The sequence below is a fragment of the Gymnodraco acuticeps genome, unplaced genomic scaffold, assembly GCF_902827175.1.
Source record: "Gymnodraco acuticeps unplaced genomic scaffold, fGymAcu1.1, whole genome shotgun sequence".
Taxonomy (NCBI): Eukaryota; Metazoa; Chordata; class Actinopteri; order Perciformes; family Bathydraconidae; genus Gymnodraco; species Gymnodraco acuticeps.
Genome location: NW_022989908.1, coordinates 155147 through 227235, shown reverse-complemented (window position 1 = coordinate 227235; position 72089 = coordinate 155147). Strand labels below are relative to the sequence as shown.

Sequence of the window (72089 nt, the reverse complement as noted above, 5' to 3'; positions counted from 1 at the left end):
ATCATTTATGCTATGCTTTCAGTAATAACTCAGATGTTAAGGGGGATGAAGCTTTTCCTCCCAAATCAGATATGCTTTGTTTTTCAACAAAGGTATACAGTTCCTGCATAATATATGTTTCTCACAATTGTTTTTTTGTAAGCTGCACACAGGTGATACTGAGTCTTCTCGAGTAATAGATTACACCATGCTTAAATAGACTCCTAAGTTATTATTTCATATGAGACATATGTAAGAAAAGGGAGGGAAGAGTCAATTATATTGAGTAATTGATTTTATATTGGAACATTTATTTCTCAAACCTGTTTTATGGAAGAGGAAAATATTTCTGATAAAGTAATATGTTATCAAACGGTAAATGGTGAATTAATATAACATTTAGAATCATTGAGAAGGGGTTATATCCACAGGGACTAGCTCACCTTTAAATTACAATAACATTTCTCTACTTTGGACTGATGAGTTTATGATTCTTGCATGTTAAATGACTAACACAAACCTTACATTTATGCATGTGCATGTCTCAGGAAGGCTCCCAAATAATTCTGAGGGGCCTATCCTATTTTTGTATTTAAATGATAATGTGCTAACCCATTACCTTGAGTTGTCTGCACTCAGGAAAACATCCCTATCAAGTGTTAACCCAATAACTACAGTAGGACAGCTCTGAAGGCCAAGGGTCAGAGAGAGAGCTACGTGGGTCCACGCCAGCCACTGCAAGGTCCTAGTCACCAACAAAAGTAGATGACAACAAGTGATGTGTCCTAGTCACCAACAAAAGTAGATGACAACAAGTGATGTGTCCTAATCACCAACAGAAGTAGATGACAACAAGTGATGTGTCCTAATCACCAACAAAAGTAGATGACAACAAGTGATGTGTCCTAATCACCAACAAAAGTAGATGACAACAAGTGATGTGTCCTAATCACCAACAAAAGTAGATGACAACAAGTGATGTGTCCTAATCACCAACAAAAGTAGATGACAACAAGTGATGTGTCCTAATCACCAACAAAAGTAGATGACAACAAGTGATGTGTCCTAATCACCAACTTGCACCACACTTGCACTACATACACCAAAACACACTACACACAAGGTATCACGAGCGAGTGCCAGCTGAGCGGTTCCATATGCTCTCTGGTTCCTCGTTTGTGTTACCGGTGTGCGGAGTCTGACTGTCCGTGTCACAAAATCGACCGAAGGAATACACACACACACCCCATGGAGCATTCCCACCTCGTGATGACGGCTCGCCTGGGAAAACGACAACGCAACCGTGAGCAATACAACTGGCCTGGCCCAGTGATGTGGGGTTTAGCTCGCCACAAGATTACGTTTGGTTGTGCGGCGACAAGCTCTATCAAGTTCTGGCTCCCCTCTGGATAGGTACATGCACTCTAGTGGATTTGAATCCAGCAATCAGGCTTAACAACACTACTCTTTAATGTATTATCCATGCATAGAAAGACCTACAATGATGTTTCAAGTACTGGATTAATTTCAGTTTTGGCCCAAAACAAATATTTATAATATTTCATATAACAATTATGTAGCATATTTGATCCTCAAATTAGAGAAGTATAATTTAAAGAAATTGATATTCTCAACATTAGATAAACACAGAAGAATCCTTTCCAAGTACCATAAGTAGCTCAGGTAAGTATGGCTAATAGGAATACTTGATAGACTTAATTTGGTACAGATCAGTGGTAGCATTTACAAATGTAATAATTCAAGGTTTAAAAATGTTTAATCCTTCCTTTCCAGGTTTTTACAAAAGTCTTTGAATATTTGCCTAACTTTTCCTTTTCAGATTTTGAACAATGTACTTGACTAAAATGAATGTATTGATTTCACTAAGTGCCTTACTCTTGACTAAAGCGTATTTAAGTAAACGTAAAAGTAATCCTAAAATTGAGGACACTGCACTTTTGCAGATTACAGATTGATCAAATCCCCAGTGTGAATTCTATACTCTAACTGTGAATTTGTAGCTGGATCTCTTACGATCCTGAGTTTTAAAATGCTTTTGACTAGTGATTGCCTTGAAGTAAATCTTTAAAGCGGCAAGCTGGTTTTGATTTGATAGTTTGATGAATGAAATTAACTAATGGTAAATGATCAAATATATTAGTTTAAAAACAAATATTTAGCCATTGTGCACCTGTGTTTTATGTGTGTTCATTATTATGCTTTTGACAAAAGATGATCAAACACTGATGAGAGATGATTTTTTCTATTATGATTGGCTGTATCAATCATTGTGATTGAATGTTTCAATCTTATTCCACTTTGTGATATAATTGATGTAAGGTGAGACCACACTCGAACCTGGAGACGCCTATTGAGTTAATTATTGACCAAATTATTATTAGACTAATGTTTTTAGGTTATCATAAATGATAAAAAGAGAGGACTGTTGTGGAAATAATTATCATAAGACGCCAATTAGTAACATACAGGACAAACCTCGATGTCTGTTTACCTTCTTTAAGGACACAGGCGGCTTAGCCAATAATGTTATTGTTCCCATTCTGTGACCGGTCAATACTGGGATACAGATGGTCTGTGTTGTGGGTACACTGGGACACTTCCTTCTCTGTATTTGTGGACTCCAAGGTGAAATCTTCGAGGTCATAAGTGTCCGAGGCAAGTAGCTCAGTGTTCCCACACTGTTTAGGCTATCTCCTCAAATATGTTGTTTACTCTCTGCGAAACCAGTTAGATGGGCTGGCAAGAGAGAGGCTCTCCAGAATTGACGTGGCAACTCTACCGTGAAGTCAGAACCTCTGACTCTTGGACTTGTGATGTGAATCCTCCGGCCGTTAACTCCAAATAAACCATCATGTGTTTGACATCAAAGCTACTGCTCTTCCCGTGTCTCCTTCCTGAGTCGGTGACTCCCACTGCATAGCTACACAGAAGTTTCCATTACAGTAACGATGTTAAGGACGCTTATTATAAAAACATCCCTTTTGATGGCAACCATCTCCTCCTTTAACGGCAATGGCCTCAAAAGTAGGATTAGAAGAGAACGGGCGATCATTCTATGTGGGGCCAGTATAATATGTCTGCAATAAACACATAAAGGAAAGACTCAGGTACTTACATATGGGAGAAGGATGAGCATTCACAGTTTACCAGGATTCCCCTAAAGCTGTTAGCTAAAACCTCTATTCACATTGATTACACATCTGTTGGCAAAGTACTCATGGAAGTCAAAGATGTCCTGTAAAGCTTTTATTGTAAACAACACACTTCTGTTTACATTTGGTATTTTCTCACTGAAATGATTATGTACACTGTAAAACTGTATACTTTAGAAATCATAAATCGGGTGGGTTCATTTCCTTTATTATGAAACATTAACAAAAACGATTGGATTGTTTGTAGCTTACAGTTGGTATAAAATGTACACAAATATCATACATGTGCACAATACATAAATAAAAAACAGACATAGAAAGGGAATTCGCATTATGCAATTTTGATCGGGCTAATACAATATTGTTATTTTGGTTTGGTCCATATTGGTGTGCAAGTCATGCTATAAATATGCATACAATTTGGAATAGAATGCCGCCATTGATCATGTATGATTGGAACATGCCATAAGGCAGTGTCAAAAGGAATGTATTTAGTTACAGAATAATTGTGACTGTCGTATACATAAAATAAAAAATGTTGTGTCAGCAAGTTATAAATAACCGTTTTCATGTTTACACAGGATTTATTCAACCCAATATCACGGCAAGACGTGAACATGTGACGATTTACCATGCTGGGAGACGTGAAGATGTCACGATTTCGTCCCTTCAAACGTGACAGCTACACGGTATTGTTAACCCATGTTAAAGTGGAGAAATAAACCGGAAATGCCAAGCAAATGCTACCCCGACGTAATGATTTATTTTTTAATAGTCACATTCGATTACAGGGATGTTCTTGTTGCCCCAGCTGGTCGACACCTCTTTTAGCAGAAACAAAGGCTACATTAATGTATTAAATCGATGTTAATCCGTGCGTGTGGATGTGGAATTAACGGACCTGACGTTGAGCGATTGAGTTGCCAGGCAACAGCTTCGGTTCATGTTAATTTACAAACTATTCAACTACAACCGTAGTTATATTTAAAAACATGTTAGAAGGCCTCACGAAATACTTTAATGCACATTAAAATGTAAATGTGAAGGAATGTGTGTATAACAAAATACATCGGTCATAAACGAAACCGGAAACAGACGTAGGCAAGATCCTCAGCTCGATGATTGGATGGTTATCCGCAATGCATGCTGGGATTTGGTGTTTATGTGATGTGAAATCTGAAAACGTTTTTTAAAAATACAATAATACTTTATTCCGAGTGTGCTTGCTTTTCTGTTTGAAAGTCATCACATAACGGCATTGTAATACACGGTTCGGCTGCATTAAATATTACATATCTGCCGTAGTTCTCTATTTATAGAGCCCTGATGAGAAGACTTCTAGACAAACAGGAGAACTGCCGCCAAAACTGAATACGTGACGTGGATCATAAATATATAAGCAATTAAACAACATCTTACATTTATTTTCACACAATACGTCTCCTTGCAGTATCAACACTAATTCGGCTGACTTTTATATTTGATCCAATTGGTAGATAGGCTGTATTTACACCATAACCGTGCAGAGCTGATAGAAAGGGACACCTGGTGGTTAAGAGCTCAGTGTAACCTCTGTAAAGTGTCATTTTTATACTTATTTATTTCAGTTTTCACTGAGTTTGATCATTCAGCTGTAAGGTCATCAAACCCTTTGTGTACATGGATATTGTTACCATGCTGCATTTAATGTCATTTTCAAATGTTACACATTATAAATAAATGAATTGTATTTACTTTTTGACTTAAAAGTGACACAATCTGCTTTGAATGTCCGATATGAGGAAATATTTGGAAATGTCGTATTGGATCGACTTCAAAGTGTTAAAATATGTTATTCCTTTGTGTTATAATAAAGGTGTTTATTCTTTAACGCTATTGTTCGTCCTCACGTCTCTCTGCTTCATGAACACTGCAGCTGCCTTGAATTCCTGCCAAGTCTTGAAAGTGGAACTAAAAACACACGGACCAATCAGGAGGCAGTAAACTGAGGGGGGGTTCTAATGCGCATGCGTCAGGGAAAGGTGACCAATGGGAACCTTTGCTTTATTAATAAGACCGGACCGTTGATATTGTAAGACTGCAATCAGCCAATCAGAGAGAAGGAGATCCACTGCCTGCTTATTGATGTGAACAGCTGTTTAGATGTAACATATGGTAGTGCAGTTCAGGGACCAATCATTGAGGGATGCTGTGAATCCTGCTGTCTCCAGACGCATGAGATCTCTCCACTTTCAAAGGTTTACAGGTAAGATCACATCTTTGTTCTCCTGTTAGGAAGTAAGGAGCTAAAAGACACGCCTCAATTACCTCGTGGTTAGAAATTAAAGTGCTACCAAAACGACTGGGAACATCCGGGGTATCCTATTGGTTAAACTACAAAACATACATCCAGGGAAAATGCTTTTTACACAGCATTCTGTGGAGAAAGAGCTTCCAGTTTCATGAACAATACAGGAATACAGTTTTCATTATTAATGAGAGTCCATGTTTCTGTCTGAGGGCTGATCCAATTAGCAACCACACCCTTCACCCACACCTTCAGCTCCAGAACAGACACTAACTTCAGATCCATTTCTATCTACTGTGAGATGTCTACTGAGAGCAGACCCTACGTCCTGTTTCATCGATACAAAGCTGATGGACTCCCAGAGTCTCAGGATCCACAGTTTGCAGGACGAGTCCAGTGGGACAAAGACGTCCTCCCAGAAGGACGCCTCACACTTCATGTCTCCAGACTCAGGACCAGTGACTCTGGGTTTTATGTGTGTGCCATACGCACACCTGATGGGAGTAACTATAGCATGCTGGCTCGACGTCACTGGTGAGTAGCCTCAGTAGAAGAGCTGTATTTAAAAACATATGCAGATGGTAGCTCTATGTGAAATGGTAAATAAATATGTAAGTCATTAACAGATTGTAACATTGTATGAAAAGAGGCTTTCTCCATGTCCACATGATGTCACTAACTGTATTCTCCACAGCTGCTGCTCAACCAACACATCCTCACTCCCAGGTCGGCCTATGTTGACGTTATGTTAAGTCCCCTGTCGGCTTTTTCCAACGCAAGGGGGGGTCCCTTAGCGTCCATTTTCAGCTTTCCGGGATGTCCATATGCTTCTATAGACGCTCATGGAAGCACGGCATTCATTTGTGTCGGCTGCCCTTAAAGACAATGTGAGCGTCCATTCTCATTGGATAACGGAGAATTGTACACCCGGAAGTAAGTATTCCCCTTACTGTCGATTGATTTTACAGTGATATCTGCACTACTCATCGACTAAAAAACACCAGATTATCCTTGTTAATTACACAACATTGATTGGTTTAAATTGTGTGCAATGCTTTTGTATTTTCCCCCTTCGATTCGGAGAAACAAATGTTTTTTCGGAGTAAAGGATGGCAGAAGACACTACACTACCCAGAATCCCCAGCTATCGTTTGGACTACACCATGTGTTCTGTTTGACAAACCCCGTGATAGTCCTCAAGCTCTGTGATTGGAGAGTGTGCTCCGAGGGTTACGCCGAGCCTCGAACAGCACTTGAAATGGGATGGAACCACGGCAGACTGTCCAAAACTGGATATGAACGGGTCCACCGCGTCCCCCCCCTCCCCCACCCCGTACCCAGAACGACACATGCTGGCTATTCTGTTTCGCAACATGTTCTCTATCTATGGCACGTCTCTACTGGGAGTTGTAGTTTTAAAAGACGTTTTCGTATTTCCCATAATAAGAAGTTGCCAGTATTAAACTGTGTACATCCCTGGAGGTTTAGGGGATAGGAAACACTCACATTTAAAACATATAATTAATAAATGGGTGAAAATCGCTTGTGCCCATAATGGGCAGCATTAATATATATACACACATGCCAGCTAAGGTCAGAAGAGCTTTATTTAACAGCTGGTCTTATGTTTGTGACCCCTGTTGTTAATTGATAACATTACATTACATTAATTGATAAGCCTGAAACATGCACTTGTTAAGGTTCAGAGATACATTTTGCAAATATGGCAGTATAGCCATCGATCAGCTTAAGATAAGATATACTTCATTGATCCCAAGTTGGAACATTTGCGTTACATCAGCATGTGTAACAGTTAAATATGCAGTGGTGTTTATTTGTAAATCATTTAGTATAATCACACAAATTCTGTGTTTTATATTCAACAATTCTGTGTTCTTTATTGATTGATTGTTCAATACCTGACAAGGTCGGAGATTAAATATCTACATACATCTTATAAGAGTATAATACATGATGTATAATATCAGTTAAAATAAGTGCTTCAACATAGTTAACATTGCTGGAGGTACGCACAAATATTGATAGATGTCTTGTAATGCATTATTGAGGAACCTGCGACCCAAGTTTTTAATTCAATGCATAACTACACCATAGTTGTGTAGGCCTATATGATATGTCAATAAACCTTAGAACATCTTGAAATCTTGAAAGGGATGTGCAAAATAGTCATTATATACAGTCTTTAATTAACTATTAGTAGAGAATAACGAGTAATGAATATACTTTATAGGGATCCTATTAATATCTAATAATAAAAATAATGAAATTCAATAACATGCTTTAACCACTAGGTGTCCCTTTATATCAGGTGTGCACCTTTATGGTGTAAATACAGCCTATCTACCAATTGGATCAAATATAAAAGTCAGCCGAATTAGTGTTGATACTGCAAAGAGACGTATTGTGTGAAAATAAATGTAAGATGTTGTTTAATGGCTGATATATTTATGATCCACGTCACGTTTTCAGTTCCTCATGTTTGTCTAGAAGTCTTCTCATCAGGGCTCTATAAATACAGAACTACGGCAGATATGTGATATTTAATGCAGCCGAACCGTGTATTACAATGCCGGTATGTGATGACTTCCAAAGAGAAAAGCAAGCACACTCGGAATAAAGTATTATTGTATTTTTTTTTTTAATGTTTTCGGTCTGTTTCCGTTATTTGTTAATGACGATGTGCTGTGAGATGTGAGACTGGAATTGTACAGGGGAAAATAACGTAGGCTATCTTTAGATGCGGATTTTGTTAAACTAATACGTTTGCGCTGTGGACCAACACTATACATTGACGGGGAAGGGGGTAGCAATAAAGATAACACCATTAAACAGTTACACAACATAACATAAATAATATCGATAGCAGCGTCCCTAGCAACCACCTTGGTAACAATGAAAACGTTATGGACGCAATTTCCTGAAGTAATCTTCGTAATAACTAGCAAACTAAAGATCATGTACATCCACTGCACACATAATCTGAAATAACAACTCATATTTCTCGCATCAAATGACATCAAAACGCATTTTAATGGCCAAACTAACTTTAAAATAGGCATTTTCCATCGAGAATAAAACGAAGTTCGGCCATGTTTTTTTTTTCTGCAGGGAGAAATTTGAAGATCACGTGACGTCAAACAGATCACATGGTGTAGTCCAAACGATAGCTGGGGATTCTGGGTAGTGTAGTGTCTTCTGCCATCCTTTACTCCGAAAACATATTTGTTTCTTCGAATCGAAGGGGAAAAATACAAAAGCATTGCACACAATTTAAACCAATCAATGTTGTGTAATTAACAAGGATAATCTGGTGTTTTTTAGTCGATGAGTAGTGCAGATATCACTGTAAAATCAATCCACAGTAAGAGGAATACTTACTTCCGGGTGTACAATTCTCCGTTATCCAATGAGAATGGACGCTCACATTGCCTTTAAGGGCAGCCGACACAAACGAATGCCGTGCTTCCATGAGCGTCCATAGAAGCATATGGACATCCCGGAAAGCTGAAAATGGACGCTAAGGGCCCCCCCTTGCGTTGAAAATGGACGCTAAGCCCCCCCCCCCCTTGCGTTGGAAAAAGCCGACAGGGGACTTGACATAACGTCAACATAGGCCGACCTGGGAGTGAGGATGTGTTGGTTCACAGCTAGAGTTACAGAGGGGGCGTTTCCACTATCAACGGCAGATTGGTGAGCAGTAGCCAATGATATTTAAACGTCCTGTTGTGAACCCTCTGAGTGCGTGTATCTTCGGATCATTTGTTTTTCTTTATTAAACCAGTAAACGGAAGAGCGTCTGAGTTTCTACTTTTTGCTTTTTACTTTACTAAATGGTCAAATTGTCATTGGAGCGATGGGCGGGGTGAAACTCACGGAAGAATAACATCATTCATTTCATAGTTAAATTTAATTAATTAATACTTTATTTAATGTCAAATTAAAATCGTTAAAATATTGCATGATTTAATACAGTTTTGTTTTATATGTTACACCAATGTGCCGAAGTGTTTTGTGGGTTTTTGTGTCTTCATTTTGGCCGATAGCCTCCTTCCCTCAGCCAGGAGTCAGGACAGTGACAATGGGTCATGGAGGGGTCTTCCAGCAGGACAATGACCCTGCACATACGGCCAAGGCAACACAGGAGTGGCTAAAGAAGAAGCTCATTCAGGTGATGGGGGGGCCAGTCTCCGGACCTTAATCACATATAAAATCTGTGGAGGGAGCTGAAGCTTCCAGGTGCCAAACATCAGCCTCAAAAGCTTCATGATTTGGAGAGGATCTTCAGAGAGGAGTGGACCACAATCCTTCCTGAGATGTTCACAAACCTGGAGACCAGCTACAAGAAGAGTCTGACCTCTGTCTGTCCAAAAAGGGTTTCTCCACCAAGAACTAAGAATATTCTTTCTCTCACTGTTAAAATAAACCTACCATTAAAATAATAGATTGTTATTTTATTTGTAAATGGGCAAACTTACAAAATCTGCAAAGGATCAAATACTTATTTCCTCCACTGTATTTATTGGAAACATTCCTGTTCCCACATGCATTTCACTCCAAACTCCAGTCTGTAACTTTTCACATGCTCACCTGTTTCCCTTTATCCAATCACCCCACAGTATTTAACCAGCCCACCTCCACCTTGCACCATAATCAATGTAGCTTCATGTCTTTGTTTTTATAAATAAATCAGTGAAGTTATTTAATCTGCCTGATTGCCCTCTCTTATTTCTGCCTCTCTACACACCTGTTGAAAGACTTCAGCTGAGGCACATTAAAAAAGATATGTATGCGTTTGAACTGTTTTATTTGTCAGTCACATGACTTTACCAAGGGACAATTTATTGTAATGCCAATCCATCAAGCATCTCGACTTTTCACCATCTAGTCAGATTTCCCACTTTAAGCTTGTAGCTCATAGCTAAAACTAGCTAAGGTCTAAGAGCCACACACAATACTTAAATCTATCTCAAAACGGGCCCACATGTACACTGGAACAGCCATTAGGGTCTGGTCATATTCTTTCTCTGCACACTGGCCTTTAAAGAGATGTTTTATAGTGCTATTACTGTGTGATAATCATCGTGTGTGTGTCTCTCTGTGTGTCTCTCTGTGTGCCTCTAACATTTCTCGTGCACGCTCCTCACCGGATACAGACTGATCGCTGCCTCCTTCAGCCGTGCAGCGTTTCTGGTTATAATAATACAAAATAAATGTTATAATTCTCTGAGTATTAATGTGTTGATGCAAACTGTAAAAACATGGCAGGATATTTGCAGGGATTTAAAAAAAAAAAGCCTATCAGATATTTTTTTATTTATGTAAACTGTCCCTGTTAAATAATACATATTTAATCAAAATGTATGTTGTGTGTTGTGTGCTAAGTGCTAATCATAGCACACCTCACAAAATGCTAAACTAGCTCTCTGTGTTTACACATTTATACAGCTTTTACTTGCTAAAGACAAAGTGTTTATGTTCTAAGGGACAGTTGTGAACTCCATGTTGGCCTGGGGGTCATCATGAAGGAGCTAAGAAGAAGGGGAGAGGGAGAAAGGAGAGGACAGATGGAGGAGCTTCAGGTGAGTCAACTTTATTCCGGTGGTGTTTTAATGGACTACACATGTAAGTGTATTCTGCGTATAGCTTCATACGTATCTTCAAAGGAGCCACCTGGAAACATTTCTCCTTGCTTCCCCCCATGGTTAACTGTCAAAGGCTGACTTTATACACACTAGATTTTAGACGACAAAGCACTCTTTGTGAGAGGCGTGTTCCTCCGTCTGTATCAGTGGGTACTACTGGAGGAAGTGAAAGGTCGCTAATTTACAGAATGCTTTATTAAAATCCTCTGTATAGACTGTTGTTGAGGATTTATGAATAGACTTGCTTCATAATAGACTTCCTTAGACCTGATGCACATTAAAGCAGAAGTGACATCAACCTGCAGCAGGAACAGAAGAAACTCGTTTAGCATGATGGCAAGAATGTACTACAATGACTCATGATAGGAAACACTAATCACTCTAATAAGAATGTCTCACACCACTATTTGCGGAGGTAGCGTCTCATAGAACATGTTTTAATGGAGCGAATTGAGTTGAGTAAAACTCTGGCCCTACTCCAATATAAACACTGTACCATATGTTTAAAGCCTGCAGTCACTTGCTCATCCTCCTTATCTTTCTTCGGTGTAACTGAAGCGGCAAGCAACTCGAACCGTTTGACCATCGTTTATTATCAATACTAACACTTTCTATGTTTACAGGATATACAGCAGCAACAGGGTCAAGTGGGGGATTTGAAAAGAGGTTAACCAAATAGAGGAAGCTGGTATCATACTTATGGTCACTAAGTTAGCAGTTCATGTTTCTGGACGATAGACAGAGTGTGTCCTTCCTGCTGTGTTCACACATTAGAAGCTGTGAGACTGAGGCTGTCGGGGAGGAATTGGACATTTGGTCCAAAGTGTAAACAATCTTTACGCTTGCATGACTGAAATCTGTTTCATTTCACGAGGAACACTTACAAGGTTTTTAAAAAACACGTTTAATGTTTCCCAAGTGTTGTGTTGTAACCAGTAGGACACGCTTGATGTGTGAAGTCCTTTTGGTAGCACTTCATCTTTTAAGCCATTCTGTTTCTTACTTCTTCCCATCATGCATCAGGCCGTTGCAGCTGGGTTTCTGGTTTCCAAAGGTAAACATAATAGTTGTCCGACATGAGTTAATTGATCTTGCTGATTAATTATAAGCAAATCTACTTATCTATAAGTAACACGTGTGTCAGCTGCAGGAGGAAGGAGAAAGGCGTTAGGTTAATATGTGGCTCAATGTTCTTGAAAGCCAAAGTGAATAGCTGCTTGGGAATGGTTGTATTGACGAATGCCTTTATGTTTGTCCTTTTGTGCATTCATTCATTTCAATTGATTCATATTTTTATTGTATTCATTTATTATTTATTATTTATGTCAGTTATTATAATCTGTTCTTGTCACCTGATGGTTTTTGTTCCTGTCTCATTCACTTATTGTCAATGTCTGTATTAGTGGATTTCACTGTTGGGGTAAGTAAAGATATTGTTCCTGAGACAGAGTGTGTCCTTTCTGCTGAGTTTACATTCTCCACATATAGAGGCTGACAAATCAACACGACTCTGAAACCTCTTCCCCTCACGAAGCTCACGTCTAAGTTTCTAGTTGTTTACCCAACAGAAAAACGTCACCCTTGATGTGGAAAGTCCTTTTTGGCCTTATGGCATTTCAAAGTATAACAAAGCGTTAGTTATGTTTTTAGTTTCTCTCTCATGATTCAGTAAGTCTGTCTTGAACAAGGTTTCAACATCTTTCCAACTCGTTCTCTTCTCTTGGTTTAATGCGGTGCCTGTTCTCCATAAGAGGTTCAACAGGAGGAGACGGTTCAGGAGAGAAAGTCCTCAGAAACCCTGTAAACCAGTGGCTTAAATAACGTTCAACACGTATAGTTGAAGAAGAAGAAGGATTAATGACCTGACAGCCAAATGATGAAACTCACAGTGACTGAAATAAATAGATAGATATAACACTTTACAGATGTTACATGGGGGATGTCTGGAGTCTCATTTACTGACGTGACTGTTAGATGTGATATTTATATCTCATTGGCCTCAGAGCTGTCTGTCTGCTGGAGTCCCTTATTTAAAAACCTGCTGTTCTCTGTCTGACTAGTGGACTGTAAGACCCTTTTACCTTGTGCTTTTATATCAGAGTTGATATACTGTCGTGTCTAAGATCCCCAAATATCAGCCTGTAATGAAAAGCCATGGTTTCAAAGTCAACAAATACATGTATTAATGAGATAACTCAGATGAACAGAGCACTATTAAAGCACTCAACTTGATTTAGGAAGCTGATAAAGATTTATTTCAAAGTGAAGCTTTTGACTGTGCAGCAAAAACTAAAGAACTTAAAGTAAATGTATTTTCCATTCAAATCTAGTTAGCGTACTGAAGGTCAAAGCAGTGATTGTCCTGTAAAATATAGTAGTAGTAAAATGTAATAGTAAAATTACTTTTCTGTATATGTATTTAAAGAAAAAGTCCTGATCAGGCAGTAAAATGTACTTCAAGTTTGTGCAGTCAAATGTAGTTAAATGACTCAAGTAAACTATAACCTGTTGGCTCTAGTTTGATCTGCCGCAGTATTTCATATTCTTTAAGATCATCATATGTTTGTATCTCTAAAAAACCTGTGTTCAGATTTGTGACGAGGCTGATCCAAGAGGCGTTTCAAGGTTAACAAGGAGGAGAAGCTTCTCAACACATGAAGCTCAGTGCAAGCTCAGCAGGAAGACGGTCTTTCTAATCTGTCATTCACACATTTCCATTTGACTACGCTCACTGTCGTCTCTATTCGAAGCCAATCACAGCACATCGTCAGACCTTCAGTTATTGCAGGTGACTCAACCGCTGCCGTGGTTTTTGTGGGTCCCGTTGACTCTGCACTGCCAGTCATTCATTTCTCCTTTTTTACCTGAGTACAATGTTGAACTCCCTGTGACCACATTTCACACCATCATGGTCGCACTAGGGCAGGGGTCTTCAACTAAAATTCAACGAGGTCCAGTTAGAGAAAATGTCCCCATGCAAAGGTCCGGAACATCAAAATGTCTAAGTTGCTTTATGAATTAGTGTGATATATATTGAAGTAGCTGTAGCTTTATCAACGTATGCATGTAATCAACAACTGACTGCCAATCAAATAAAGAAAGTACAAAAACAACAATATTTATAGTCAATGAACATTAAACTATACAGATATACAGTACATACTGTGGATATGTGTAATGTTCCTCTCTGGCTGCATTTAAAAATAAAATAGAGAAAATAAATAAAATAGCTTTTGAAAATGTGTGCATCTTAAAAGTGCTTAATTTTAGATAAATAAAATAAAGTGTAGCAGCAGCTTGAGTTTCCCTGTTTCTTTGTTAACCGTTTCACATCATGACTTAACAGTTTCAGCCGATTATAGAACAATATCAGTCTTTACATCATAACAATTTAACAGTTTTCAAGTTTCTCTTTCTTTCCCTCTTATATTGCAGTCCCTCACTCACTTTGTTTAAATTCAGTGTGAGGATTGAGCTCGAGCTTGTCCTGCCAGGAGTTTGGAAATCTGGGCTGAAATGGTGTCAGGGCCGTTCTCACACACATGCAGGTGCTCATTGGTTACAGGGATGCAAACACAGGTATGGTGAAAAAAGAGAGAACTATTCGAAGCAGAAAAAAACAGCGTAATATACCATCTGACAAAGGCCTGTGCTTCAATGCTCCAATTAACTGCTATTCTTTATAATATACTCAGATCAATAGGAGACAGAGATGTTAAGTTATAAATCAAGGGTTTTTATTATTATTTACAGCAGGGGTGGGGAACCTTTTTTCCTTTACATTTTTACAACATCCTCCGAGGGTCGTACAAATTATTGAACTCAACCTTTGCTTAAAAAAACTAAAACCACAGCCCATTCATTTCGCCTTTCTTTCATGCTGTGCAAAGAAAAAGCAACCTCTTAATCCAGATATCTCACCATGATTCACGTAAGCATGCATGTGTGGCATGACCACCAAAAGAAAGATATGGACACAAGATGTGTGCAAATGTATTTAGTATCCTATCCATGTGAACATGATTTAAGTGGGGGGGGGGGGGACCTAACCTCCTCTAGGGGGGTCCGGGGGCATGCTCCTTCGGGAAGATTTTTAATTAAATATTGAAGTTAAAAGCATCAATCTGGTGCACTTTGAGAGCAACATGAAGAGATCTATGGATACATCTTTCAACACCCATTTGAAACAGAACTGTAAGCATATTTTTCTTTTTGGATATTTTACAAATCACTCCCCTTTTAAACTCTATTCTTGTTGTTTTTTAACAACTTTTTGTTACTGTCATATAGTATTTTATACTTGTTTTTCATTTAGTCTCTAATGTCTCATTAATAACTATAATGATCATATCAAGGTGTGCCTTAACCTCACTGAGCTGAGGTTATTTGAGCCTCTCAGGAGAGAGCTCTCTTCCACCTGGTTGTAGAAAAGCTCTTTAAATTCGTTAGCATAGCTAGCTAACCAGATGCTAACAACAACAGATCGCCACTGTGCTTACAACTAAAGACACAGCCACGCAAACACTGCGGCATGTGTACGGCTCCTTATGGGTACTGCAATATTTGAAGGGCTGGAGCGGCGTTGCGGTGCTCTTCGTCAGCACTCCTTTCAGACGAGACATACCACGTGAAGACACTTTACACTCGTGTTGTATTCAAGGAACCTGTCCTTGGCCAGGAAAAACAGGTACTTGTTTGTTTAATTATTTTTGCGGTCTAGATTTCTTCTTCTTTTTTGAAGTGAGTCGGACAGACGGACTCCCCCCCCCCCCCCACCCCCAAAACGAAAACTCTTCGGTTCTCCACAAATTACACAAGTCACCCAAATCAGCGTTAAAAAAGCGGGAGGCGCCGAAAAATCCCCTATTAATGTATTGATTATAGCTCCGGGTCCGTATAGGTCGCCGTGTGGGTCCGGATCCGGACCGCGGTCCGCCTGTTGCCAACCCCTGCACTAGGGAGTTCCACTTTGTGTCCACAGGGCGTGTTGTTGTTTTTTGGCTCAAATCTAGTGTTAGAAGCACATTAAAGCAAGTGACATTAAAGCACAGAAACATTTAGAATAATTGTTTTGGCCATGACGTTGGTGTAAAGTAACTAGGTATATTTACTCAAGTGCTGTACTTAAGTGCAATTATTAAGTACTTAGTACCATGTTATGCTACTTTGTACTTCTACTCCACAACAGTTCAGAGGTACTCCACTACATGTATTGAATACCTTTAGTTACTTTACAGATGTGGATGAATGATGTGAAATCTAATCAAGTGTTAAATCAGACTTTAGTTCCACCTGGAGTAAATCCACAAGCTACCGTGCAGAATACAAAGTCTACGAGCCTCAAGAAGCTCCAGGTTGCATATAATGACTGTTTGCGTATACTGCTTAGAAAACCAAGGTGGTGCAGTGCAAGTGAAATGTTCTGTAACGCACGAGTCAACACGTTCCATGCTCTTTTGAGAAATCGAATGTATAAATTCATCTGTCGATTGAATGTTTCTCATAACTCTGTCATTATGCTGCTGTCAAATCCGTGTTTCAGTGCTGTACGATACCAGTCACCTCTGTGGAAACATTGGTATAACTGCCTTTTTTTATTTATATTTGAGTGTTGTATGTTTTTGTAATAATGGACCAAGAGTCTCTTTAAATAAAGATGATTGATTGAAAGTCATTCAAACTAGCTGCACCTTCACCAGCTTTGAGAACACTTTCATGATCAATCATTATAAAACATATCAGATATATTATTCTGAAATGGACCAATCTGCACAACGACTACTTTCACTGTCGCTACTTTCACTATATTTTGATGAGAATACTTTTCTACTTTTACTTGAGGAACATTTTGAATGCAGGACTTTTACTGTAACAGAGTATTCCTACACTCTGGTACTTCTATTTTTACTCAAGTACAAGATCCGAGTGCTTCTACTTTTACTCAAGTACAAGATCCGAGTCCTTCTACTTTTACTCAAGTACAAGATCCGAGTACTTCTACTTTTACTCAAGTACAAGATCCGAGTACTTCTACTTTTACTCAAGTACAAGATCCGAGTACTTCTACTTTTACTTAAGTACAAGATCCGAGTATTTCTCCCACCTATATATATATATATATATATATATATACATACATACATATATATATATATATATCTGTAATGCCATATCTACACTTTAGCTGCATATGACTATAAAGACGTTGAATCTTGAATATTATTTGAAAAAGTGCTATTTTTCATTTACTTTGAAAAGTATACTCTATGAAGAGACTGTAGCAGAAACCAATCAGGAGAGAGAAACACAAAACACCACTTAAGATTATTTACAGTTGTATTGTTTTTGTCCTCTGGCGTGTAGTGTTGTTATTTACATTTCCCTCTAACAATGTCATGATTTCTCTCATAGAAAAAGGGATTGATTCCCAATATGTGACATTAGAAATGTACTTTAAAGGCAGAGCATGGTAACAATATCCATCAGTAAACAGAGAACAGATTGATGACCTTACAGCTGAATGATAAAACTCACAGTGATGACTGAAATAAATAAGTATAAAAATACACTTTACAGAGGTTACACTGCTCTTTTCTGACTCTTGAATCAGATGTTGGAGAGTCTCACTTCATGCTCAGATTCAGACGGAGACATGTTAGTCCTGATGGTTTGTTCCTCTGATGAACTCTCCATCTGTATGGCTGCATTGTAGGTTCTTCTCTTAAATCGTATTAAAACAATGCAGGCCATGCTGACGACAAAGAGAATCAGAGTTGTTATCACAACGATAAGCCAGAGTCTTCTCGGACTCTCTGCTTGAGGACTCTCTGATGGTCTCTGAGGTTCGAGCTCTTCAGCAGCTGTGGAAAAGGACAGAAAATAACATGAGGAACCATTTTAGTGTTAATATATAACAGGTCTAATCTACGTTAAGTAATCTGAGGTTTCTATAAGTGCTGCCTTACGGAGCCTCTATGGATGTGACATTTAAATCTACTTTGACTTCCTGACTTCTACTGACTTTACTCACCAGTCACATTCAGCCAGCATCTCCCATTGTTCCGTCCATAATCAGTGAACACTTTACAGACATAAAGTCCTGAGTCACTGGTCCTGAGTCTGGAGACATGAAGTGTGAGGCGTCCTTCTGTGAGGACGTCTTTGTCCCACTGGACTCGTCCTGCAAACTCTGGATCCTGAGACTCTGGGGATTCAACGCCTCTCAGAAATCACATTTGGTCATTTTAGTTTATCTCTTAATGAAAGAAAGATAAGATGTACAGTACCCGAAGTGAAGTGTCAGAGTGTTGCAGATTTCAAAGAGTCAGTATTGTGCAATATTCATATTTGCATTAATGTAACACATAGTGTCAAAGAGCTTCTGTTGGTCCACTCGCTGAGTCTGAACCTTCTTCACTGGCTGCTTGTCGTCTGAAGTTAAGAAGCACACGGACACACAGAGCAAGTAGAACAGAAACCAGTGCAATCTCAAAGTAGAGGCCAATCCTTCCCCGTCTTCCTGTGTTGGGAGTCTCAGGTTTGTTTCCTCCTGTGTTGGGAGTCTCAGGTTTGTTCCAATGTGTCGCAGCTGTAAAAACACCAAACAACTCTGTGTCAAAAACATTTCCCTGAAAACTAAAGATCTACAACATTTCTCAGGTTCTCGTACACCCTGGGAGTTTAACATTATTAAAGATTAATGGGGTTTACTCACCAGTGACGTTGAGCCAGCATCTCCTAGAGTTACTCCCATCAGGTCTGACGAGTATGTCACACACATAAAACCCAGAGTCATTGGTCCTGAGTCTGGAGACATGAAGTGTGAGTTGTCCTTCTGTGAGGACGTCTTTGTCCCACTGGACTCGTCCTGCAAACTGTGGATCCTGAGACTCTGGGGATTCAACACCTTGATGGAGATGAAACAGGACTGAGTACCTGCCTTCAGTAAACAACTGACAGAAGGTAGAAATGGATCTGAGGGAAGTTTCTCTTCTGGTGCTGAAGGTCCACTCCAGGGTGATGTTCTGGTTCTCCTCTGCCTGATAGGAAGTCTGAGTCACATTCACTACAAATATTCCTGTGGAGGAGAGACAGAGGGACTCTTTAAACTGCAGCTATGTTTCTGTGGAGGAGACACAGAGGGACTCTTTAAACTGCAGCTATGTTCCTGTGGAGGAGACACAGAGGGACTCTTTAAACTGCAGTGATGTTCCTGTGGAGGAGACACAGAGGGACTCTTTAAACTGCAACTATGTTTCTGTGGAGGAGACACAGAGGGACTCTTTAAACTGCAGCTGTGTTCCTGTGGAGGAGACACAGAGGGACTCTTTAAACTGCAGTGATGTTCCTGTGGAGGAGACACAGAGGGACTCTTTAAACTGCAGCTATGTTCCTGTGGAGGAGACACAGAGGGACTCTTTAAACTGCAGCTATGTTCCTGTGGAGGAGACACAGAGGGACTCTTTAAACTGCAGCTATGTTTCTGTGCTGCTTTACTGAGAACAGCTTTAAAGAGACCAACTGAATTTGACCATAGACAGAGGTCTCCTTAGGTGAGGAAGAGTTTTAGGGTATGAGGGGACATACAGAAGAAAAGGACTATTTTACTTGTTAAGAAAAAGCCAAAATGTTGAGTAAAATAAAATCTTTCAATTTGAGGGCAATTATTAGGAAAAATGTATCAGAAAAAAAAGTTAAGCGCTTTAAAAGTGTAATTATTGAGAATAAACATTGAACTTTTAAGAATAAACTACTTTTGTCAGAGAATATACTGAAAGTTCCACTTCTTGACACTTTGATTTAAAAAAGCTAAATAAATCAGAATCCCCCTCCTCAGTGTTGACCCTCTTTTCTTGCTCTAATAGTGTTCCACACCAAAGAGCTCTAAGATGCTTCTTTAGGAAAAGGTACAACGAGACACAAAAGGTTTTTCAATAATATTCAATGTGTCTAAGTGGGAAATAAAGGAGTACACTAACCAGAGACACAGGGGGTGAGGAAGAGGAGCAGCAGGATGAGGAAGATCATCTTCTCCCTTTGAGAGCACACACACACACACACACACACACACACACACACACACACACACACACACACACACACACACACACACACACAGTCTGTCTTTACCACATGACTTATTGCACAGAGGACTGACACCAGGAACAGTAACACATGTCTGACACTAGGTGGCGCCAGATATCAACATTATATTTAATTTGAACTGAATCAGGAAATACTTTTTGCTTTGAGACCAGGGGCCTCATTTATAACGCTGTGCGTAGGATTCACGTGGGTAGAAATCCAAAAAATAGGTAGGCTACAGAAATGTTCCGACATTTTCCGATTCACCAAACATTGCGTACCGGCGAGGAAAGTGCGTACAGCAACTCCTACGCCGGTTTCCCTTTATAAATCACAATCGACTCGAAATGTGGTGCAGCTTTTGCGGGCTTCACGTAACGCCCATATTTGCCTATAAATAGTCAAAGAAACGCCCATTCATTCATTTTGACTGACTGCATGAAGAAGATAGCAGGAAATGACGACAGAACAGCTAAAAAAAGACATCTCACACCGTGTCAGATTCTGGTTATTTTGGGGAGGTGGAGATAAATCATATTGTTTGGTGGATGCCGTTTGAACCAGAGTAGCAGCATGGAGGTCGGATCGTCACCAAAATAAATAAATAAGTGGTCCGAAAAAGGTTCATGACAAAAACAATACACATAGCCTTCCTCAGGCAGAGTGTTTGTACCGGGGACAGGAGACCCCCCCTTGATGAGAGACTGTAAGAAGTGATCGGGGAATCCCTCCGGAGTGGAGTCATGACGACTGGATCTGAATTATGTTTTAGTATTTGGTGGTTTGTGTCCCAGCTGTCGATCAGCTGTGCGCAGCCTCTCCACTGCAGCAACTCTATATCCACCAGTTAAAGGAAATACAACTAATGTGTTGTGTTATATTAGCTGTACAATTTACCACATATGGTGTTCTTAGTTTCCATACCTCCTGTGTTTTATGAGCGACTTATCAAGTCTTAGCAAACGGCATAAAACATGATTAAACATGGTAGTATATAAAACCATGCTCGTACAACCTATAGAAATGCAAAACCGCATCATTTATGAGAAAACATTTCATAACATTAACACAACATATTCGAGGTGGTTTTAAATAACATATCCGTATTTATTTATTTCTCCAAGTTATGTTTTTGTGTGCACTGAGGAGTCTCAAACAGGCGTTTGTTTAATCATTTTAAGATTGGCTTTAATCAATGTTTGAAAATGAATTCTTCATATATGATAAATGAGAGGTGTAGTGCCGAGAGATAGGGATTTATTCACAAGCTGCAAAGGACATGTTGTCGGGTCACAGCCCGGGTCGACAAGAGAGTGAAGTCAGGAGGGCACACAACATATATAGTAAACACATAACATGTCCGTGTGGGAACAATAGCCCCAACTGTAGTTCCATGTATGAATTATGTCCCAGTGTATTAATAGGTGGTCACCACACAAGCCCCCCCAGAATTCAAACATGGCAAACAAATATATATCCCCACGTCCGTGGAGGAAGCACCACAAGGGCCGAGGAGGGTGGGGCCGCAGGTGAGGACCGGGCCATGGAACAGGCCACGAAAGGGGGCCGCAGGAGAGGGCAGGAGGCCTAACGAGGGCGAGGGCACCCACACCGGGGGCGGGCCGTCGTAAGGGGGCCGCAGTAGGTGTCGCGGAGAACCCAGCAGGAAAGAGCGCAACCCGGCCGCAGGCAGACGCACAACGGCGGCGGGCACGAAGTCCTCGGCAGGCGTCGAGGTATCCCCGGAAGAGAGGAGCAGTCCCCCCGGGAGGAAGGAGCGCAACCCGGCCGCAGGCAGACGTGCAACGGCGGCGGTCACGAAGTCCTCGGAAGGCGTCGAGGCATCCCCGGGAAGCAGGAGAGCATCCCGGCCGCAGGCAGACGTGCCGCGGCGGCGGGCATGAAGTCCTCAGCAGATGTCGAGGTATCCCCGGGAAGCAGGAGAGAAACCCGGCCGCAGGCAGACGTGCCGCGGCGGCGGGCATGAAGTCCTCAGCAGGCGCGGAGGCATCCCCGGGAAGCAGGAGAGGCCAGACAGGGTCCCGGAGCGCGCCACCCATGGGCCGATGGAGCATGGGCGACGTCCGGAACTGTCGAGGCGAGAGGGGGTCCAGGAGTGCGCCACCCAGGCGCCGATGAACGTGAGTGGCGTCTGGATATCCCCGGAAGGGCAGGAGAGGCCAGACAGGCTCCGGAGCGCGCCACCCACGGGCCGATGGCAGCATGGGCGACGTCCAAAACCGTCGAGGCGAGACGGGGTCCAGGAGTGCACCACCCAGGCGTCGATGAAAACGTGAGTGGCGTCTGGAACCGCTGTGGAGGTGGTGAAAAAATGTGGAGAGTGTCCATCTGAGGTCAACCGGCTGGTCGAACCTCCTCTCCGGCACCAGAAAAAAAGCAAAAACTCAAAAGGGTCGATAGCCGTTAGCTGTTGCCGTTAGCTGGCAGCCACCGGTAGCTGCTAGCCGTAGTTAGCCAACGTGGTTAGCTGCTAGTTGTCGTTAGCTAGCGCAGCTGGGACGTGCAGCCGCACGCCACGAAGAAACAACCCCACGAGGTAGCAATCGGGTTCATCCCTACCCAGCAGGTCGTGCATCGTCCCCCCTGTAGTCGGAAGGCAGATGCGGGAATGGCGAGCAACATCCTCAGCCATTCCATGAGGCGCGCACCGAGCCTCAGTCCGCGTGCCTGTAGCAGCTACGGTCGACTCCAAAAAATCCCCGGCATTTCGAGAAAGAAACCTGGGTTTCCTTTGCCGTGTTCGGGTCCATCTCGGAAACTTCCCAAGACGCTGTCGGGGTCACCAATGTAGTGCCGAGAGATAGGGATTTATTCACAAGCTGCAAAGGACATGTTGTCGGGTCGCAGCCCGGGTCGACAAGAGAGTGAAGTCAGGAGGGCACACAAACATATATAGTAAACACATAACATGTCCGTGTGGGAACAATAGCCCCAACTGTAGTTCCATGTATGAATTATGTCCCAGTGTATTAATAGGTGGTCACCACAGAGGTAACATTTTATTGATGGTATTATTTCCACATATTTATCTCCATTCTTCCTTCTGCCAACGGTGTCGCAGTTTCTCGTCTCTCCCGTTGTTGTGCTTAGTGCGTACGCATGGGTTAGAGTTTGCGTGGAGGACCGCACGTTTTCCCGTCAAGTTAGTATTTTATAAATCGCAAAGATTGCGTAGAAACTGGCGTACGCCATCTTTTGAGCATATATCCCTTTATAAATGAGGCCCCAGAGAACACAGACTGAAATACTGGACCAACTGAACCCCTTCAGTTTAGTTTCAGAATCTCTCTGAATAATAATAATAATAACAGTAATAATAATAATAACAATAATGATATTAATAATAGTGAATGTGTGCTTTCTGAGGTTAAAGGGACAACTTTTGCATTCATGCAGATTTCAAGAATATTGTTTTTAATATTGCTGTGTCTCAACGTGTTTTCTGAAGATAAAATCCAGCTTGAATAAAGCGGTTGAAACTCTGCCTCTATCAACAGTTATATCTGATCATGCAAAGTGGAGGGAAATGCAAATAGGCCAACTGTGAGAAAGCCTCTCCATTCTCCAATCTGTCGACCGTGGATTCGTTACATCATTTCTCGTGAGAGAAACATTATAGTATAAGTGGCATGTCTTTTTTTTATAAACCTCTTCTCATATTTTTAAATCTGAATTTAAAAAGCTATTTGTGCTCATGATATAAAAATAAGAGGCGATGTTTGCTTACCCTGCAGCGAGACAAAACACACGTTGGTTCCTGCTTTTATATCAAGAGCAGATGGTTCTACAATAAAACTGTTTTTAGATACACTGGTAAATACAATTAAAATAATATGTAACCTTTAAGTTACTTACATTTGTATGAATATTTGTAATGCCCATATTATTCTTCAAACTGTAAACTGTTTAATTAAAACAGTCATATGAGAATACCCTGAAAATGAAGTAAGGCAAGGCAAGGCAAGGCAAGTTTATTTATATAGCACTTTCCAACACAAGGCAATTCAAAGTACTTAGTAGTATTTTGATGTGCATTCCTTATGATCACATATACCGGTGTCTGTGACGTGTTTATTCGTTGTGTGCACTTTGTTCACAGAAACTGCAGCAAAGCAGTCTTTTGGGGAAGCTGGTCAAATGTCACAACGTTAGGACAGTTCCTGTTTCTTGCAGAGATAGAGAAAAACGTGTCCATGCTTTTATCTTCAGTAGACTCGACTACTGCAATAGTGTCTTCACAGGGCTCACTAACAAATCTATCAGAAAGCTGCAGCTGATTCAGAACGCTGCTGCTCGAGTGCTCACTGACACTAGAAAAGTGGATCACATCAGTCCGGTTCTGAGATCATTACACTGGCTTCCAGTCTGCCAAAGAACTGATTTTAAAATACTACTGCTAGTTTTTAAATCACTAAATGGCTTAGGACCGACGTATATAGACGACCTCCTCCATCAAAGCATCCAGGAGTCTCAGGTCTGCTCTCTGTTCCGAGAATAACCACTAAACATGGAAAAGCAGCTTTTAGTTATTATGCCCCAACAATCTGGAACAAACTGCCCAAATCGTGCACGTCCGCCGAAACACTTCCTATTTTTAATACCGACTAAAAACGTCTATTTGCCGCTGCTTTTAACTGAGCTGCCCATACTCACACTACAGTATGCCCTTTCAGTCATGTACTCTGTACCTGCTGTGTTTATTTATTTATTTTATTACCTTTGCTTATTATGCCTGCTTTTAATAATGTATTTGTTCTTAAATGTATTTTGCTTTTAATCTGTAAAGCACTTTGAATCGCCACGTGCTGAAAAGTGCTCTACAAATCAAATTGCCTTGCCTAAAAGAGGTTCATCTCAACAGGAGAGCAACAGAAAGCAGCAGTAAGATATATTTCTTTAAAAAAGTAGAAGCATGTGTTCTTACCTTTACATAGTTGAGACTGCAGAGACCTCAGTGCTGACAGTTCTGTGTTCTGGTTTTCATGTCTGAATATGTCCGATTACAACAGGAGTAGTTCACAGGGCTCTGGTTCACAGCTGGAGACAGAGGGGGCGTTTCCACTTTCAACGGCAGATCAGTGAGCAGTAGCCAATGAACGTCCTGATGTGAACCCTGTGAGTCCGTGTATCTTCGGATCATTTGGTTTTCTTTATTAACCCTTGTCTGTGGGAGCCGTTTTCATTATTTAGCTAAAGAAAAATGATATGATAAATAATTTGTTCAAACCCATTGTTACGTGCCGTAGTGTTTGTGTGGGTGTGGGTGTGTGTGTTTTTCTCTCTCTCCCTCTGATTTCCCCAGGTGCAGCCTGATTGTCCTCAGGTGCAGCCTCTCCCCAGGTGCTCCCAATCTCCAATCAGGGCCTCCATATAGGACAGGAGGAAGGTTGCAGTCTCTCTCCCCTTCTCCCCTGGCTGGATGTGTGCAGCGTGGTGTCCATGTCTCCAGTATATATGTTTGTATCTAGATTTGTTTTGCAAGTTGGCTGGTGAGCCCCTTTTCTTTTGGTTAATTAAAAGACCTGCTTATGGCTTCAGAGATCAGTTTCCTCTCCTTTTTCTCTCGGCCGGTTATTTTTTCGTGCTGTTACTTCCCTTTGTGGCCCTGGATCTAAAAGGGAACGTAACAAATTGGGGCTCGTCCATTCTTTGAGACAAGGAGTGAGTGTTTGTTGTGTGGTGTTGATGATTGTCTTTGGTGGTAGTAGTGGTATAAGTGTAGCATTGGCTGAATTATTTACTGTTGAACAGCTTCCTCAGTTTAGAGAGGGGAGGGTCTAGCTGGAATGAATCAGTCCTTCCTTCAGGCACTCATTTATTATTTTTCCTTTTTTATTTTCGGGGTAATCCTGGGTGGGGATTTATTCCCTGTTGGGGGCAGGCGATTCAGGGTTTCGGCCGCTGATGTTTGCCTTTTTTAAAATCGCGCCCGGCACGCTCCAGAAGATAGTTAGGTGAGTTTGGTAGGCAGGATCTGGGGAAGTATGTTCAAAAAAGAAGAAAAAAAAGTATAAGTAGCCATTAAGGATGGCTTTGTTTTGGAGCAGTTTGTGGCCAGTCCTACTGTGGGTCAACTAGACTTGTGTAGGAAGGTTGATTTGCAGTTAGTTGCTGCTCTTAGTTCCTGATCTCCCAACCCAGTCTCACACAAAAACGTGTAATAACTACGTTGGTCCACAACGTAGGACGTAGTATTTCTACAAAAACGCCTCTGAAATTGTAAGATCCCTACGTTTTTTTTCACCATTCATTCCAATGGCTGGCGTCTACAGTATGTCACGTGATCTTCAAATTTCTTCCTGCAGAAAAAAGAAACATGGCCAAACTTTAAACATTAAATGCGTTTTGATGTTATTTGATGCGAGAAATATGAGTTGTTATTTCAGATTATGTGTGCAGTGGATGCACATGATCTTTAGTTTGCTAGTTATTACGAAGATTACTTCAGGAAATTGTGTCTATACAACGTTTTCATTGTCACCAAGGTGGTTGCTAGGGATGCTGCTATCGATATTATTTCTGTTATACGTTAATTTCCCCTGTGCAATTCTCCATTTACTCAACAATAACACATAATTATCCTTGTGTTTATTTATTTAACTGTCCTGAGAGTGGAGGTCTGCAGGCACAGGCAGGCTCCCAATGGTCAGGACCGAGGGTCGGAGCAGCTCATTTGCTTTACAGAATATTACACCCGGAAGTAAGTATTCTCTCCGCTTCGCTTAACAAACACCGTGATAGTCCTCAAGCTCTGTGATTGGAGAGTGTGCCGAGCGTCGAACAGCACTTGAAATGGGATGGAACCACGGCAGACTGTCCAAAACTGGATTTGAACGGGTCCACCCCGTCCCCCCCTCCCCCACCCCTTTCCCAGAACTACACATGCTGGCTATTGTGTTTCGCGAACTTCGCAACATGCTCTATGGCACTCTTCGACTGGGAGTTGTAGTTTTAAAAGACGTTTTCGTATTTCCCATAATAAGAAGTGGCCAGTATTAAACTGTGTCCATCCCTGGAGGTTTAGGGGATAGGAAACACTCAAATGTAAAACATATAATTAATAAATGGGTGAAAATTGCTTGTGTCCATAATGGGCAGCATTACCCACATGCCAGCTAAGCTCAGAAGAGCTTTATTTAACAGCTGGTCTTATGTCTGTGACCCCTCCTGTTGTTAATTGACAAGCCTGAAACATGCACTTGTCAAGGTTCAGAGGCACATTTTGCAAATATGGCAGTAGCCATCGATCAGCTTAAGATAAGATATACTTTATTGATCTCTAGTTGGAAACATTTGCGTTACATCAGCATGTGTAACAGTTGTAAATATGCAGTGGTGTTTATTTGTAAATCATTTAGTATAATCACACAAATTCTGTGTTTTATATTTAATAATTCTGTGTTCTATATTTATTGATTGTTCAATACCTGACAATGCCGGAGATGAAAAACGTTGGTCGCAGATTCCTCAACAGTGCATTACAAGACATCTGATCAATATGTGTGTATACCTCCACCATTAAACTGTCGTATTCTGCACATTTATTATACTATCTACATACATCTTATATAAGAGTATAATACATATGTATAATATCAGTTAAAATAAGTGCTTCAACATAGTTAACATTGCTGGAGGTACGCACAAATATTTATAGATGTCTTGTAATGCACTATTGAGGAACCTGCGACCCAAGTTTTTCATTCATTGCATAACTACACCGTAGTTGTGTTTAATATGATATGTCAATAAACCTTAGAAAATCTTGAAATCTTGAAAGGGATGTGCAAAATAGTCATTATATACAGTGTTTAATTAACTATTAGTAGAGAATAACGAGTAATGAATATACTTTATAGGGATCCTATTAATATCTAATAATAAAAATAATGAAATTCAATAACATGCTTTAACCACTAGGTGTCCCTTTATATCAGCTGTGCACCTTTATGGTGTAAATACAGCCTATCTACCAATTGGATCAAATATATAAGTCAGCCGAATTAGTGTTGATACTGCAAGGAGACGTATTGTGTGAAAAGAAATGTAAGCTGTTGTTTAATGGCTGATATATTTATGATCCACGTCACGTTTTCGGTGTGGGCGGCAGTTCCTCATGTTTGTCTAGAAGTCTTCTCATCAGGGCTCTATAAATAGAGAACTACGGCAGATATGTAATATTTAATGCAGCCGAACCGTGTATTACAATGCCGGTATGTGATGACTTTCAAAGAGAAAAGCAAGCACACTCGGAATAAAGTGTTTTCGGTCTGTTTCCGGTATTTGTTTATGACGATGTGATGTGAGATGTGAGACTGGAATTACACAGGGGAAAATAACGTATCTATGCCACAATTTTAGATGCGGATTTTGTTAAACTAATACGTTTGCGCTGTGGACCAACACTATACATTGACGGGGAAGGGGTAGCAATAAAGATTACACCATTACACTGTTACACAACATAACAGAAATAATATCGATAGCAGCGTCACTAGCAACCACCTTGGTGACAATGAAAACGTTGTATAGACACAATTTCCTGAAGTAATCTTCGTAATAACTAGCAAACTAAAGATCATGTGCATCCACTGCACACATAATCTGAAATAACAACTCATATTTCTCGCATCAAATAACATCAAAACGCATTTAATGTTTAAAGTTTGGCCATGTTTATTTTTTCTGCAGGAAGAAATTTGAAGATCACGTGACATACTGTAGACGCCAGCCATTGGAATGAATGGTGAAAAAAAACGTAGGGATCTTACAATTTCAGAGGCGTTTTTGTAGAAATACTACGTCCTACGTTGTGGACCAACGTAGTTATTACACGTTTTTGTGTGAGACTGGGTTGGGAGATCAGGAAGCAGGAGCTGGAGCTGGAGATCAGGAAGTTGGAGTTGGAGAGAGACACTGCAGTCCGGATGCATCAATTAGAGATTCAGGCAGCTGGGGTGGGTGATTCTTCCGTTACACCTTCTGGTTCTGCTGCCACCTTTGACGTGACTAGACATATTTCTTTGGTCCCTGTGTTTCGTGAATCAGAGGTGGAAATCTATTTCGGTGCATTTGAGCGCATTGCTGCTGCTCTGCACTGGCCAGAAGATGTGTGGGCTATTATTTTACAGTGCAAGCTAGTCGGTAAGGCTCAAGAGGCTTGCTCTTCTCTTTCTGTCGAGGATAGTTTGGTGTATGAGAAGGTTAAAGGTGCTATTCTCAGGGTATATGAGCTTGTGCCTGAGGCCTACAGGCACAGTTTCAAATCTTGTTTTTTCGGGTTTCACATTTGTTTTTGCATACAGAGAGCACCATGTTAGTCTCTTCTGTCTGCAGCTGTTTCTTGCTAAGAGGGTTGAGAAACGTCTCCTTCTTCTTAACTTTAAATAAAGTCTTTAAAACGCCTCTTGGATCAGCCTGAACACAGTTTTTCTGAGAAACTCATGACTTTTAGAGGTTCCCAAACTGTTTCTGTCAGGCCCCCAGTGGGTAATGGGAAATATTAACCATTATTTAACCCAAACCCGGTTCCCACGTAGATTGGTAGGATTTATAGTATTTTTAATAATGAGATAATAAGAATGACCCACATTCAGTCAGATCAGTGCAGACTGTTCACTGACTCTCCTGCTGTGACTGATCACTCAGAGTTGGAAAGTAACTGCACAAATATGACGTACTTGTACTTTACTTGAGTATTTCCATTGTATGCTACTTTATACTTCTACTCCAAAACATTTACTTAACAGCTTTAGCTTCTTGGAACAAAATGCATCTCTAAAAACAGTGGACTAACTGTTTGAGTTATAGAAGACTCCAATTATTTAAATATTTTACAAAAAGTTTGTCTCCATGCTACTTCATGCAGCAATATTATCTATAAATGTCACATATATTAATATAATTACACATAGAGGCAATTTGTATGCACAATGATTGCGTTTTATACTTTAAGTACATTTTGCTGATAATACTTTTGTACTTTTACTTGAGCAAGATTTTGAAGGCAGGACTTTAACTTGTGATGAAGTATTTTGACAGTAATGTATTGGTACTTTTTCTGAAGTATCAGAACACTTCTTCCACCTCTGCAGTGTACTTGTGGAAGAAGTGTTCAGGATGCGAAACCAGTTTGAAAATAACCACACAGAGCTGATGTCGATATATGCACTTCTACTTTTGTGAAAAAGGTCAGTTCAGTTCAGGTGGAAAACACAGAATTCATATTGTCCTGATTGACATTTTTAAAAGTCTTCACTGACACTGAGAGCAGTGCACTTGAGCCAACAAGGAGAGCCATAAGCTGCAAAAACTGTGTTTGCAGGGGAAGACGTAACAGCTACACAAACAACTAAAATTCATTTCAACATAGAGAAGTTATATTAAACATAAACTGCTATTATATTGTCTGCTATATTGATACCTTAGACTGTATCCTACACTACTCGTTTCCTTTGTGGTTAGACGGCAATGAGAGTGAACAAATCACGAGAAGAGGTAAACAAAGAAAAAAGAGAGGGTACTTAGGGGGCTATTATACTGGTTTATTATTCTTAAACCAGCAAAAAAAGAGAGACAAGCTGTTTATTCACAGCCCGAATGCAGCATCGAGATCCGTGGCCAGCTGTGATCCTCTCCGATTAACTTGTGACAGTAGGCTACTTCTGTAGCTATTCTCCAGCGAGCAAGGTTTTTATTAAATACCTCCATCCCTCTCATCACAACAAGACTCTACACTGTGCAGAAAAAAAACAACATAAATGAAAATAACCTTGCTGCTTAGAATGAAACAAACAAACTATCTTCCATGGCTGATACTGATGTCACAGTAACGGCTAAACCACAGACAAGTCCAGCGGGGCACAAGTTGAATCCATATAATGAAATTGTTATTTTATATATATGTATATACACACATATATATATATATATATATATTAGTGCTGTCAAAATTATCGCGTTAACGGCGGTAATTTTTAAAAAAAATTAATTGCGTTAAAATATTTAACGCATTTAACAACACATCCTCACTCCCAGGTCGGCCTATGTTGACGTTATGTCAAGTCCCCTGTCGGCTTTTTCCAACGCAAGGGGGGGGGCCTTAGCGTCCATTTTCAACGCAAGGGGGGGGCCCTTAGCGTCCATTTTCAGCTTTCCGGGATGTCCATATGCTTCTATGGACGCTCATGGAAGCACGGCGTTCGTTTGTGTCGACTGCCCTTAAAGGCAATGTGAGCGTCCATTCTCATTGGATAACGGAGAATTGTACACCCGGAAGTAAGTACTCCCCTCCCTTACTGTGGATTGATTTTACAGTGATATCTGCACTACTCATCGACTAAAAAACACCAGATTATCCTTGTTAATTACACAACATTGATTGGTTTAAATTGTGTGCAATGCTTTTGTATTTTTCCCCTTCGATTCGGAGAAACAAATGTTTTTTCGGAGTAAAGGATGGCAGAAGACACTACACTACCCAGAATCCCCAGCTATCGTTTGGACTACACCATGTGCTCTGTTTGACAAACCCCGTGATAGTCCTCAAGCTCTGTGATTGGAGAGTGTGCTCCGAGGGTTACGCCGAGCCACGAACAGCACTTGAAATGGGATGGAACCACGCAGACTGTCCAAAACTGGATTTGAACGGGTCCACCGCGTCCCCCCCTCCCCCACCCCGTCCCCAGAACTACACATGCTGGCTATTCTGTTTTGCAACATGTTCTGTATCTATGGCACGTCTCTACTGGGAGTTGTAGTTTTAAAAGACGTTTTCGTATTTCCCATAATAAGAAGTTGCCAGTATTAAACTGTGTACATCCCTGGAGGTTTAGGGGATAGGAAACACTCACATTTAAAACATATAATTAATAAATGGGTGAAAATTGCTTGTGCCCATAATGGGCAGCATTAATATATATATATATACACACATGCCAGCTAAGGTCAGAAGAGCTTTATTTAACAGCTGGTCTTATGTTTGTGACCCCTGTTGTTAATTGATAACATTACATTACATTAATTGATAAGCCTGAAACATGCACTTGTTAAGGTTCAGAGGCACATTTTGCAAATATGGCAGTATAGCCATCGATCAGCTTAAGATAAGATATACTTTATTGATCCCAAGTTGGAACATTTGCGTTACATCAGCATGTGTAACAGTTAAATATGCAGTGGTGTTTATTTGTAAATCATTTAGTATAATCACACAAATTCTGTGTTTTATATTCAACAATTCTGTGTTCTTTATTTATTGATTGTTCAATACCTGACAAGGTCGGAGATGAAATATCTACATACATCTTATAAGAGTATAATACATTATGTATAATATCAGTTAAAATAAGTGCTTCAACATAGTTAACATTGCTGGAGGTATGCACAAATATTGATAGATGTCTTGTAATGCACTATTGAGGAACCTGCGACCCAAGTTTTTCATTCAATGCAGAACTACACCATAGTTGTGTAGGCCTATATGATATGTCAATAAACCTTAGAAAATCTTGAAAGGGATGTGCAAAATAGTCATTATATACAGTCTTTAATGAACTATTAGTAGAGAATAACGAGTAATTAATATACTTTATAGGGATCCTATTAATATCTAATGATAAAAATAAGGAAATTCAATAACATGCTTTAACCACTAGGTGTCCCTTTATGTCAGGTGTGCACCTTTATGGTGTAAATACAGCCTATCTACCAATTGGATCAAATATAAAAGTCAGCCGAATTAGTGTTGATACTGCAAGGAGACGTATTGTGTGAAAAGAAATGTAAGATGTTGTTTAATGGCTGATATATTTATGATCCACGTCACGTTTTCAGTTCCTCATGTTTGTCTAGAAGTCTTCTCATCAGGGCTCTATAAATACAGAACTACGGCAGATATGTGATATTTAATGCAGCCGAACCGTGTATTACAATGCCGTTATGTGATGACTTCCAAAGAGAAAAGCAAGCACACTCGGAATAAAGTATTATTGTATTTGTTTTCAATGTTTTCGGTCTGTTTCCGGTATTTGTTAATGACGATGTGCTGTGAGATGTGAGACTGGAATTGCACAGGGGGAAATAACGTAGGCTATCTTTAGATGCGGATTTTGTTAAACTAATATGTTTTCGCTTTGGACCAACACTATACATTGACGGGGAAGGGGGTAGCAATAAAGATAACACCATTAAACAGTTACACAACATAACAGAAATAATATCGATAGCAGCGTCCCTAGCAACCACCTTGGTAACAATGAAAACGTTATGGACGCAATTTCCTGAAGTAATCTTCGTAATAACTAGCAAACTAAAGATCATGTACATCCACTGCACACATAATCTGAAATAACAACTCATATTTCTCGCATCAAATGACATCAAAACGCATTTTAATGGCCAAACTAACTTTAAAATAGGCATTTTCCATCGAGAATACAATGAAGTTCGGCCATGTTTTTTTTTTCTTCAGGGAGAAATTTGAAGATCACGTGACGTCAAACAGAGCACATGGTGTAGTCCAAACGATAGCTGGGGATTCTGGGTAGTGTAGTGTCTTCTGCCATCCTTTACTCCGAAAACATATTTGTTTCTCCGAATCGAAGGGGAAAAATACAAAAGCATTGCACACAATTTAAACCAATCAATGTTGTGTAATTAACAAGGATAATCTGGTGTTTTTTAGTCGATGAGTAGTGCAGATATCACTGTAAAATCAATCCACAGTAAGGGGAATACTTACTTCCGGGTGTACAATTCTCCGTTATCCAATGAGAATGGACGCTCACATTGCCTTTAAGGGCAGCCGAAACAAACGAATGCCGTGCTTCCATGAGCGTCCATAGAAGCATATGGACATCCCGGAAAGCTGAAAATGGACGCTAAGGGCCCCCCCCTTGCGTTGAAAATGGACGCTAAGGCCCCCCCCCTTGCGTTGGAAAAAGCCGACAGGGGACTTGACATAACGTCAACATAGGCCGACCTGGGAGTGAGGATGTGTTGCATTTAACGCATGTGCAGAATGGCCTGCCCCATACGTGCCACCAGTGGCAGCACCAGGGTGTGGCTGGGGTAGGCTACACCCATACCAAGAAATGGCTTAGCCCCACCATGAACAATTATGTTAAAGTAAGCAAAATAAAGTCTGCCAACTCGCGCGGAGTAAATTGCACAGACAGCAGTTAGTAAGATTGATTTCAGTAGCCACGGTTTTGAAAACTTTTGTCACGTGGTGATCGTCTTCTCAATAGAACATCTTTGATAACGGCGTGGTGTTGTTGCAGGAAGTCCCGACGGAGAATACTTTTGCTGTAGTACAGGGGTGCACATAACTGGTACGCAGGTTATGTGCGTAATCTGAAATGCGTACCGTCACTTGTGTCACAAAGCGCATTTGCGTACCGACGTACTTGTGAAGCTTTTCCAGAAGGCGATTAGATCACCGGACGACAGAGTCGGTCTCCGTGTGCACAGACAGGGCTGCTGTTAACGTCGGTCTGTACAACGGAATTGTGCCAAATCTACGCCAACCGGCTGCGGAGGGAGACTCCCCCCCTTCACTGGAGAACTGCGCTAAAACAGCTGATCACAACGTTCACACTCTGTGGTCACGAAGTACTCCACTAGCCGCCGCCGCCGCCCCCCCCCCCCCTCTGTCGACTTTCCTGAAGTACTCCCCGTTGATAGAAATCAACACGTAATGAATTAAGACCCCACGGTTTGATGATTGATAGGTGTGTGGGTTGTCTTTCATTTTGACACGCATACCATTTTTATAATAAACATAGATACTGTATGTTAAATGGATATATCCGCCTTCTTTCATTTATCTTTCCATTCCCACGACAATATGCATCAATAAATGGCATATTTTGGACATAGTTCGAATGGTGATTAATCATGATTAATTAATTTTTAAACTGTGATTAATCTGATTAAAAATGTTAATCGTTTGACAGCCCTAATATATATATATATATATACATGCTATATATTTATTTCTATCCTACATCGTCAAGGCGTATAAACCTATAAACCGGCGGAAGTGTCACAACTTTCTTGGTTTGTGATTATAGAGAGAGATAGAAAGCGAGACAGAGATAGAGATACTGTAGAGATAGACAGACATAGAGAAAGACTGTGTGTGTGTGTGTGTGTGTGTGTGTGTGTGTGTGTGTGTGTGTGTGTGTGTGTGTGTGTGTGTGTGTGTGTGTGTGTGTGTGTGTGTGTGTGTGTGTGTGTGTGTGTGTGTGTGTGTGGTGTGTGTGTGTGTGTGTGTGTGTGTGTGTGTGTGTGTGTGTGTGTGTGTGTGTGTGTGTGTGTGTGATGATTCTGAAGGTAAACACAGTGAAGGCGGAGTGAAAGGCACTGCGCGCTCCTCTTCTCAGAGGCTGAGTTAACCCTCCCGCTGCCTCCTGGTGCTGCAGAGATTTCATGAAGTGAAGGAGGTTTTCCTTCTATAAAACAGCTGCGGGCAGCAGATACTGTGAGAGTCACATGAATACATAGATCAAGGCAGACTGGTGCACACACTCTCCTGTTTTGCCGATCCGGTGCTTAAAGAAATATAGCTCTACACCCCTGGCCGAAATGTCCTTAAAATTAAGTCCGAGTTTGACATTTTAATTCATGTCCTGCCAACACTGGCAGGACAGAAGGCGACACGCCCGTTCTAAGCCGTGTCCCTCACTCCTCACATCCCAAGCTGCATCCCCAAAAAGTTTATTATGTTGTCACATCATTTCAGAGGTGATGTTTCAGTTGTGCGCTTGATACGCCATTAAAACAGTAAAAACACGTTCAGTTTCCTTTTGCTTTTTGTGTCTCCTGTTCACCAAAACATACCCATCTGTGATGGAAAAAGAAAGTAATCTAAAAGTAATCTGATTACGTTAATTTTTTAAGACACGTAACTGTATTCAGATTACTTTCAGAGCCATGTAATCAGTAATTAGTAACTGATTACATTTACAAAATAACCCTCCCAACCCTGTATATATATATATAAAATAACAATTTCATTTTATGGATTGAACTTTTGCCCCGCTGGACTTGTCTGTGGTTTAGCCGTTACTGTGACATCAGTATCAGCCATGGCAAGGTTATTTTATTTTATGTTGTTTTTTTTCTGCACAGTGAAGAGTCTTGTTGTGATGAGAGGGATGGAGGCAGGGGTGCACATAACTGTTTTGCCCTGGTTCTCAAAGGAGCACCTGGAGATGTTGCTTGGTGCTCATCCTTAAAATGAAATAAACCGTAACTTTTGAGGGGGTCTTGACTTTATTTGCCAGACACACGGCACTGAACACACATGCAGAGGTGAACACTGAACACACATGCAGAGGTGAACACAAGACAACATTAGCACGACCAGTAATCCTACAAGCTGTCATCACTACCCTCCTGACTGTTCTCCTCACTGTCTTCCTCTCTGTCAGACATGGTAGCTGATGATGTAGGCCTACTTCTTTCTCTCTGGTTGAGTCTGTGATTAGCTGCTTGCATCCACAAGTCAACAGTTGGTTTTGGGTCGAAAGTGGATGTAATCAAATAAGTATGTGAACATAACCAATAACCTACCATAGCCAATAACAAATGAATGTAACTTATTTTATTTGTGTTGTTCATTCATATCTTATTTTACCTTAACATTTATTTATTTATGCATTTTTTTTATCTCTCCAGTTTTAAAGGATATTTTTGGTTACTGTCCTATAGTATACATTGGAATGATTTGAAACCTGTTTATCCCAATAATTATAAAGGAGTGCCTTGGAAATATGTGTTTACATAACTTGTGACCAAACCGTTTGAACTTAGACTAAGAGTCCTTACCTCACTGAGCTGTAGTATCAGCCTCTCAGTCTGACTGGAGAGGACTCTCCCTCCATATTATTGTAGAAACATCTTCTTCTTATATCCGTTAGAGCAGCTAGCACGGCACCAGATTCTAATAACAACAGCGCTGGTACCGGTGCACCCTCCCTCTCTCCCTCGCATTTTGTCTGTGAGCTGCGGGCGCCAGATAAGCCAACATCCCCCATGTTCATCACTTACAGCGCCCATCGTACAGGACAAATGAAACGTGTAATCGGGGTGAAAAGGGTGTTACATTTACTTAATTATGAATATTGTTACATCAAGGCCGAAAATTAGGATGAGCCCCAACGGTCAAAAATGTTTTTCGCTTTGTTTCAAATAACCCGGTGCTCTTTTTTTGGCGGAGCTGCGCACCAGTTATGTGCAGCCCTGGATGGAGGTATTTAATACAAACCTTGCTCGCTGGAGAATAGCTACAGCAGTAGCCTACTGTCACAAGTAAATTAATCGGAGAGGATCACAGCTGGCCACGGATCTCGATGCTGCATTCGGGCTGTGAATAAACAGCTTGTATCTTACTTTTAGGCTGTCTGGAGGTATGGACAGCTATCAAAGTAAACATCACATTAACAACGATGTACAAATGAAAGTCGGAGACAAATACATATTTGAAATAATTTATTCACGTTTGCAATGTTTTGAACAGACATCCGCAGTCACCTCATTGTCATTTTGTAGTCCTCGTTGTACGCGTCCGGATATCGGCAACGCAACCACAACCTCACACACTGGTACTGAATGTGCATCAAAGTGTTCCTATGGAGCCAAATATACCAAAATATAAATGTAAACAACAGAAGAAGCGATCGAAATGTGTATTTCCTGGTTAATCGACAATGGCTCCTCAAAGTACACGTCCCATTCCTACCGTTATAGAACGTCACGAGTTCCCCGGTGTAACCCGTTAAACGGCAACACCGGCACCGCCCTTAATTGTTTTAAACTGCATCATGTAAATTGCGCTGACAGGCGACAGAGGTCCACAGTTGCCCCGGAGACCGCTCCGTTTAGCTCCAACCGCTGGAGAAGCTGCAGTAGCCTACATATGCAGGCGCTGTAACTTCCTCCACAAAAGCAGCGAAGAAGCATGGTTGTCATGGTTGCCCTTCTGTTTATTCTCCGCGGTGGGGGCCGAGGGAACCGGGCAGAGTTTTTTGCCAGTCAACGTGTATTAAAGTTGAAATCTTCCGACAAAATTATAAAAGTGCCGGTCAAAGGTGTTCTTTGTTATTTATTGAGCTTTAAAACAAATTAATAATGACTCTATATAATATAATAATACAAATACACGGAGCCTCTCTTTTTCCACCCTCTCTTCGGACAGCGCCAGTGTCTGTTTCATGCTTTCTGAATTCAGTGTGCAGTTTACTTTGACGCGGGGGTGAGCAGCAGAGGTGGGGGGAGGCGGGGGATCAGAAAATGATCGTATAGGGCGCACACACGGAGCTGTTTGACCCCCCAGAGCGTTGCGTATGCCGTTCTATCCACCTTGGGACCCGTTATCGTTTCCTCAGTCGTTTTTGTCCTCGTGTGGCTGCAGCCTAAGAAAGAAAAAGACAAGGCACAGTGTAATGCCTGTCAATAGCTTGCCACAGGCATAGCTCAGTTAAAATAAAGCACAGCTATTGTGCAATACATTTGTATTGCATGTATATTTTTTTATTTGTAAAAATGTTAGTTAAAGCTTAAAAGAATAAAGATCTTTTTGTTATTTAAACGTTTGACCTCTTTCTTTTACAATTTTGGAATCAAAACGGGGAATCGATAAGAACCGGAATCGATAAGCAGAATTGGAATCGATACATTTTAAACTATACCCATCCCTAGTCAAGGGGCATGACCAATATAGAAAGAAGAGCAACATTTATTTGAACATTTAAGTCAATGATACCATTCCTAGGTGAACTTAACATCTGTATGGAGTCAGATCAGTCTCAATATTAATACATGCTCACAGAAGGATTCACAAATGTATTTTGCGATTTATATATAAATGACTCTCCACAACAATATCTCTCAATGCACTCACAAATATTTATTGTTGTATATAAATGTACAAACAATGGGCATTTAAACTGCTTTTTATTAATTCAAAGACGGCTCTGAATTAATAATCAAATATGTTTCCTTTCTTTACGAAATTACAAAATGTACCCATCATTTTCCTCATGCTAGTATTGCCACATAAAAGTATCAAACCACCTGTTAAAATGCACCAGAATACAGGAAATCTATAATTTTTTCGTGGTGGGGGACCCCCACACCCCCCTTAAAAATATCCCCCCCACATTCAGGATAATTCCTACGCCCATGTAGAACAGATATTAAATGTGCGATTAATTTGCGATTAATCGCGATTAAATATTTTAATCGACTGACAGCCCTAGTTTTTACATTTTACATATTTATTTATTTTGTCTTATTAATCGTATATGGAGCACAACACATAAGAAAATAGACAACCTATTACTATTATATCATGTTTTTTATTAAAAAGGGAATCATAACAATGTGAAATTATTTAGAGTTTCAAAGTATTTTCCACAAATTGAATACGTTGTGATATAATTGAACCCCGGTAAAAGCAATTGTACATGTTCAAAGGTGTAGAGATACAAATAAAGACAAAGCACTTATATACTAATAAAGGACTGGCTTATCTAAAGCCAGTTGAGTAGCACTTGAAATGTTTGGCTCTATGAAACCTGTACTTTATGATTCTGTTTTCTTCAAGGTTGTGTCTTCCTGGTCGAATGTACTTATTGTAAGTCGCTTTGGATAAAAGCGTCAGCTAAATGCAATGTAATGTAAAGAGAATAGTATAAGACGTTGCATGCTTTCAAGTCATGTGACTTTTTGTATCTGTGTAACACAGATGACCCAAAATGCAGCCAAGTACAAAGCTATTACTGATTTGATAATGAGAGCTAATTAAAACTCTGATACCTTTAACCCTGATTCTGACTCACTCATTTATTTTTTCTTCAATTTTTTTTTCCGTTTTTGGGTAACTTGCACCTTGATGACAGGTTCGTAAGCATCTGACATTGTTGCCATGATGGTTATGTGATCCCCCTCATAAGTGAGACAGGAGCCATCCGGTATTTGTCTCCTAAACGTGGTTTGGTTGTCATTGTACATCTGATTATAAAGACCAACATCACACTGTTTGCTCTTATCAAAAACTCCCAAGGCGTACCAGTTTTTGAACGAGACAAAATCATAGGGCACAGAAAACATGACAGCTATTTTCTCAGCTGCCGGTTTTTTATCCTTCTTCAGGAGATCGTAGGTAAAGACGCCAACAGATCCTCGAGCTGTGTTTGGAGTCTTGGTGAACAGTGCAATCCCAGAGGCTTGAGGGGCAACAGTCGGTGGAAAAGGTGTAGCGCAGAATCCACTTGAAAGGTATATCCTGTTCATGGGGGTGGGGCAGAAAAACGTTGATTATCAGAGAATATTTAACCCTTATGTTGTGTTCGGGTTTCTCCCGTGACCCGTTTCAAGTTAAAATGATATAATAACTACGCTCTAGTTTTTTTTATCGGAACAAGGCTTCAGCTATATAAACACTACAAACCAAATATTGCCAATTTTTGCCAAGTCTGAAGGTCTCTAAAAAAGAAGTGTATAATTTGGTGTTCGGGTCTGGGGAGACCCAGCAGAATTGTTTTGGGTGACTCGAGGTCAAATTTGGCCCAATCAAGATTCATCTTTGACTTTAGACACCCCTCCCCCCCCTTCATCCACTGTAACAATAATTGTTCGCAACATGCACCTGGTCTCCCCTCCCTCTGCCCCCCTCCCCCCACGGGAACTCCACCTTCCTCAAAGAATATGTACACTAACGGCCCGTCCACACTACAGCTTCATAAAAAGCTTGGAGCTGGGCGTGTCTGAAGCTCGACCAACAACCAATCACATGAATCTCCCGCCCCTGACACACAAGCAGCGGTTTGATTGGCTAGAGCTTGTACTGGCATATGATTTGATTGGCTGACGCTTCCACCGAAAGCTTCAGAAGCTTCAAAAGTTGAACATTGCTCAACTTTTGCAGCCTGAAACGCCAGGAAAGCTCCGCTCTGCTTCCCACAATGCAGTTCGGCGAAAAGTGACGTCACCCCATTCAAAGTGAATGGGCAGACGCGTTGGAAACCATTTTTGAAGCTGTCGAAGCTGTGTGGACGGGCCGTTACGGCCCGTCCACACAGCGGCGTGCGTTGATAGCTTCACCATTCACTTTGAATGGGGTGACGTCTCTTTTCGCCGAACTGCATTGTGGGAAGCGAAGCGGAGCTTTGCTGGCGTGGCTCGCTGCAAAAGTTGAGCAATGTTCAACTTTTGAAGCCTCGGCAGAAGCGTCAGCCAATCGAATCATATGCCAGTACAAGCTCTAGCCAATCAAACCGCTGCTTGTGTGTCAGGGGCGGGAGATTCATGTGATTGGTTGTTGGTCGAGTTTCAGACACGCCCACCGGCAAGCTTCAACGCACACCGCTGTGTGGACGGGCCGTAACCCTTCAACCTGAACTCACACATGCACGTGTGCAATATGTGGTGTAATGTGTTTTAGGGCCATAGCATTAAATGACAACAGGATCGTACGGTTATGAATGCATAATAAGTTAGTTATGATGTAGTTAAAACAATATTGGATGATAGTCATTTTTTGTGTGTGTTTTGGACTGAGATAAATCATGGGTCAAAATTGACCCGCGAACACCATGAACGGTAACCGCTTTCTAACACAACACAAGGGTTAAGGAGAACTTATTTACTTGATGAAAGATTTCAGACACCTTGGGTTGACAAATGTGTAGGTAGCACATTCATTATCAATCTCAATGCAGCACTCTCGGTGTGTTGGTATTAGGTCAGAAATGGTTGCTGCAATTCCGATCGCTGCACCAGCAGTCTCGACTGCCGCCGCCATGGCTGTGCAAGACCTGTTCAGACACACAGAGCACAACACAGTCACATTCTGATTTCATTTTCATTTCATTTGACAGGCAGTACCCTGCAAAAGCTGACCACTTCAAAATATCCCTTTAAAAGATGTGTTGTTAAACATCTCTTGATCCATACCCTTAAAATGAGAGACTATTGTTACGTTAGACTCTGCACAGCTCTCCCGTACACCATCAGCCAGATTAAGAGATGGATGTTATATTAAAACCTTTCCAGGGCCAGGAACAGATTTCATTTGAATTACACAAACGGTGAAAAAACATAGCATCATAGCAAACGGTGTATGTTGTGTTTCGTGTGTCATCTCTGAAATAGCTTGAATCCACCTTGGCCATGACTTTGACACATGCTTTGCCTGGATGTATAAATGCTTTGGTGCTTAGGCATGTCAATGGACAGCATGGAGTGAAGTGCCACATCACATACTTGTTTGTGGGTGGAAATATCGAAATAGCAAAAAACAACTATTCATGCCCATGTGCAACTATACAGAGTGTTTTCAATACAAAACATATGAGTTATGTATTATATTGACATTAACACAAACAAGTGCCCTCACTCTTACCGATACACCGAGGGTGACATGACTCCAAGCACCAAGCAGCATGAAGTAAACCAGAGGGTAATGTAAAATATATATATGACCTGAAGTAATACATTACATTGAACATTTTACATATATGTGTATTTTTGTATTATGAGTTAATAAGTAGGTGCGTTTTAAAATGCTAGATTTTAGAGTGTTAGGAACGTGACACATGCTTGAACTCAAAAGCACGACTTCGGACAAGATTACAAAATCAAAAAAGTATTTACATCAAGAACAAACAAAGTACAACAACAATCAGTCTAGGAGGCAATACGTAGTAAAAGCAAACTACAAAAACATAGAACTAAGTCAACTTGGCTGAGGCAAAATGCTACATACGGTTGGTTCTTGGCTTGGAACGCTGCTTCTTGCCGACACGAGAGAGACGAGGCCTATCTGCAAGAGTTAAGGGGACATAGGTGGCAACTATCAACAAGGGAAAGGTACGTTCAAAATAAAACAGGAGGTGCAATGACAGACAGTGCAAGACGAGACTTGAGTGACTGTAATTTAACAAGTGAACAATGAGACATGTTGACTAAACATAAACCTAAATCTAAACATGGACTATAAACTAAAAATGAATCCTATAATATAAACCTGATAAATAAATCAACAAACATGACAGGATGTTCCACAGAGTCCTGCTCCTGCCAGAGGAGAGTGTTCTTACCTGGTCTGGTGGGTGATCAGCAGCTGTGTGCAGGAGGCAGACTGCTGCTGCTTTATAAAGAACATGGAGACGGCTGACTGCTTCTGGTGGGTGGGCCTACGGAGAAGTGAAGTGGTTTTCAGAAAGCAACGCCTGCTGCTGGGTCTATAGGAAGCCTATGTCCTTTATGCTGGGGACAACAAGTATATTTAGTATATTTATATATTTATTATTATTATTATTTATATTTATTATTATTGTATATTCTGAAAAATAGCATGAATGAAATAAATAGTTCTTATTTTAATATTTACAATCTCGAGAACAGTTTGTCCGTTCACACTTGGTGGGTGTATTTCTGGGAAGTCCATTTGGACATTCAACATATTTAATATTAGTAAGCTTTGAATCAAAAATAGTTAAGCAAACAACACCCCCCGTGTTGCAGCAGCAGGGCCGAGGCACTGCATTAGTCAATACAACGTACGTAAGCTAAACAGAACTCCCTCTGGCCCATTGCTTCTGATTCTAGAATAAGAAAAAAGGAACGCAAATACAAAGAAGTTAATACAGTATTTTACAGGTTTCAAAAAAGTACACTAAACAGGTAAATACACTATTTAAAACATATATAAACATGGATAAATAGAAGATTGAATATGTAGATAAATGTAAAAATACAAAGATAAATAAATAAAATAATGAATTCATTAGTGAAATATTTCAAAATATAAAGACAAAGAACAGAACGCAAAATGATAATTTTGAGCATTTTATTTTGTATGTATTTATTCAGTTTTTTTCTCTGTATCTATATCATCACATTACTATGTTTTAGCTTAACTTAACTGTGATATGTTCTTTCTACATTTCAAACCCCGCTCACTGTAATATCTGTTAAAAAATCCACATTACAAAATTGTGAATTTATAGCCCTTTTTACACATGAACTCATGTGTAACTAAATCCTGTAGGGAAGAACACTTTTCAGGGTTCAGGTAAGCATTGGTAATAGGAACATTAAAAACATTATTTACAAATGTACATCCATTATTTTTCCACTGTAAAGACTCCAGTGAAAATAAGTGTTTCTCTCCATCTTTCAGGCCTAAAAGAAACAGAATCTTCAGATTTTAGTTTGAGCCTCACATTTGCAAACCGCCACCTCCTGTGGGAGTAAATAGCATCAAGTAGATTAGAAACAGGTCACATGTGCGGTTTATCCAATTTTGTGGAATTTTAGGAAACCTCTCGTTCCCCACAGAGCCCCAGAATAATGTGTTAGTCCAAGAACATGTAAAGTGGCCAAACATCGCACCCCCGGTATCGGGGGTGCGGTATAGAAGAGGTTAATACTCCATTCCAACCTTTAAATGTTTCACACCTTTCATACATTAGGAGTTGTATACAGCTTTAAGTGTGATATTAACGGACAGATAGAGACTAAGGTTCAGATTGAACTGGAAAAACGTATTTGTAAAGGCAGTGTTTTTATTACATGTGTGCCTCAATTTTGTATTACATCATGCACTGAAACCGCCTCCCAAAGGGTCACCATTGGATCTGGATGATGTTCAAATCTTTAGGTAAAATTAGTGGTTATCAAACGGGTACAATAACAAAGCAATCAATACTTCCCTGTTTAACAAAGGATGTATTACTCATCGCCCTTACAATCTAACCATTAACTTATATTGACAAATGTGAAAGCTGGATGGCAGCCAACTTTCTACAAGGTCAATTTCATCTAAAAGCAATGCAAAAGTCAAAGTCAGGTTGTGTTCTGCAAATGTAAGAAGTGTTGGATCTGTAGGTGGGTGTGCAGTCGGGGTCAGCAGGGTGAAGAGCAGTGATCAGCTCATTTTAACGTGCACAACATTGTGATCTGAATAATCAAAGCTCTAAGTGGTCATCAGGAATACAGACCCTCTCATTCACACAACAGGTGATTAACTGTAAGCCCAGCTAGCGGGGAAAGTTCTCACAACTTTGGCTAACATGACCTACAGGTTATAATAATGTTTTAAAGAAACGTTTTAATCTGATGTTCAAAGAACCTTTTTGGGATGTATTTTTTCAAATAATGTTCCTATGAGGTTTAACTAAGACATAACGTTTTAACTGCAACATTCAGAGGATGTTTTGAGGATGTTATTAAGGCCTGAGATGACAGAAAGTTGTTCCTTTAATGTGATATGTTGTGGAAGGTTCTGCCTCCAACATTCTAAGGATGTGTTTTGGACGTTGTTGGGGTAACACATTAAATATATTCTTTATAAAACGTTCCCTCAATGTTACATGATAACAAATGAAGAACATTCTCCAAGAAACATTCTGTTTTCAGGAGGTTATTCTTTTTTTATAAAACGTTCCTGTGATGGCAAATATTAGCACGGTCATGGTCAACGTCAGATTTATTTCTATAGCGCTTTAAAAAACAAACTTGTTGCATTTGTTTGAAAGGATGTTTTAAAAAATCTGATGTCACCATATTTTCCTTTTGAGAAAAACAAACAAGCACGTAATTCATGATAAACTGTAAGCTGATATGTTTGCGGTGGCATGTGTGAGTTCCCAGCTGGAAATGTTTGTTACCATTCGTTGTTCTAGGAATGTTTTCAGCGGGACGTTTTAGTTTGGCTCCCAGAATGTTCTTCTGAAAGGTAGGATGACGTTCTCTAAAAACATTCTTAACATTTTTGATGATAACTTTCTTAAGATGTATGAACGCATTGAGAAAATGAATAACCCTTTAGATTTGAGACCGACAGACAGTGGCGGCTGGTGGAAAATATGTTTGGTGGGGCTGTTGATATAGTGAGTAAAACATTAATTTTTTGGGAGAAATGACCCCTTAAATTAGGACTTCTGGTGATGTAATGGCGCGTTTCCAGTGCAGCGCGGAGCTCGCTTTAATGCTGCGTTCAGACCGGACGCGATGCGAATATTCGCTTCGCTCTAAACGCTCCTATCGCATTGCTCTAGTCGCTCGAGTTTCACCGCGGCTGCCAGCTGTGTTTACTCGCATCATTCAAACAAGACGCGCTGGCTCGGGAGCTACAACGACAACAAGATGAACATATTTTACCGTGATTTAATTGTAATACACGTTTCTAAATGATGCCGACGTAACAACATACTGATACCGGTTAGTAAAAACCATGAATTAATGCTTTGACAAGTCTGCAGACAGACGGCAGGCGAAAAACCTTTTAGAATGCTTGTTTTCTGAATGGAGATTGGGTCAACCAGGCTAAGCTAACGTTGTATATGCTCACTCCACACTCATAACAACGGCCTACAGACATAAATAAACCAGCGACTGTATTCGCCATGACATAGACAGTGCCGAGCCGTGCGGGGCCCGTTTTTGGTTGTGTTTCCACTTGGCCTAGTACCGGCTAGCGGGTCCTAATTCACAGTTTTTCTGGCCCCATAAAATCGTGGTTCTAGGGCCAGGAACAACCAGGCTGAGTTGGGCTGAGTATGCTAAACTAGAGAGAGAACCGCTGGCAAGGGAGCTACAACTACAACAAGATGAACATATTTGACCGTGATTAAATTGTAATACACGTTTCAAAATTATGCCGAAGTAACAACATACTGATACCGGTTAGTAAAAAACGTGAATTAACGCTTTGACAAGTCTGCAGACAGACGGCAGGCGAAAAACCCTTTTAAAATGCGTGTTTTCTAAATGGAGCTTGGCTAAGCTAACGTTATATATGCTCCGACCGTCCACACTCACAACAACGGCCTATACAGACATAAATAAACCAGCGACTGTATTCTCCATGACACAGACAGTCTGTGGTTTGTACTTGTTTAACTTTTGTCTAGTTTCTGACCAGATCGTATCTGTCCCCGGCTGTTTGAAGAGCAAGCATGGGAAACATCATTTACCTGTTTGCATCCAGCTAGCCATGCCTTTCTGGTGTACCAGCTACGTGAGAAGCCTCGTTGATACGTTTTGTCTTTTTCACAAGCTTGCTGCGATATATACAAATCGGGTTGGTCCGGTCCAAGGTCTTTAAGCAACAGTTTATCTCCCAAACTTCTCCTTTCGAAAGGATTGGAGAGAAGCTCTTGCACGGAATTGGGTGCGGACCGTGGTCCGGTGACTCCACCTGCACACGAAGCCATTCTCATCCAACTACTGCATCACCTTGGTCACTCACGAGTCTAAAAAACAACTCACGTCAACACACGTAAGCAACGTGGGCGCCAACGTGGGCGCCAACGTGAGCGCCCTCGTGACCAAAATATTTGATGGCGCTGATTGGCTGAAATTATGTTTCGGCGGCACAGTTTACTATTGAGACTTTTGCAACGTGCTGGTTGCTGCTGTTTGTCTCGGGGGCTCCGCCCGGTAATGATAAACTAATGCCACGGGCAAGGCCAGGCAGGAAACATGTGACTTATCAGTAACTTTAGATTATACATTTTACTGATACCAATTGTATGATATTTACCTTGTTCATTAAAAATAAAAATATAAAATATATATATTTTTTAAATATATATTTTTTAATTTTATATATTTTTTTGTATGTGGGAAGAGGTGGGGCGGCGCCCCTAGCGCCCCTATGGGCCGGCCGCCACTGCCGACAGACATATAGAAGAACGGACCGACTATCACTGCCCTTCCCTGAAACCCCTGTTAGTGTTTGTTTCTACTGTATGTCTCTCTCTCTGCCTGCTGGTCTGCTCTACACGCTGGGAGCAATCTCCAATCAACCACACCTGCAACCTGCTCATCAGCCACACTATGAAAGCCTGCAGCCTGCACTCATTCCCTGCCGGATTGTTGCCGTGAACGGTTTGTTGCGTGCCACTATAGCTTTTTACCAGCATATTCTTTGACAACTTTGCCTGCTTTTGCCTCACACTCATTTGTAAGGTTGTGGTCGGATAGTTTAAAAATCAGCTCCTAAGTTCTAACCCTATCTCCTATTCCTTGACCTCTGAATGAAACGTCACGGGGTTAAGGGATAGTGGATAGGAGAATTCAAAAGGACTTAGGAGAAGAGACTGCGTTGCGTTAGAGAATCCGAATGCACTTTCACTATCCGACGTGTTTATGATGCGCCAGCGAACGTCATTGTGTGCGTCTGCTGCTGTGGGGAAACTATGGAAACTACAGTTCTCTATACAGCGGACTACAACATGGATGTTCAATAAGAACGAGGGACTCATCTAGAGACTCCGTGCTCTGATGCTGTTGTTTTATGCTTTATGAATGTGGACAACAGAGAAACATATTCTTCAGGACCAAAGTTGGAATTGAAATAAAAAAGGAAAGTGAAACTTATGCTCGTCACCCTCTCCCTCCGGTCCACATTAATACAAATGATCTCAATACGTATGATTGTATGAACTATTAAAAGATCTTAAAATCAATACAAATGTATTTATTATAAACGTTAGTCCTTAACATCTATCACTGTGTATATCACCATTCAAACATCTTTTAAAAGTTGAACAAACCCCACACAGCTCAGTAAACACTGTGAAATGTTGACTTTATTTGATAATTTCAGTAAAAACTGTTCATATTTCTCTTTTTGATTATAATACTGATGAACGTTCAAAACAAAGCACTTTGGCAACTTACCACATACGTTTTAAAATGCTTAATAAGCACCGTAACTTTCATGGTATCATTTCTCGGTCATAATCGTTTGTGTCCGTGAACGGCCGACTGTTGTGTGACGTCAAATGCTGCGTCTGCAATGCATTGTGGGGCAGCATTTTCTCCTCTCCTTTCGGTTAGGGAGGTCCAGTGGTTCCTAAGCTAAAGGAGGTTATAAAGGAAGTTTGAAACCTCCTTTCCTTTCATCTAGAGAATTCGAACAGCACTTATCATGGCTGCCACTGAGGGACTTCCGGGTCATTTCACTCCGTTAGGAAGGTTCCTAAGATAAATGGACTATTCGACTGCAGCCTCAGTCTCTCCCAGGAGGAATCCAAGGCCTTCCACACTCCCAAGACCAGCCAGGCCTCTCCACCCTGGAACAACTGTTTCCCACTGCCGCCATAACCAACCTCCACTCCCAGCTCCCCTTTTCTAAAAAACAAATGTTACTTTCACCAGCTGATTCCGAGTCTGATTCTGGGTCCCCTCCAGTACAATAATAAAAGACTTCTGATAAATCGGAACAATAAAGCACGTTATCCTTCTCTAAAATAATAACATTCTGGCAACATAAACAAATCTAACTTGCAGCTGAAACCGTTTTAAGAATAGTAGGGCATAATGTTATAACAATTTTATCAAAAACATTTAAAAAAGGTTATTACCAAGCATTTCAAGAATGTCTTTAGAGAACGTTATCCTACCTTTCAGAAGAACATTCTGGGAACCAAAAGAAAACTTCTCGCTGAAAACATTCCTAGAACAGTGAATGGTAACATTCTCAGAATATTTTTAAGAACCAAAAATGTCTAGCTGGGAGGGCTGTCTATTAGTGACCCAGCACAACTAACCCATATGGATCACACAATAATAAACTATACAATGACAAACGCTGCCCAACACCAAAATAAACCACCACAACAAAATGCACCCCTCTGTGAGTTGATTCATGGCTCGTTCAGGACCATTTAGTAGTGAGGGTTAAATCAGTTTTAGGGTTAATACATGTTAGATGTTTTCTGGGCTCTATATGTTTCTGGACAGTACATTAACTCTTTAATTTAAGATTGGTAAAATATATTGTATATTATATTGTAAATTATTTCTGTTTAAGGTCTGGGCCCTTATTGTCCTCTGAAAACTGCAACTATTCGAGTCTGATCATAATGAACAAGACTCAATATCAATATCTGCTAATTCACAGCAACAAAGGTCTGACCCATTCCAGCAACAGAAACTATTCCTTAACCCAATATAAAATCACATTGCTGGTGCCAGTAAATCAGTAAAAGTTTATTTACCAGAAAAGCAGCTATCTGTATGACTCATGACTTATAACAATCCAATACACTATGAAAAAATAACTAAAAAAGGTTATCAGCATGTGAAGGGATGGTCAGGAGCTCCGTATTGTAAGAGCAACTGTGATGTGTTTGTCTTCAAAGAGAAAATACAGTTGGCTATTCATTAGATGATTGGACAACTGACAGTTATACGGAACAACGGTTCTGCTATCTAACTCGATCGGCATGTGGGGGATGCATCACACGGAAACGTTGGTTATTTTTTATCTTCCCCAAGGACACATCAACATGATGACTGCAGGTGTTGGGATCCAACCCACAATAATTAACTGCAAGAGAACGGGGGGTTACGTAGTGTAACCCTAGGTATATAAGCACAGGCGGAGCCCTCTACTGGACTCTATGGGTACTACTCTCATCAATGATACGCAAGCGTTCACACACTGAAGTTGTATAAACGTAGCCGGCCACTCAGGGCGAGCCTACCTGAATGTGCGTGCATATTAAGCAGCTACACCTGCTGATTGTCATCCTTCACCCTCTTCAGCGAGCGGCATAGGAAAGCCAGGGCCCCTAGGTATAGGGCTCCACCTGTGCTTATATAGCTAGTGGTTAACAGCCACCGCACCCCAACTTCCCATCATCCGGTTGTGACCGTGGAGAAGTCGGGCCGCAGCTTACTTGGCTGGGTAGAGCCTAACTGGTCGGAATAAGCCCATAGCTCCACCCTGCAGGTGCCAGCCCAAGTGACTATACACTGCGCACTACGTTTCCCAGGTCCCTAAGGAGCATGGGGAGAACGTAAGTGCACCATGTCCCCCACACTCACACACGCTTACCTTGTGTAGAGTGTGCATGGTCCATAGTGGGGAAGGCTCTCCCCGCCTGCCCTCCAGCCCTGTATGGGGCTTACTGCGCACCATGTTTCCCAGGTCCCTAAGGAGCATGGGAAAACATAAGTGCATTATGTCCAGCGGGGGTCAGATATAGCTTACTGACCGACAGCCCAAGCCTGGAGAGGATGGCCCAGAGTGGGTAACGCCCCTATTGCACCTGCTTCCTGAGACAACGCCCCCCAGACCTGAGGAACCGTCCAGGGCTGGCCCACCATCCTCTGTGTCACTTCTGCATACAACGGCGCCGAGCAGCGACCTGGGGCTACCAGGATGACTGACAATCGTTCTCGTTTCACCCTCTCCAGGAGGGGGAGTATGAGACGCAGCGGTGGAAAGGCATAGAGCAGCTTTCTTGGCCATGGCTCGTGTGCAAACGCGTCCACCCCCAAGGGTGGATTGTCCTACCGAGCCAGGAAAATCCCCAGATACTCCACCTGCTGGTGCCTGATAGAGTCCAGTAGAGGACTCCACCTGCTGGTGAGGTATGGGATTGCTCTTCTTCCAATTGACTGCAAAACCCAACTTGGTTAGGTGTAGGATCAATTGGGCTGTGTGGAACATTGCCTATTCCCTGGACCTGGCCATGACTATGAGGTCGTCCAGATAAAAGAAAACTCTCATGTCATGGTCGCTAAGTGGCTGAAGCACTGTGGTCACACATTTGCTGAACATGTGTGGGGATAGGGAGTAGCCGAACGGTAGGATGTGTGCTGTTAAAAACGTTTTCCAACTTCCTCTCTAGACTTCCTGCTGTGTCATGTGTTATGCTGTGTTCGTTATTCTCGTGTCCAGGAGAGAGGCTTTAAAAAGGAGGCTAAATGGAGTCTCTGAGAAGGTTCAAATTATACAACAGTATATACAGTGGTTCTCAAACTTTTTCTGTCAGGCCCCCCCTTTGGAGAAAAAAAAAAGTCGGGCCCCCCCCAACACAAATAGTCAGTCTCAGTAGCGGCGCCAGAGATTTATTTTTGGGGGTGCTGTGGGGTAGCTTGACATTTCATAGAGGGTGCTCAAACATTTAGGGTTTCACATTAATGTACCGGGCGCTACAGTGGAATTTTCTACTGCAACATTCCCCACGCATACGTACCCGCAACTGTTACAATGAAGGCTCGATAATCAGCTCACGGCTGCATATAGGTGTAAGCAGGGGTAAAGTGCTATTTTTATAGGTGGTGTGTGGACCTCACATAGGGGGGTTCGGGGGCATGCTCCCCTTGGAAGATTTTTAAATATTGAAGTTAAAAGCATCAATCTGGTGCACTTTGAGAGCAACATGAAGAGATCTATGGATACATCTCCCAACACCCATTTGAAACAGAACTGTAAACAGATTTACTATTTCTTTATGGATATTTTACAAATCACTCCCCTTTTAAACTTTATTCTTTTTTTACTGCCATATAGTATTTCATACCTGCTTTTAATGTATTCTCTTATTTTTTTATAACTATAATGATCATATAAACGTGTGCCTTGGAAATAATTGTTTACATTAATGGTGACCAAAACGTTTGAGACCCACTGAGATAACACTGAGAGTCCTTTAGCTCACTGAGTCTCTCAGTCTGACAGGAGAGGACTCTCCTCCACTTTGTTGTTGAAAAGACTCCTTATATCCGTTAGCGTTGCTCGCTAGCACCAGAAGCTCACATCAACGATCTCCGGTACCGGTGCGCTCTCTCTCTCTCGCTCTCTCTCTCTCTCTCTCTCTCTCTCTCTCTCGCACGCACAAAAAATGGCTCGTTCCACACACAGAGCCGAGCTTTAATGAAACACAGAGAGCGTAATAACGTAATAGTACTGTATCATATTATTTTCAATCAATAATTTTTCTTTAAATAACCATTTTTCCTCTTGGTCTCTCGTGCCCCCCCTGTCATGCCTCTGCGCCCCCCTGGGGGGACGCGCCCCCCACTTTGAGAACCACTGGACTACAGTGAGATGGGCGTAGGAGTAGGAGTAGGAGTAGGTGTTCTCCCAGTGAGACTGCATGCTTCCCATCAAGGGAGTTGTCTCCTTCCTCTGCTCCGCCCATTATGAGCCTTGTATCAGCTGCACTGTAACTCGAGCTGAATTTCATGAATAATCCTCCAGTCTTTCCCGGACTGCGCCGGACATAGTAAGACATGAAATCCAGAAGACAGCCCTCTCTCTGCAGTCTCACGTGTTAAAAGGTAAGAACACATGTTTCTACTTTATGATTGAAATGTCTCTCACTGCTGCTTTGTGTTTGTCTCCTGTTTAACAAACTCTACAAACACACAGTCCAACAGACCCTGGATATCTCTGAGTTTTCTGGCTTCACTAACAACTTGGATCTCGGTGAATCAACCGAGAGTTTCTCAGCTCGGATACAGGAAATGGGCGGGGTTAGCAACATCTAACCAATCAGAAACAGGGACGAGCTAACTGACAGCTGCGCGTCATTCTAAATACAGAGTGTTTTCCTGTGGCCCAGATGTGGGAAGTACAATTTTGAGGTACTTGTATTTTATTTTCTGTGGAACATCCTGTCATGTTTGTTGATTTATTAATCAGGTTTATATTATAGGATTCATTTTTAGTTTATAGTCCATGTTTAGATTTAGGTTTATGTTTAGTCAACATGTCTCATTGTTCACTTGTTAAATTACAGTCACTCAAGTCTCGTCTTGCACTGTCTGTCATTGCACCTCCTGTTTTATTTTGAACGTACCTTTCCCTTGTTGATAGTTGCCACCTGTGTCCCCTTAACTCTTGCAGATAGGCCTCGTCTCTCTCGTGTCGGCAAGAAGCAGCGTTCCAAGCCAAGAACCAACCGTATGTAGCATTTTGCCTCAGCCAAGTTGACTTAGTTCTATGTTTTTGTAGTTTACGTATTGCCTCTTAGACTGATTGTTGTTGTACTTTGTTTGTTCTTGAAGTAAATACTTTTTTGATCTTGTAATCTTGTCCGAAGTCGTGCTTTTGAGTTCAAGCATGTGTCACGTTCCTAACACTCTAAAATCTAGCATTTTAAAACGCACCTATTTATTAACTCTTAATACAAAAATACACATATATGTAAAATGTTCAATGTAATGTATTACTTCAGGTCATATATATATTTTACATTACCCTCTGGTTTACTTCATGTTGCTTGGTGCTTGGAGTCATGTCACCCTCGGTGTATCGGTAAGAGTGAGGGCACTTGTTTGTGTTAATGTCAATATAATACATAACTCATATGTTTTGTATTGAAAAAACTCTGTATAGTTGCACATGGGCGTGAATAGTTGTTTTTTGCTATTTCGATATTTCCACCCACAAACAAGTATGTGATGTGGCACTTCACTCCATGCTGTCCATTGACATGCCTAAGCACCAAAGCATTTATACATCCAGGCAAAGCATGTGTCAAAGTCATGGCCAAGGTGGATTCAAGCTATTTCAGAGATGATACACGAAACACAACATACACCGTTTACTATGATGCTATGTTTTTTCACCGTTTGTGTAATTCAAATGAAATCTGTTCCTGGCTCTGGAAAGGTTTTAATATAACATCCATCTCTTAATCTGGCTGATGGTGTACGGGAGAGCTGTGCAGAGTCTAACGTAACAATAGTCTCTCATTTTAAGGGTATGGATCAAGAGATGTTTAACAACACATCTTTTAAAGGGATATTTTGAAGTGGTCAGCTTTTGCAGGGTACTGCCTGTCAAATGAAATGAAATGAGAATGTGACTGTGTTGTGCTCTGTGTGTCTGAACAGGTCTTGCACAGCCATCATGGAGGCGCCTGCGGCAGTCGAGGGTGCTGGTGCAGTGATCGAAGCTGCAGCAACCATTTCTGACCTAATGCCAACATACCGACAGTGCGGCATTGAGATTGAGAATGAATGTACTATCTACACATTTGACAACCCAAGGTGTCTGAAATCTTTCTTCAAGTAAATAAGTTCTCCTTAAATATTCTCTGATAATCAAAGTTGTTCTGCCCCCCCCCCCATGAACAGGATATACACTGATAGTGGATACTGTGATACACCTTTACCGCCGACTGTTGCCCCTGGAGCCTCTGGGAAAGCCCTGTTCATCAAGACTCCAGACACAGCTACAGGATGTGTCGGCGTCGTTACCTACGATCTTCTGAACAAGGATGAAAATCAGGCAGCTGGGAAAATAGCTGTCATGTTTTCTGTGCCCTATGATTTCGGCCTGTACAACAACTGGTACGCATTGGGAGTTTTTGATATGAGCACAAAGTGTGATTATGGTCTTTATCAAAAGATGTACTATGACAAACAAACCACGTTTAGCAGACAAACAGCGGATGGCTCCAGTCTCACTTATGAGGGGGGTAACATAACCATCAAGGGAACAATGTCAGATGCTTACCAATCTGTCATCAAGGTGCAAGTTAGCCAAAACTAGAATTGAGTGAGTCAGCAGTGGCTCTCAATAATGAATCATCAGGGTTAAAGGAATCAGAGTTTTCATTTGCTCTTGTTATCAAATCAGTAATTGCTTTGTACTCGGCTGCATTTTGGGTCGTCTGTGTTACACAGATACACAAAGTCACATGACTTGAAAGCCTGTAACGTCTTGTACTATTCTCTTTATTTGTATCTCTACACCTTTGAACACGTACAATTACTTTTACCGGGGTTCAATTATATCACAACTTATTAAGTCTGACATTTGTGGGAAAATGCTTTGAAAATCTAAATAATTTCACTTTGTTATGATTCCCTTGTTAATGAGAAATATGATAGAATAGTAATAGGTTGTCTATTTTCTTATCTGTTGTGCTCCATATATGATTAATAAAACTAAATAAATAAATATGTAAAATGTAAAAACTGAAGTGTTCTTTTTCTTCTGTCTGCTCCCTGTTAATACTTTAGTTCACAAAATGCTTGGAGTCCATTGGTCTGCACATGATGCACATGAACCACCTTTTAGACAAAGTTAGCTCAATCTTACAGACTGACACTTACAGTTCTCGTAGTGGCTCAATGCTCACTTGAACACCGCTCAGCCACTTCTAAATGTTACTCTGTGCTTTTCTTGCACACCAACACAAACCTACTGAGCATCCTTTCTCTGACTTATGACCAAATTATATTAAGTGTTTCACGGGCCATCATATAGCTTATTATGGCCCAGCGCCTAAGTGTTTTGGGGCCCTGTATCTGTATAAACAAAAACAATGGAAGCACAGGGGAAGACCTGGAAGTATAATCAATGTTTACCCCAAACTACAGGAAAACGCAGGTCTGCATGTTCTATTTGCCGATGGATGAGGAAGATTGCTGGAAGATCCAAGTATTTCTGTTCTCGAGAGTGAGGCTATTTTGGCTTCATGCAACTTTCAGAGGAATGCACAGCCCTACTTCCAATGCTGTATCAAAAATTATTTAAACACCTACATTACCCGCACATCTAAATAATTATATTTAGAACAAACTGTTTGTTTGGCTTACCGAGGAACATGTCACAAACCTAAAGTCATTTCTGTTTCCTGTCTTATTTTGAAATGTATTTTCTCCTGTCTTGTTCTACTTCCTGTATCTTTGTTTCCTGCTTGTGTTATTGTCAGATTATTTTCAATTTCTACACCCGTGTTTTGTTTGCATGCCCTCCCCAGTGTGTCTTGTGTCTGTGATAAGTCCTGTGTGTGTCCTTTGTTCTGTGTTGGTTCATCATCTTTGTTCCCGGGGGAGGTCGCCCGCTCAGCCACTGGCCCTTTCCAGGCCGTCCGTGTGAGGTCCCCCCTTCAGCCACTGGCCCTTTCCAGGCCGTCCGTGTCAGGTCCCCCCTTCAGTCACTGGCCCTTCCCAGGCCGTCCGTGTCAGGTCCCCCCTTCTGCCACTGGCCCTTTCCAGGCCGTCCGTGTCAGGTCCCCCCTTCAGCCACTGGCCCTTCCCAGGCCGTCCGTGTCAGGTCCCCCCTTCTGCCACTGGCCCTTCCCAGGCCGTCCGTGTCAGGTCCCCCCTTCAGCCACTGGCCCTTTCCAGGCCGTCCGTGTCAGGTCCCCCCTTCAGCCACTGGCCCTTTCCAGGCCGTCCGTGTCAGGTCCCCCCTTCTGCCACTAGACTACATTCTGATAATATGTGAAAAAAGTCTGATAAACATACATGTAAAAAGTCCATTATATGATAGCATGTAGCATGTAGCAAGTATTTGAATAAATCTGAAAATAACCCGGAAAGATTAATAAAACATTTTCCAAAAATATTAGATTAATATCTGATAATGTTTGATAAAAAGAGTCATAGAAATACATTTAAAAAGTCCCTTAAAAATATCCTAAAATATTTGAATAATTCAGAAAAATCCCCCAAAAGATATAAAAAAAATCCCCCAAAACCAGAGGTGAGTATATTTAAATAATATGGAATTGAAAGAAATTGAATAAAAGGAATCACCATCACACACACACACACACACACACACACACACACACACACACACACACACACACACACACACACACACACACACACACACACACACACACACACACACACACACACACACACACACACACACAGTATTTTAACTAACAATAAATGTTATCAGAATCAGAATCCCTTTATTCGTCCCAGAGGGTACAGTGTTACAGCAGAAAAGAGCCAGCTTAATATGTACATACATTAAACCCACAAGCTGAAGTCCTAACAAATGGACTTGTGTCGTCTTCCGTTAAACTCAAGCGAGGAACACGGCAGTCCCCTTTCTCCTCTCCTATTCACACCGGCCATTGAGCCACTAGCGATGGCAATCCGTCAACACGCCATTATAACGGGAATACATATAGGAGGTGTAGAACACAGAATAGCTTTGTACGCGGATGATGTTATTTTGTTCTGCTCTGAGTGTGAAAATCACACATGGAAGTAACCATCAACCTGTGGACTTAAGTTATCATCATCTGGTGTGGTGGAGTTTAGCCACCAGAGGGCGCCATGTCAATACTCTCTTATAGATCAAACACAGCACGTGTCTGCTCTGACAGTATATTTAGCTTTTTAATCTTTAATTACTTTAACACTGCAAATGTCCCTGCTGTGGGACCAACATTTATATTAATTAAAATATAATTAAAAAATAAATAGAACTGTATTTCTTTGTATTCATTGTTTACTTTTTAAATAAATATCAATATTAAATAAAATATTATTTATACAAATAAATCACTATTGTATTTATTTACTTTTATATTATTTATTTACTTTTATATTATTTATTTTTATTTTTATTGATTTACTTTTTATATTATTTTATTGATTGTATTAATTGTTTATTTCCTAATTCAAATAATATTATTTAAAATATATTTAATTATGTATTATTAATGTATTCGTCAGGGACAATAAACTATCATATCCTACCATGTTTTAACAATTTGCATCACCACATTGTATTGTCACACACACACACACACACACATACCATGTATACATCACTTCAGGGGACATTACATTGACTTACATGCATTTCCTGGAGACTTATCCTAACCTTAACCATAACCAACACATGCCTAATCCTTAACTTTAACCTTACCCTTACCCTAACCCTAACCAAGTCTTCACCCTAAAATTAATGATTCCCCTTATGGGGACCTCAAATTTGTCCCCATAAGGGAAGCCAGTCCCCACACATGACTATGTAAACAGATTGAGGTCCCCACAAGTATAGTAATGCTAGACCACACACACACACACAAACACACACACAAACACACACACACACACACACACACACACACACACACACACACACACACACACACTTACTCATAGCAAACGTAACATTAGTATTTGAACTCATAATGAATATTATCACCATCAACCTGTGGACTTTCTCAACGGCTGAAAGGGATGACTTTCTACCTTGCTCTTGAAAGGATACGTGTTTTCCTTCAAAACAAACTAGCTGGAAAACCTTTTCAGACTTCCTGGAGCATACTGTCTTAACATACAACATGACGGAGGATGAAGACACTTGAATATTATTTGGGCTGTGTTTCTATTTTCTATTCTTCTTTCTTTCTTTTTTCTGTCTTATTTATTAAGTGTCATGTATATGCATTAAAAATAATGCAGTACAAAAAGAAGAAACAAAAATAGGAACAAGAAAATAAACAAAAATAGAAACAAAAGAAGAATTGAAAAAATTACAAAAGCAATAATAAGAAAAAGAAACAAAAACAACAGCAAGAAAACAAAGCAGTGTCAGTCTAACGTTGATCCAGTTGTTTCTCCAGCTCTCTGGTTGAGCAGCAGCTGTGGAGAATACAGTTAGTGACATCATGTGGACATGGAGAAAACCTCTTTTCATACAATTATACAATCTTTGAATGACCTACATATTAATTTACCATTTCACATAGAGCTACCATCTGCATATTTAAAAAAAAGTGAAGTTATAATTTAAATACAGCACTTCTACTGAGGCTACTCACCAGTGACGTCGAGCCAGCATATGCTATAGTTACTCCCATCAGGTGTGCGTATGGCACACACATAAAACCCAGAGTCACTGGTCCTGAGTCTGGAGACATGAAGTGTGAGGCGTCCTTCTGGGAGGACGTCTTTGTCCCACTGGACTCGTCCTGCAAACTGTGGATCCTGAGACTCTGGGAGTTCATCACCTTTGTATCGATGAAACAGGACGTAGGGTCTGCTCTCAGTAGACATCTCACAGTAGATAGAAATGGAGCTGAAGTTAGTGTCTGTTCTGGTGTTGAAGGTCCACTCCAGGGTGATATCCTGGTTCTCCTCTGCCTGATAGGAAGTCTGAGTCACATTCACTACAAATGTTCCTGTGGAGGAGACACAGAGGGACTCTTTAAACTGCAGTTATGTTCCTGTGGAGGAGACACAGAGGGACTCTTTAAACTGCAGCTATGTTCCTGTGGAAGAGACACAGAGGGACTCTTTAAACTGCAGCTATGTTCCTGTGGAGGAGACACAGGGGACTTTTTAAACTGCAGCTATATTCCTGTAGAGGAGACACAGAGGGACTCTTTAAACTGCAGCTATGTTCCTGTGGAGGAGACACAGAGGGACTCTTTAAACTGTAGCTATGTTCCTGTGGAGGAGACACAGAGGAACTCTTTAAACTGTAGCTATGTTCCTGTGGAGGAGACACAGAGGGACTCTTTAAACTGCAGCTATGTTCCTGTGGAGGAGACACAGAGGGACTCTTTAAACTGCAGCTATGCTTTAAAGAGTCAAACTGAAGCTAACAGTGTGTTCTTATTTATAACAAAGTTGCCCCCAGGCATTTGGGAACGTGTATCAGAAAAAACAGTTTAGCTCTTTAAAAGTGTAATTATTGAGAATAAACATTGAACTTTTAAGAATAAATTACTGGTAACTGTAAGGGAATATTTCTGTCTTACTCCTAAGTGTCAAAGAATAATTCTTCTTTACTCCGAAGATATTTAACCTTATTCTGTGTGTTGACATTTACGACCATCCCTGCTTCTAATCTCCCGTAAGGAATGTGTTAATGCAGTCGTATGTTGATACTAGGTTTTATGGCCTGACCTGTTGGGCACAGGGGGGTTTTACGACTGTGAGAATGCTGGCTTTCTAAGCTCCACAGATGTGAGAGACATCTCCTGTTTCTGCAGATGTTTACGCCCATCCCCAATATGTGGATTTGACTCTCTGTAAACTAGTTAAAAGGTCTACCAAGATGCGAGGCTGATCAGAATTGACATGACAACCCACCCGTGCAGTCAGAACCTTTTGCTGCTGTGACTTGTGATATTAATTCTCCGGCCGTTGACTTGTAATAAACATCAGTGTTTGACATCAAAGCTCCAACTCTCCTCGTGTCTCTCTGAGTCCTGACTCTCCATTGCTGCAGAAGTTTCCCTTACAGTAACAAACTACTTTTGTTCGAGAATATACTGAAAGTTCCACTTCTTGACATTTTGATTTAAAAAAGCTAAATAAATCAGAATCCCCCTCCACAGTGTAGACCCTCTTTTCTTGCTCTAATAGTGTTCCACACCAAAGAGCTCTAAGATGCTTCTTTAGGAAAAGGTACAACGAGACACAAAAGGTTTTTCAATAATATTCAATGTGTCTAAGTGGGAAATAAAGGAGTACACTAACCAGAGACACAGGGGGTGAGGAAGAGGAGCAGCAGGATGAGGAAGATCATCTTCTCCCTGTGAGAGGACACACACACACACACACACACACACACACACACACACACACACACACACACACACAGTCTGTCTTTACCACATGACTTATTGCACAGAGGACTAGGGTTGGGAACCGAAACTCGGTTCCAGATGAGAACCGATAAGAAAATGCCGGGTACCGGGTACCCATACAAAATACACAATTTCGGTTCTGCTTAACGGTTCCTAAACGCGGTAGACCCTGTATTCCAGCGGGTCCGTCTGCACCGCGGTGCTGCGGTGACCCGGTGGAATACAGGGCGGACCTGGAGAATCACAGAACGGCCGGTCGTCAGCGGGCCGTTGACGGCCGGCTCGGTACGCTGACGGCCGGCACCGCCCTTCATTTTTTTAAAACGGCATCATATCAATTGCGCTGACAGGCGACAGAGGTCCACAGTTGCCCCGCAGCGATGCTCCCCCGCCCTCCCGTAGACATTTCACGAGCTCAGTCACTTCATAACACCAAAGATAGGTCGCGGTAAACACTCTGAAGTGAGGCTCCACTACACTAAAAAAGAAAAAGAAAAGGCAAAGTGTAATGCCTGTTAATAGCTTGCCACAGGCATAGCTCAGTTAAAATAAAGCACAGCTATTGTGCAATATATTTGTATTGCATGTATATTTTTTAGTAACAATTTCAGTTAAAGCTTTTAAGAATAAATATATTTTTGTTATCTAAACGTTTGACCTCTTTATTTTACAATTTTGGAATCGAAACGGGGAATCGATAAGAACCGGAATCGATAAGCAGAACCGGAATCGAAATCGGAATCGATAAATTTCAAACGATACCCATCCCTACAGAGGACTGACACCAGGAACAGTAACACATGTCTGACACTAGGTGGCGCCAGATATCAACATTATATTTAATTTGAACTGAATCAGGAAATACTTTTTGCTTTGAGACCAGGGGCCTCATTTATAACGCTGTGCGTAGGATTCACGTGGGTAGAAATCCAAAAAATAGGTAGGCTAGAGAAATGTTCCGACATTTTCCGATTCACCAAACATTGCGTACCGGCGAGGAAAGTGCGTACAGCACCTCCTACGCCGGTTTCCCTTTATAAATCACAATCGACTCGAAATGCGGTGCAGCTTTTGCGGGCTTCACGTAACGCCCATATTTGCCTATAAATAGTCAAAGAAACGCCCATTCATTCATTCATTCATTTTGACTGACTGCATGAAGAAGATAGCAGGAAATGACGACAGAACAGCTAAAAAAGACATCTCACACCGTGTCAGATTTTGGTTATTTTGGGGAGGTGGAGATAAATCATATTGTTTGGTGGATGCAGTTTGAACCAGAGGAGCAGCATGGAGGTCGGATCGTCACCAACATAAATAAATAAGTGGTCCGAAAAAGGTTCATGACAAAAACAATACACATAGCCTTCCTCAGGCAGTGTGTTTGCACCGGGGACAGGAGACCCCCCCTTGATGAGAGACTGTAAGAAGTGATCGGGGAATCCCTCCGGAGTGGAGTCATGACGACTGGATCTGAATTATGTTTTAGTATTTGGTGGTTTGTGTCCCAGCTGTCGATCAGCTGTGCGCAGCATCTCCACTGCAGCCTGTGCATCTCAACCCCCCCTGCCCCCCCCCGCAGCAACTCTATATCCTCCAGTTAAAGGAAATACAACTAATGTGTTGTGTTATATTAGCTGTACAATTGACCACATATGGTGTTCTTAGCTTCCATACCTCCTGTGTTTTACGAGCGACTTATCAAGTCTTAGCAAACGGCATAAAACATGATTAAACATGGTAGTATATAAAACCATGCTCAACCTATAGAAATGCAAAACCGCATCATTTATGAGAAAACATTTCATAACATTAACACAACATATTCGAGGTGGTTTTAAATAACATATCCGTATTTATTTATTTCTCCAAGTTATGTTTGTGTGCACTGAGGAGTCTCAAACAGGCGTGTGTTTAATCATTTTAAGATTGGCTTTAATCAATGTTTGAAAATGAATTCTTCATATATGATAAATGAGAGGTAACATTTTATTGATGGTATTATTTCCACATATTTCTCTCCATTCTTCCTTCTGCCAATGGTGTCGCAGTTTCTCGTCTCTCCCGTTGTTGTGCTTAGTGCGTACGCATGGGTTAGAGTTTGCGTGGAGGACCGCACATTTTCCCGTCAAGTTAGTATTTTATAAATCGCAAACATTGCGTAGAAACTGGCGTACGCCATCTTTTGAGCGTATATCCCTTTATAAATGAGGCCCCAGAGAAAACAGACTGAAATACTGGACCAACTGAATCCCTTCAGTTTAGTTTCAGAATCTCTCTGAATAATAACAATAATAATAACAATAATGATATTAATACTAGTGAATGTGTGCTTTCTGATGTTAAAGGGACAGCTTTTGCATTCATGCAGATTTCAAGAATATTGTTTTTAATATTGCTGTGTCTCAACGTGTTTTCTGAAGATAAAATCCAGCTTGAATAAAGCGGTTGAAACTCTGCCTCTATCAACAGTCAACCTTGTTCTCTCTGATCATGCAAAGTGGAGGGAAATGCAAATAGGCCAACTGTGAGAAAGCCTCTCCATTCATCTTCTCCCTGTGAGAGCACACACACACACACACACACACACACACACACACACACACACACACACACACACACACACACACACACACACACACACACACACACACACACACACACACACACACACACACACACACATATCTTTACCACACTGGAAACATGCCACGTTCCAGCATAATTCAAAACCTCCACACTGGATCTAGTGTTGATGTCATGTGTCCACCATATCCTCTTAAAATACTCTGTCCCACATTATCAGTATTGTGAAGAACATTTTGCTAACGCTTTTCTCACTCAAAAATGAAGAGCTGCTGGTGTGACCAATCAAACGCGGAAACGGCTGAGTTGACCGCAGTGCATACTTCACTTTGTTTAGGAACTGCAGCAAAACCAGATTAAACCGGAGGACATGGAAATAAATAAACCAAAAAAAGGGAAGCTAGTAATACGTTAGTCACAACATTAGGACAGTTTGTGTTTCTGGCAGAAAACAGATGTCGTCCTTTCTGCTGTTGTTACACGGTCGGAGTGTCTCGGCCTTCACGCATGGCTCTGAAATCTCTTTCCCTCACGAAGCACACATCCAAGTTTCTAGTTGTTTATTCACCAACAGAAAATGTCACCCTTAATGTGTAAAATGTTTGGCGTTTTAGCATTTCTAGTAATAACAAAGTGTTCATTAAATATGATTTTCATTTCTCTTTGTTTCTCATGTGATTCAGACACTAGGCAGAGCTCGTTTTCTTTCTTACATACAGAAAGGCACAGTTTGTGTTTGAACAACGTTTCTGAGTCAATATCTTTCCAACTCGTTCTCTTATCTTGGTTTAATGTGGTGCCTGTTCTCTATAAGACGTTCAACAGGAGAGAGACAGAAAGCAGCAGTAAGAGATATTTCCTCAATAAAGTAGAAACGTGTTCTTACCGACTGCAGAGACCTCAGTGCTGACAGCTCTGTCTTCTACATATCATGGTGAACATTTCCGATTAAGCTAGTTGGTGTTTCAACGAGGCTGTCTTGATGCAGAATAAGAGAAGGGGTGTTTCTGCTGTCGGTTTCTGTGGTCTGAGTATGTACTAAAGTAAACAGATATTGTTCTAAACTGTATTAAAGTAAACAGGTATTATCTTGAACTGTATTGAAGTGAACATGTATTATTTGGGACTGTTTTAAAGTAATCCTATATAAACCTTCTCACTTACACTCAATGACCCAGATACCCTGCTACACACACGTACACCTCCTTCCACCAGCACACACACATATTATTTGCTCACCTACACTCACTGAACCAGATACCAGCACACACACACATACACCTCCTCCCACCAGCACACACACATTCTGTTCAAGGTTCTTTCTGGGGCCAATATAATCTCAAGCACCAATATATATGTGTACAATGTTTGATTGTCTGGGAAGGAATAGTTTGTGTGAAATCTTCCTTGGGAAAGTAAAGGAGTGAAGTCAGGTGGAAGATAAATATTGACTCTGTCCTCACGCTCTGTTCAGAAGTATTGTACCAATATATCTGTGTACAATGTTTGATGGGAAAGAATAGAGTTTGTGTGAAATATTCCTTGGGAAAGTAAAGGAGTGAACGCAGGTGTAAGATAAAAAGTGACTCTGTCCTTGTTTACTTCCGAGGCTCTCACGCTCTGTTCAGAAGAAAAATACTTGTTCCCAGAACTCTCATTCGCTGTATTGGGCCCGACCCAAAGTGAATCCAACCAGTAAGAACACCTAGGGGAGTGAGCAGCCGACCCAACTCCTCCCCACGGACTCTCTGATTCGCTTAGGAGTAAAATGGGATGGAAGAGCCGACACACATCTCCGCCCCAAATATGTCTATATATACTGTTGTTTATTCATGCAAAATGCCCCCTGTTTCTGACTGGCTGGTCCCGATATCTGTATCGCACGGCAGTAGAGCGGGGAGCCCGGAGTGCTCTGTTACAGGGCACTCTGTATTTCGTATTGTGTTTGTTATAGGGCTGTCAGTCGATTAAAATAGTTAATCGCGATTAATCGCAAATTAATCGCACATTTTTGATCTGTTCTAAATGTACCTTAGAGGAATATTTTTCAAGTTTTTAATACTCTTATCAACATATGAGTGGACAAATATGCTTTATGCTAATGTTTATTATCATTTGAACAATGACAAATATTCTCATGAATATTAAACACAACAACCTCTGAACATTACAAATATTCGCCTCAATTCAACCTGGAACCTCTCTCATTCAATAATACAATACAAATGGTGTGTGTGTGTGTGTGTGTGTGTGTGTGTGTGTGTGTGTGTGTGTGTGTGTGTGTGTGTGTGTGTGTGTGTGTGTGTGTGTGTGTGTGTGTGTGTGTGTGTGTGTGTGTGTGTGTGTGTGATGGATCGTTGGAGCTATGTGCAACTCAAGGCATATGCTCGAACGGGAGCTGCCTGGACGCTGCAATCATGTTGCGCGCACTATCCGTGCTGAGTGTACTGACTTCTCGTTCAATGTCCCACTGTCTGGCTTCCTGCATAAAGTCAAGTGCTCGGCGCAGTTGTGGCGAAATGTCGCTCCTCTGTTTTCATTTCAACAGCTCCTTATATCCGTTAGCGCAGCTAGCTAGCACCAGATGCTAACAACAACAATGCACGTAAGGTCTCTCTCTCGCTCGCTCGGGCCACACATACACACACCCTCCCGGTCCTCCCAATAGCCAGTCGGTGCCTGCCGGTGAGCGTGGAAGTGTGGTCTGCCACAAGTGGGCGGCAGGAGCGGGGCTGTCAGCATCAGCTTATAGATGGTATTTTAAACTCGATGCGCTCTGAAACTACGTGGCGGCCGAGGAAAAAAAATACACATGCGTTAATCGCGTTAAAATAATTAGTGTCGTTAATTTTTTTTTGCACAACGCAAAAAAGCCCTAGTTTTTTACCATTAAAATCATATTATTGTTATAACTTTTATGCCAGTGTTTTGAACTTATTTTATTAAATCTGACCAGGCTCATCTAACGGACGGCGCGGAGCGGAGGTGGGCTTTAAGCCACCACTACTGTGTTTGCTCCTACAAACTGGTGACCCCGACGTGATGAGTGCTGGTCTCTAGGAGGACCACCGACAGCCAGCGGACGCAATTCAGTCCAGGGGAGGACACCTGGACACCACTGACAACTACACCAGGGCGTCCTACATGATACAAAGGTAAAACAGATACCTGTTGATTACCAAAATCTGTGATTTGGCTTTGCTACAACATTTTAGAGTTGTCAGCGGCGTTCTCAGTGTTCTTAGTCACGGTAAAAAATACAATACATATTTTAGTTAAGAGAGTTATAATAAGTGTTTGTAGAGTCAGGTAGAGCAGTCCTGTACCTAAGGCACTAAGAGAGTTATAATAAGTGTTTGTAGAGTCAGGTAGAGCAGTCCTGTACCTAAGGCACTAAGAGAGTTATAATAAGTGTTTGTAGAGTCAGGTAGAGCAGTCCTGTACCTAAGGCACTAAGAGAGTTATAATAAGTGTTTGTAGAGTCAGGTAGAGCAGTCCTGTACCTAAGGCACTAAGAGAGTTATAATAAGTGTTTGTAGAGTCAGGTAGAGCAGTCCTGTACCTAAGGCACTAAGAGAGTTATAATAAGTGTTTGTAGAGTCAGGTAGAGCAGTCCTGTACCTAAGGCACTAAGAGAGTTATAATAAGTGTTTGTAGAGTCAGGTAGAGCAGTCCTGTACCTAAGGCACTAAGATAGTTATAATAAGTGTTTGTAGAGTCAGGTAGAGCAGTCCTGTACCTAAGGCACTAAGAGAGTTATAATAAGTGTTTGTAGAGTCAGGTAGAGCAGTCCTGTACCTAAGGCACTAAGAGAGTTATAATAAGTGTTTGTAGAGTCAGGTAGAGCAGTCCTGTACCTAAGGCACTAAGAGAGTTATAATAAGTGTTTGTAGAGTCAGGTAGAGCAGTCCTGTAACTAAGACACTAAGTGTTTGTAAGAGTCGGGTAGTGCATTCCCGTACCTTAACTCACTAAAGAAAGTAAAGTGAACCAGCGAGATCTCCGTGAGGTAGGCCTAGTCTAGTCCTGCACGGCTGACTCGCTGGGGAAATTCTGTGCGATTTTTTACGTCGAATCTGTGTAATAATTGAGAAGAGAGAGCAGAAACATAGTGACAGGAGAAAGTTTGTAGAGCTGAGAGCTTCATCAGACAGAGGAAGCTCATTCGTGGTCAGCTGCTGCCCTCTGGTGGCGAACAGGGTGTGTAACAATATTGTGTTGTTTCACGCTGGAAAATTTGAATTTTGGATTCAGACTGTGTGCACGTCTGAATTAAGGACAGGGCATTCAAATAAATAGAATAAGGACATTAAGAGTAACGACAAGAATTGACCAGTATATTAATAAATACAAGTGAACACATATCAACCTAGTCAGATAATAGATACGAAGTCAATCATGGAAGGAGTGAAAGATCGAGTGATCTGAAGTTGGAGTGAATACATTGAAATTAATAGATCAATGTGTGATTTGATGTAGTAGATATATTGAAATAAATAAGAAACTATAATTTGTTGTTTTTAGCATAGTTTTTGTAGGATACAGTTACGTCACTTTGTGGTTTTACTGTATGAGAGGTTTTGAGAACTGATTGGTACCATTGCATTACATTGTGAATGTCATGGTATTTGTCATTAACTAAAGATTGTACTTAATTATATTTCAAGGAAAAAATTATATTACATACAGTAACGTTAAGGGAAAGTAAAACGTGGTTCACTGAGTATATGACGTACCTAGTCCTAGAAAGATTAATGTCTATACAAATTAAATACAATAGTGGATTCCACCTAGATTAGACATAGACAGAGGATAATTTGTTAGACATGAAATAACGAACTCACTGTAAGAAATATATATATATTATAAATATTATTTGGGAGTAGTATTTATCATACAATAGTGACTCTCATTTGATGGTTGTTTAAAGGAGGAAAACGCAAGCTATTCACCACAATTGTATTTTTAGGTTATGAATAAAACAAAAAGTAGTAAGTGATAAGCAGAAGGGTTTTTGAACGCTTGTCAGTCAGAAGGAATCTATTAATGTGTATGTATGACAGGGGTGCTTATGCCCGCTTCGGTTTTCAATGTCCGCCATCACGTTAAAACAGAGGATTGGTGGCATTTTCAGTTCATTGCTTGCTTCCACACGTCTTTTCCCCTCCTTGTCTCTTTCATGACTTTATTTAATGCATCAGAACGATTGTTATCGTAACTTTCCGTGTTTCTAGAAGTCAAACTCACTGTTCATATTACGGAGTATATTTCCTGAACGGCCTTTCAAAATAAAAGCCACAGGCCGCTGTTCACCAGAGATGCCTTCACAATAAAACAGTAATTAGCTTAACAATATATTTAACTTATCGTTAAACATTGATTTTAATTCATTACAGTTTTCAAATACGGCGCGGATTGAATACAGTTATTTGTGTATTCTGTTACAACCTCACCATGCTTGTAACACAACTTAGATAAACAATTTGAAAATGAATAGAATTAACCAAGTAGATAAAAGATTAATCTATAGTGGTTGGGGAGAGTTTCCTTGTTTTGCCTATTAACTTAGAACTGAAGTAATAAAGAATAGGCAGACTACTATCATTAGTTTGTTTTAACATTCACATGTTTCAGCATTCCTGACCTCAGCCGTTTTATTTTGTAACCCGTTGGGAAAGAGATTTAAATTGAGTTTTTCTCAGTAGCTGAATGGCAGTGATTACAGCAGCATTGGATAGTTGTGCACCACCTTTTGGGTTCTCTGAATCAGTGTGTTGGTGAAGAGTTGCTCACTGAAAACAGAAGAAGTGTGCAAAGAACGCATCTCTGAGGAGGTATTGACATTTTGCTTGTGCCTCGTTGTCAAGGAAACAGTGGTGTGAAGAGATACTGCGGTTTTGGGGGGATTTCTGCTGTACAGAGGACAACGTGTGTCTGCCAACACTGTAAAAACTGGGATCAATTAATATTAAATAAATAATACCAAGTAAATTATACACAATATAAATGACTTTGTGTAGTTTGGAATATCATTAAGCTAAATTCAAACGATTTTGAATTATTTATTAATTGCATTTTACTTAGTTTTGCCTCAATAAAATCAGCTGTGGATTACTGAGTAGAAATTAATGGTATATTTTTAGTAGCGTCAAAAATGCAAAAATATTGATACATTTTACTCATTGGGAGGTTGTCAGTTCCACTGCCTTTACACTTCCGCCCAGGCATTTTGCGGCACATGCTCATGTTCATCGTGCGTCTGCCACACTTCACTTCGAGACTGCCAGTTTACCAAAGGTAAGACCTGCTTTATTGTTGTTAATTAACACACATTTTTTAAATTACGTTGCTGTTGCAGTTGAACATCGTTTTGTGTTACTCTAAGTTACCAAACATGCCAACTTTACTGGATGTGCATGGCATCAACTCTTTCCAGGACATGCCGGGGCCCTGCCTGCCTATAGCTTTGCCGATATCTGTGTTGATAGGTAATACATTAAGAGCGGTGAATCATCTTAGATACAGGAAGCGCTCAAACGTTTGTGTGAGTTTATCTAATTTAGCAGTGATTCCATGTCAGCCACAGCTTGTTACAAAAAACATGACTGATAGTGTGTTTAACAAACTTAAACTAGCTTTATTAAATGTCAGGTCTTTGGCAGGAAAAACATTTTTAATCAATGATTTTATCACTGAGCACAATCTTGATTTTATGTTTTTAACAGAAACTTGGATTGAACAAAATAACAGTGCAGCTGTTCTTATCGAATCAACCCCTCCCAACTTTAGTTTTATGAGTCAGGAAAGAATGCATAAGAAAGGGGGTGGAGTTGCTATTCTGTTCAATGATTCCCTTCAATGCAGGAAGACATCGTATGGAAACTTTGATTCTTTTGAATATGTGGCCCTTCAGCTGAAATGCTCCTCTCGAGCTCTGTTCCTAAATATCTATAGACCACCCAAATACTGTGCAAGCTTTTTTGATGACTTTACTGAACTGCTGTCTATAGTGTGTATTGACTGTGATCGTCTAGTCATTGTTGGTGATTTTAACATCCATGTTGACAACCCCCAGGACAGAGGGGCTAAAGAACTGTTCTGTGTTCTTGATAGCTATGGACTGAGCCCACGCACAATAAGGGGCACACTCTGGACTTAATTATCTCAAAGGGTCTGAATATCTCTAAGGTTGTGGTGACTGATGTTGCACTCTCTGACCATTCCTGTGTTTTCTTTGAGAGCTCTATTTCTGTTCATAAAAATGTTCAAAAAGAGGTAACCACAAAGCGATATTTAACTGAAAATACTAGGGAAATGTTTACTCAACATTTTTCTTCCACACTTGCCCCTGCTAACATCTCAGTAAATGAGCTAGTAGATCATTTTAATTCAAAAATTAAAAATGTTATAGATGCCATTGCTCCAACTAAGGTAAAGGAAGTGACTGGGAAGAAAATATCTCCATGGAGAAAGGCCATGAGCGTGAAAACAGAAAAAAGAGAATGTCGAAAAGCTGAACGCAGGTGGCGAAAAACAAATCTCCAGGTTCACTTTGAAATCTATAAAGAGAGACTTGGCCTTTATAATTTCGAATTGAAAAACGCACGACAATCGTTCTTCTCTGACATCATTACCAAAAACAAAAACAACGCACGTGCCTTGTTTGCTACCGTCGACAGACTAACTAACCTCCCAGTGTCAGTAGCCTCTGAATTTCTATCCACCAGGGCGTGCAATGATTTTGCCTTCTTCACTGACAACATTCAGAAAATCAGACAAGCAGTCAGTGCCTCTGCATCAGTAACAGCAAATGTGTTGCCTCTGTGTCCACTTAACATCAATTCAAACACCATGACACAATTCCATCAGATTAATGATAAAAACCTAGAGGACATTATTCAACTTCTGAAATCCTCATCTTGCTGCCTTGATATTATTCCAACAGGATTTTTCAAAGATATTTTGCCTTGCATGGCCTCAGATCTACTTAATATAGTAAACAAATCTCTTCACTCAGGTATTTTTCCACAGGCCCTGAAAACTGCAGTCATTAAACCGCTCTTAAAAAATAATAATCTAGATGCTTCAGTAATGAACAATTACAGGCCCATATCAAACATTTAAATAACTGTTTGGATGTGTTCCAGTCAGGCTTTCGTCCAAA

General features: G+C 40.8%; 3 protein-coding genes and 1 long non-coding RNA gene across 10 annotated transcripts; 1 reads left to right on the top strand and 3 right to left on the bottom strand.

Annotated features, from left to right (window-relative positions):
• Nucleotides 1-17420: 17420 nt before the first annotated feature.
• Nucleotides 17421-25236, bottom strand: LOC117540794 (myelin-oligodendrocyte glycoprotein-like). Of its 4 annotated transcripts, none has more exons than XR_004568214.1 (5): nucleotides 25132-25236; nucleotides 20081-20136; nucleotides 18817-19179; nucleotides 18133-18690; nucleotides 17421-17962 (listed from the first exon to the last, which is right to left on the bottom strand). XR_004568214.1 is itself a non-coding variant. In XM_034207655.1 (5 exons), the coding sequence occupies exons 2-5, from the start codon at nucleotides 20127-20129 to the stop codon at nucleotides 17709-17711; spliced, it is 663 nt and encodes a 220-aa protein (XP_034063546.1). In that variant the 5' UTR covers nucleotides 20130-20136; nucleotides 25132-25234; the 3' UTR covers nucleotides 17421-17708. The 4 variants fall into 4 exon arrangements, 3 of the variants coding, with proteins under 3 accessions (XP_034063546.1, XP_034063537.1, XP_034063557.1); XM_034207655.1 differs by having other exon boundaries at nucleotides 18133-18282; nucleotides 18970-19179; nucleotides 25132-25234; XM_034207646.1 differs by lacking the exon at nucleotides 18133-18690 and having other exon boundaries at nucleotides 25132-25232.
• A 14315-nt stretch (nucleotides 25237-39551) lies between these two features.
• On the bottom strand, nucleotides 39552-45364 carry LOC117540870 (DELTA-thalatoxin-Avl1a-like). The gene is made up of 4 exons (XM_034207790.1): nucleotides 43316-45364; nucleotides 42982-43038; nucleotides 41885-42031; nucleotides 39552-40500 (listed from the first exon to the last, which is right to left on the bottom strand). The coding sequence occupies exons 3-4, from the start codon at nucleotides 42016-42018 to the stop codon at nucleotides 40059-40061; spliced, it is 576 nt and encodes a 191-aa protein (XP_034063681.1). The 5' UTR covers nucleotides 42019-42031; nucleotides 42982-43038; nucleotides 43316-45364; the 3' UTR covers nucleotides 39552-40058.
• Nucleotides 45365-53085: 7721 nt separating this feature from the next.
• Nucleotides 53086-55932, top strand: LOC117540872 (DELTA-sagatoxin-Srs1a-like). 4 transcript variants are annotated; one of them, XM_034207813.1, is made up of 5 exons: nucleotides 53086-53306; nucleotides 53398-53612; nucleotides 53875-53931; nucleotides 54878-55022; nucleotides 55110-55932. In XM_034207813.1, exons 4-5 carry the CDS (start codon nucleotides 54883-54885, stop codon nucleotides 55525-55527), a joined length of 558 nt encoding a protein of 185 aa, XP_034063704.1. In that variant the 5' UTR covers nucleotides 53086-53306; nucleotides 53398-53612; nucleotides 53875-53931; nucleotides 54878-54882; the 3' UTR covers nucleotides 55528-55932. The 4 variants fall into 4 exon arrangements, with proteins under 4 accessions (XP_034063704.1, XP_034063695.1, XP_034063720.1 ...); XM_034207804.1 differs by having other exon boundaries at nucleotides 54867-55022; XM_034207829.1 differs by lacking the exon at nucleotides 53398-53612 and having other exon boundaries at nucleotides 53109-53306.
• A 2886-nt stretch (nucleotides 55933-58818) lies between these two features.
• Nucleotides 58819-61344, bottom strand: LOC117540904. The gene is made up of 3 exons (XR_004568233.1): nucleotides 61230-61344; nucleotides 59564-59923; nucleotides 58819-59384 (listed from the first exon to the last, which is right to left on the bottom strand). It is a non-coding gene; the product is annotated as an uncharacterized LOC117540904 (long non-coding RNA).
• Nucleotides 61345-72089: the final 10745 nt, after the last annotated feature.

What these genes read in the sequence shown, in the direction of transcription:
- LOC117540794 (XM_034207646.1), bottom strand. Translation starts at nt 20,129, where the DNA reads ATGATCTTCCTCATCCTGCTGCTCCTCTTCCTCACCCCCTGTGTCTCT. An exon ending in CCTCACCCCCTGTGTCTCTG is followed by an intron (nt 19,180 to 20,080) that starts GTTAGTGTACTC and finishes TCTCCTCCACAG; the next exon opens with GAATATTTGTAGTGAATGTG. An exon ending in ATGCTGGCTCAACGTCACTG is followed by an intron (nt 17,963 to 18,816) that starts GTGAGTAAACCC and finishes CCTTTTCCACAG; the next exon opens with CTGCTGAAGAGCTCGAACCT.
- LOC117540870 (XM_034207790.1), bottom strand. Translation starts at nt 42,018, where the DNA reads ATGGCGGCGGCAGTCGAGACTGCTGGTGCAGCGATCGGAATTGCAGCA. An exon ending in TACACATTTGTCAACCCAAG is followed by an intron (nt 40,501 to 41,884) that starts GTGTCTGAAATC and finishes CCCCATGAACAG; the next exon opens with GATATACCTTTCAAGTGGAT.
- LOC117540872 (XM_034207813.1), top strand. Translation starts at nt 54,883, where the DNA reads ATGGAGGCGCCTGCGGCAGTCGAGGGTGCTGGTGCAGTGATCGAAGCT. An exon ending in TACACATTTGACAACCCAAG is followed by an intron (nt 55,023 to 55,109) that starts GTGTCTGAAATC and finishes CCCCATGAACAG; the next exon opens with GATATACACTGATAGTGGAT.